Source organism: Vicia villosa, linkage group LG4, assembly GCF_029867415.1.
Source record: "Vicia villosa cultivar HV-30 ecotype Madison, WI linkage group LG4, Vvil1.0, whole genome shotgun sequence".
Taxonomy (NCBI): domain Eukaryota; kingdom Viridiplantae; phylum Streptophyta; class Magnoliopsida; order Fabales; family Fabaceae; genus Vicia; species Vicia villosa.
The window spans coordinates 14,928,337-15,000,425 of NC_081183.1; the positions used below are offsets into that span (position 1 = coordinate 14,928,337).

General features: G+C 34.5%; 4 protein-coding genes across 4 annotated transcripts; 3 read left to right on the plus strand and 1 right to left on the minus strand.

The window, feature by feature from the left end:
- Positions 1–1,555: 1,555 nt before the first annotated feature.
- On the plus strand, positions 1,556–4,181 carry LOC131594564 (probable mitochondrial saccharopine dehydrogenase-like oxidoreductase At5g39410). Its single transcript, XM_058866734.1, has 2 exons — positions 1,556–2,340; positions 3,308–4,181. Exons 1-2 carry the CDS (start codon positions 1,684–1,686, stop codon positions 3,998–4,000), a joined length of 1,350 nt encoding a protein of 449 aa, XP_058722717.1. The 5' UTR covers positions 1,556–1,683; the 3' UTR covers positions 4,001–4,181.
- A 5,755-nt stretch (positions 4,182–9,936) lies between these two features.
- On the minus strand, positions 9,937–18,511 carry LOC131594565 (probable ubiquitin conjugation factor E4). The gene is made up of 16 exons (XM_058866735.1): positions 17,419–18,511; positions 15,040–15,244; positions 14,689–14,840; positions 14,316–14,598; positions 14,076–14,228; positions 13,312–13,515; positions 13,102–13,214; positions 12,858–12,972; positions 12,191–12,280; positions 11,903–12,106; positions 11,715–11,810; positions 11,506–11,628; positions 10,988–11,080; positions 10,715–10,879; positions 10,408–10,497; positions 9,937–10,311 (listed from the first exon to the last, which is right to left on the minus strand). The coding sequence occupies exons 1-16, from the start codon at positions 18,291–18,293 to the stop codon at positions 10,126–10,128; spliced, it is 3,147 nt and encodes a 1,048-aa protein (XP_058722718.1). The 5' UTR covers positions 18,294–18,511; the 3' UTR covers positions 9,937–10,125.
- A 20,672-nt stretch (positions 18,512–39,183) lies between these two features.
- LOC131594567 (uncharacterized) lies at positions 39,184–41,037 on the plus strand. The gene is made up of 2 exons (XM_058866737.1): positions 39,184–39,342; positions 39,823–41,037. Exon 2 carries the CDS (start codon positions 39,824–39,826, stop codon positions 40,622–40,624), a length of 801 nt encoding a protein of 266 aa, XP_058722720.1. The 5' UTR covers positions 39,184–39,342; position 39,823; the 3' UTR covers positions 40,625–41,037.
- A 781-nt stretch (positions 41,038–41,818) lies between these two features.
- Positions 41,819–44,536, plus strand: LOC131594566 (uncharacterized). The gene is made up of 6 exons (XM_058866736.1): positions 41,819–42,173; positions 42,278–42,427; positions 42,982–43,240; positions 43,424–43,642; positions 43,799–43,941; positions 44,025–44,536. The coding sequence occupies exons 1-6, from the start codon at positions 41,886–41,888 to the stop codon at positions 44,322–44,324; spliced, it is 1,359 nt and encodes a 452-aa protein (XP_058722719.1). The 5' UTR covers positions 41,819–41,885; the 3' UTR covers positions 44,325–44,536.
- Positions 44,537–72,089: the final 27,553 nt, after the last annotated feature.

A 72,089-nucleotide genomic window follows, 5' to 3' on the forward strand; every position in this document is an offset into this window, starting at 1 on the left:
TGGAGGCGATCGAAAATAATAAATCCCCATAAAGGAGATTTTTGTCGCCTTAGAAGAGGCTATTGAAATAGATGTCTTAAGACTAAGGAAAAACAACATAACAATTAACAATAAAGGCAATTAATATAAAGGCTTCCACAAGGGATGTTGTTGTTTGAAATAAGTACAAAAGCCCTATGAGGGGTAAAGAGAATTACAACCAAAATAAAAAAGGAAGGAGGAATCAGTCTTCGTCCACCAGCTCCCCATCCAGAACCACCTTAAAAAAATCCATGGGGCTCAAATCTAGATGGGGATACAAGAAGGCTATCCACCTTCTCAAAGTGATAAACGGAGGCTGCCACAACGTTGTCCATATGTTGCGAGACCCGCTCCTTTATGCTTTCAATAGTACTCTGAGCTTCCTCGAGCGACTTCTTCAAGCCCTTCACTTCTTCGTGTTGAACAAGGGTCTGAGTGACCACTCCTTCGAAAAACATCTTCAGGTCATCCTTTCTCACCTTCGTCTACTTTAATGTCATCCCACATTTTCGAGTACGCTTATTCAGAATGACAGTACCTAACAGCATTCTCCATAGGGTGCCAGAGTGTTTCTCTTTTAACGTTTTCCCCACCAAGAAACACCTCATAAGCTAGACCTCTAACAAGGTAGACAGTTAGATGTGAGACAAAACAAAAAGCATCTGATAATCACTTGGAAAATTCACAGGGAAGGAAAAGAAATGATCGGCAAAGTCCACGACATTAATGGCATGGTTGTTCCACAAAGAAGATTCAGAGGGAATCAGAGTGTCCACTAATTTATCTACCTCAGGCCTCGCCTTTTGGTTTCTTGTTGGCCTAGAAGAATTCTCTTTCCTCCTAAGAGCCTTAGGAGGGAGAGTTTTGGCCGCCCATTAGGTTTTATCTTGTGTCGCTCCCCGAGCGCCAACAACATCGCGATCAAGAGATAACGTTGCTCGTGTTGAGTCGTCTGCATCTTTAGCAGACGCTGGCACCATAATCATCTTGTCTGCAGCTGATGACAGACCATCAAAATACGTCCACACGGCAGAATAAAAAATATATATTTATTCGTACCTAAGTACTCTTCCACTTCGTTGGCGTCTTCGTAGGCCCAATTGATCAGAGTGTTGGACTCCAGTGGGCGAAAGCACTCCAAAACTTGAATCGCTTCACGATCCAGAGAAAAAAGGACAAATGAATTCACCCTCGTAGTGAATTTAGGATCAGAAGTCCGAGATATAAGAAACATAGGCTCGCCTACCTCTCCTACAATAACATGAGAAGTATTTTCATGTCTTCTTATTCGAACGAACTTGTCTTTCCAATCTTCATAAGTACTAACGAATAGACTAATATAACGTTGTTTTAAGACATAAGAAATCAAACTGATCTTTTTTAAAATTAAGAGATCAAAATAAATCTCAAAATAACGATAAAAGAAAGAAAGAAAAAAAAAAAGGATAGTTACTATTATCATTTTCAACCAACCCTAATAAATGATGTAGATGTAGTACTAAATTAATTATTCCAATAAATGAATTAGTCCCTCTTTTCCAAAATTGAATTACATGCAATTTACCATTTATGTATCCCATAACAAAAACATCAAAATCTAGAAATCATTTCATAGGTGAAAATCACAAGTGTCATTGAAGCCAGAAACTTGAAGAGACAGTGATGGGAGAAACATTCGACATCATAATCCTAGGAGCATCAGGTTTCACAGGAAAACATGTTCTCAAACAAGCTCTCAAATTCCTCAACAAAAACAACAACCTCAATTTCAACTCCATAGCCATAGCTGGTCGAAACCCATCAAAACTAACCCAAACCCTCAATTGGGCGACCCGACCCGACCCACCACCTTCAATTCCCATCCTCGTCGCCGACACATCCGACCCACTTTCCCTCCGTTCACTCTGCCACAAAACCCGTCTCATACTCAACTGCGTCGGTCCCTTCCGCCTTCACGGCGAGCCCGTCGCGGCGGCGTGCGTCGAAACGGGTTGTGATTACTTGGATATAACGGGCGAGGCTGAGTTTATGGATCGGGTCGAAAATGGGTATCATGAAAAAGGTGTAAAGAGTGGTGCTTTGATTGTTCCGGCTTGTGGGTTTGACTGTGTTCCTGCTGAGATTGGTTTGTTGTTTCATTTGAAGGAATGGGTTGGTGAGTGTTTGCCGAATAGGGTTGAGGCTTTTTTGAAGGTTGAGTCGGAGAAGAAGGTTGTTGGTAATTTTGGTACTTTTGAATCTGCTGTTTTAGCTATTGCTGATTTGAAGGAGATGAAACAAAGAAGGGATGCACAAGTAATCAAAAGAGCAAAACCTGTGGTATGGAAATTATTATTATATATCATAATAGCACACTTAGAGTAGTGATTTAGGTAACAATTTACATTTCTGATTGAAGGCGTGTCGAATACTTTCACACTTACTACTAATAGAGAAGCTGGTTTTGTTTTGTGTTGAGGTGTTAGTGTCGGTGTTTCATAGGTAGTAACCGAGTGTTGAGGTGTTAGTGTCGGTGTTTCATAGTAACTGAATGTTGAGGTGTTAGTGTCGGTGTTTCATAATTAGTAACTGAGTGTTGAGGTGTTAGTGTCGGTGTTTCATATATAGTAATTGAGGTTTACTTAATTGATTTAGGTGTGGTATTTGGTGTTTCATAAGTAGTAACTAGGGGTGGCATTGGTACGGTTCGTCGGACATGTCCGGTTTGCATGTACTTTTTTTGCGGACATGTCCGGTTTGCATGTACTTTTTTTGCAGGGCGGGAGAAGGTTTTAGATCTGCATCCTCTAATGTTTCTACCTCGTATTTTTGCGGGTTTTTGCCGACGCGGGCATTAATATAAATGCTTGCATTTTAGTTTTAAAAGATGCAACGCTCACGAGCTCGCCCCGCCCTGCCCTCATTTTTTTGCGGGACATACTAAAGTTTTAGACCCACACCGTTCCACCTCATTCCGCTTTTTTTTTTTTGCGGACTTTTGCCGGACGGATTTAAATGAGCATGCCCATTTGCCACTTTACTTAGCAGACTTTGAACAAACCCTTTTACGCTGCAATCCGTGATTCACAACTTTGTTTTACAGAAAATAGCGCCTATGGTGGTGATGGTTGTATCATAGCAGACTTTGAACAAACCATTTTCTGCTACATTTGACAACTTTGTTTTACACAAACTAATGTAATCTTGTGTGGTTGACCTTGTGTTAATCTGTTTCTCCTTTTAACATATTTACTTCATCATATACTCTGAAATTTCACCAATCTTAATTAATCATGCATGTTTGTAGATTCCAGGTCCTCATCCTAAAGGAAAAACAATAGAACACCAGAAGAAAATTGGCTTATGGGGAATAACACTACCTTCGGCAGACGCAACCTGTGTCGGAAAAACATTTTCGGTTCTAACAGAAAACCCTGACGGTCTCCCTGGATTAAACGAGAGTCTCAAAACGGTCGAGAAAAGGAAAGTCTTCTGGTCATCTATGAAACCGGTACATTTTGGTGTGAAGTTAGGCTCAAAATCTTTGCTAGGAATTTTCGGGTACATCGCGTTTGGTATAATCCTAGGTATTTTCGGAAGCACGAGTTTTGGAAGACGTCTTCTTTTGAAATATCCTTCAATCTTTAGCTTAGGTGGTTTCAGCAAGAACGGTCCTTCTGAAGAGGAAATCGAAAGTTGTTCATTCAAGATGTGGTTTGTTGGACATGGTTTTAGCAGCAATGAGAAACTTGCTGCAAACGGAAACTCAAAACCTGACATGGAAGTTATAACGAGAATAACCGGACCCGAATTGGGTTATGTAACGACGCCGATTATTATGATTCAGTGCGCTCTTATTGTTCTTAGTCAAAGGAATAATCTACCAAAGGGAGGAGTTTACACTCCCGGCATTGTGTTTGGTTCGACGGATTTGCAAGAAAGACTCCAACAAAATGGAATATCTTTCGATGTTGTTTCGAAAAGTAAGTTATCTTCTTGAATTGGTGTGGCTCATTGTTTGGTTGAAGAGAATAAAAATGAGATTGTGCCTTTTGAGAAACTGGTTTGTAATCAAGTTGGAGAGAAAATGTTGTAACAATATATGTTCTTGTGGAACTTGTATCAGTTTATATGACAGCAAGGTTTGTTTGGAAGTTTAAATTGAAATGAAATGGAGTTGAGCGGAAAAGATATTTCATTGTAATATTTAATAGCTTATAGCCTTATACAATTTCTACTAATTTTTTTCTATGGTCATTTTCACTCACTATGTAATTGGTGCACATTTTAAAATATTTATTTATTTACCATAAATATTTATTTCTATGATAAGTTATACTCCATCTTCCCTCTGTCCTAAAATGGATGTCACATTTAGAAAATAAATTTGTCTTAAAAAATTTGTCACTTTACATTACCAATTCAATTTTATATTTAATTTTTTAATTATACCCTCTAATAAATACTCTTAGTTTATTGTTTTTTCACTTAATATTAATATACACCAATAGTTAATAAGGATAATTTGGTAAAGTCACTATTCTCTTTTATTTGTTACTGTTTTTTAATCTGTGTGAAGTGGGTCATTGCGACAAATAATTTGGGACGGAGGGAGTATTTGTTTGCAATGATTTTTTTTATTGGAGTTGTTTAAAAAATTGTATATTGATTCTCATATTGACAAAATCACTTTATGATTGAGGAATCACAATATTTTTCACACTCAGTTAAAAGAAATTTGACATTGTTTAATAAAGTTACATCATAAGCCCATTTATAAATCAATTCAACATTAAATTATACACATTTGTCATTCAATAATAAGTTCAAAATAAAAGAACTACTGTGTGTATATATATATATATATATATATGTGCCAAAAAGTCAAATATAAAATTTCACTATGTCATAATCAATCTAAGTACAAACTATTATACAAAATATACAAAATAAAATCTCACTACTATTATCTAACATCTTGTTCCTTCTTTGTCGCTGGTACTGCAACGCATGTCATGCCTATATTAAGATGGCAAGTAGAGTGACCATCTGAGGAGTGTCTTCCAAAAACACGCCCCTAGTCGTAGCCTCTCTTCCAAAAGCTTGGTAACACATCAACGGAATGGTCCACACTCGTCTGCTTCTCCTCTAAGATCTACTAATGAGCTGATTTCAAGGGATCTTCCTCTGCATCTAGTGTCACGTAAGGATATGATACTCTATAAAACCATTGGATGTAGTTGTATATCATACTCCATAGACGAGAAGATGGTACACGACTTACATTCTCTAGTACCATATGATCAAAGTACGATGCAAAAATCTTATCAACATTCATGCAGAGGACGGTGGCAGGAGCATCAACGGTGGAATGCCTGGGTATTACCCTGGATATACCCAAACTGTCATAGAAATCGCTTAGGTAGATAGGGTGCGTAAGTCGAGACTCGCAGGCCTGCCGTAAAAGTACAATGATAACACCTCCAAGGGACGTGTCTCGCAGTGATCGGTGTACGATATCTGACACGATGCAATCAAGAGAAATTCATAACGACTCATTCGCCTGATTCTCTCTTAGCAGGATGATTGAGCATGCACGAGCCAAAACCTCAAAGTGGTCTTCCACATATGTCCTGTCATGCAGACATGAAAAATATTGGTGGATACATGTCTGGAAATGATTAAAATGAAATAATAGTAACAAAATAGTGTAGCATATGTATTATGACATTAATATCAGCAAAGGTGCAAAAAATTAACGTAAATAGGTAGTTGTTTTAAGTCAGTTATCAAGTCTTCCATATACTACCTTCAGCTAGTTTGGAGTAGTTGTACACATATGTCCTGTCGTGCAGACATGGAAAATATTGGTGGATACATGTCTGAAAATTATTAAAATGAAATAATAGTAACAAAATAGTGTAGCATATGTATTATGACATTAATATCAACAAAGGTGCAAAAATTAACGTAAATAGGTAGTTGTTTTAAGCCAATTATCAAGTCTTCCATATACTACCTTCAGCTAGTTTGGAGTAGTTGTACACATATGTCTTGTCGTGAAGACATGGAAAATATTGGTGGATACATGTCTGGAAATAATTAAAATAAAATAATAGTAACAAAATAGTGTAGCATATGTATTATGACATTAATATCAGTAAAGGTGCAAAAAATTAACGCAAATAGGTAGTTGTTTTAAGCCAATTATCAAATCTTCCATATATTACCTTCATCTAGTTTGGAGTAGTTGTACACCGAACAAGAAACTCTCTATTTATACTCGTGGATCCTCTCCAAGTCAATGAAATACCTAAGGTGGATAATATCGACATAGATCACACTATTATCCATAAAAACGGGCGTGTCAACCAAAATCAAGAAGTATGACCTTAATGCACATGTTATGTGGTATACATCCAGTGTATCATCACCATCGGCGTCCATAGTTGAAGCCATGTGGTGTTCATACAGATCCACTAAGAATGAAAACCTATCATGTCGTCCTCTGGTGTCATTTAACTCTTGCCGAGCTTTTGCCAAATAAGTCATCGTCATGTCTAATGTCTCAGGTCTGCTAGGTTATGGATTAATTTAAAAAATTCTCCTGGATCGGAAGATCAAGGAGGCATGAGACATCTTCAAGAATGATAGACATATCACTGATTGAAAGATGAAATGACGTGTATGTCATCTCTCCATAAAATAAGATAATAAACCATGGTTAATATAGCCATAGCCATTCGTGCATAGAATATGCAACCCATATAAATGCGTGAATAATTGAAACCATGGCTCCCCAAGCTACTCCAACATTGCTACTTTCCGATTGTGGCTTATACATTTTAATGTATCATGGTACTGCAAAAAAATAAACGCATCATTAGAAAGTTCAAATATTATAACATAAATTTTTAAAAGAGTAATTAAAATATTTATACTACTTCTTCGTCTCATACGTGCCTAGCAACATGGTCTAAAGAGGAAGCATTGAAAGGTCTGAGAGGCATTCTGAGAAACTCTTTGGGGCATCTGGGGCAGCAAGGACTTCTAAGGCAGCAACGGACGCGTGAATCTGAAAAAACGATGTTGGAAACACATGAATCCATGAAGACGATTCGTTACCAATGAAAGAAGTCTCTCCAACTACAGATCGTGAGGGTCTAGCTTTCTCCCTGTGAATAGAAACATGTTTGGACACTTTATATGTCTTAATCTTTATTGGTTGTTAAACATTTTTTCCTGCAATCAAACAAGCACATCAAGGAGATGTCAAAATATGAAAATAAAAATAAGTCAAACCAAAAATCATATAAAAGGCTATTCTAAATTTCAATCTCCAGAATAAGGGTCTGGATAATTCAGATTGCATTGAGACAAACATGTGAAACAAAGAATATAGCATGCGAACTCAAAGCTCTATAGCTCAGAAATTCAATGCAAGGATGTTCATGACAAACACAAATTTAAGTCTAAAGTATCATACTTATAATCTATTTAGATAATGCATGCATGTAAATCAAAATGGAAAAAGAATGATAAACTTACCAATGTGATGAATATGAGCTTCATGTAAGTGCAATATAGTGGAGTAAACACGTGATAAGTTTCAATGCAATTGATAAAAGCTATGAGAAGGTTTAAAAATGAGGAGAACAGACTCTATAAACACATATTACGAGTAGCTCTTCGTATTCTTTGTTTGTGCTCTTTTGCAGAAATAAAAATGGGAAAGAAGAGGAAAAGATGTGAGTTTAGTTAAACAGAGGTGTCTAGATTCCAATCTCCATAAAAATGTGAAATTTGGAATCCTTAATAATTTTAAATTGTGTGATCCTTAGGTTGGTCATGGGTGTGATGTGTTAGGCGCGTATGGATTCCAATCTTTGTAATTTACTATTAGGATTCAAATCTCTATATTTTTTAATATCTAACTTTGACGTGTTTCAGAGATGATTTATTGTGTATTAAGTGCGTTCGAATTTTAAAATTTAGATTTGAGAGTTACTTTTAAAATTTTGTTAGGATGTGAGTAATGCATGGAGTGTAATGAGTAATGCTCTAATTTGTGATAGAAAAAACAACCAATGTGTTCTCATATATGAGTTGTATGATAATGATTAATAATACAATCTCTAAAGTGAATTTTAACTAGTTAAATTTTACATAAAACTCACTAATTTGTCATAGGATTACATGATTTAGTATGATTCATATGAACTTCAATTTGAGATGTAATTCTTACGACAAAATGATGAAGTTATAAAGAGATCATCAAAATAAAGATAAGCATTAGAATGAATTATATTTATGTTTGGAAGGTTTGTCATGAAAGTGCTTTATCTACTACGATGTGTGATGGAACAATATTAGATGGATCAACGAGATTTGCACTTAATTTTTATTGATTTGGAAAAGGCATATAATAGAGTGTCTAGAGAGATTTTGTGAAAAAAGCTAGAGAAGAAAAATGCTAGGATTGCCTATATTCGTATTTCCCAACATATGTATGAAGGAATAACGACTAGTGTGCGGATACAGGGTGGAGAGACTGAAGATATTCCATTGCAATACAATTGATCCAAAGTTTAACCATAATCTCTTATCTTTTTACTTTAATGTTGTATGTCGCATAACATATCCAGGAGATAATACTAAGATGTATGCTTTTTTTAGATGATATAGTCATACTTACAAAGTTGAAGAAAAATTTAATGAGACTTGAAGACGAATTTTAGAAACGCATGACTTTTGCCAAAGCAGAAGTAAAACAGATATATGAAATGCAAGTACAACAAAAGGAGAGGAGTCTCTAACTTAGATGTTAAAGTTAGAGATCATATAAAGGGTGTAAACCATCAAATTCAAGCTAAGTGAAAAAATATAAGGAAGTGCAAACCATCGAATTCAAACTAGATGGTTGAAATGGAGGAGGTCTTAAGGAATTTTATGTAACACAAGCATACGACTCGAGCTGAAAGGAAAATTTTATCAAATAGAAGTAAGATCTGCAATGTTGTACGAGACAGAATGTTAAACGGTTAAAAGTCAACACGAAAATAAAGTAAGTGCAGAAAAGATGAGAAGGTTGTGTTGAAAGTGTGAAAGACTAGACGGGATAATAGTATAAATGACCATATTGGAGAATGTTACGATAAGATCTATAGAACAAAAGATGGTAAATAATAGGTAATTTAGGCATGTAAAGAGATGATCTGTAGATAATGTTATAAGGAGGATTAATCAGATGAAGAGTATCAAATAACTAGATGTAAAGGAAAACCTAAAAAAAAAAGTATATATATAATATATTGAATAGATGGAGAGTATAAATAACTAGATGTAAAAACAGTATGACATAATTTGATCTATATAATCGACTTCGCTGGTATGACATAATTTGATTTATATAATCAACTTCGCTGGTATGATAGAATTTGATATATATTATCAACCCAATTTAGTGAGATAAGATTTGATTGTCATTGCATTATCTCTTTTCAATCTTATACCCACCAAGTCAGTCATACATTTAGGGCATCTAGTTTTATCATTAGCGAGCAAAACTTGAAGGTGGTTTATGTTTCAGTATCTACATGTTAGCAGAAGCAGAATATGCTTAGTTGTATTAAAATTAGATTCATATTGGTAATTGTCTTGTTTGACTATTGCACTGTTGAATAAAGTGGTGTAGACTTGTAAGTCTATGTTTTTCATTAATTATAGAATAATCAATATTTAATTTGAAAAAATAAAACCATACAAGTTATAAAATCAATGAAAAGCTTCTGATTTCTCAAATTTGACTTAGGACCAAAAAGACATTAATAAATTCAATTCTCCACTGCCATTACAACAAAAAGCTAATCAATATCAAATCTACAAAAGCATTTGAGAGCATTAGTCAAGATGTGCTAAAGAAAAGCAATGGGCTGATTGTATCATAGAATCCAATCTCATGACTTCTATACATTAACCGTTTCAAATATCCTTACAGCTTTGAATATCTAATCATTACTTTAAAATTTTTTTAAAAAAATGAATAAGATTAAATTGATTTAAGTTCCACACCTAATAACTTTATGTGCAAGGTAGATATCCAAGTTTGGCAACTGATATTTTTTTCTAATCAATCAACATTTCCGCACTATCTGTGGTTTGAATGGTGGCCTTAGTACTTTGTATGCTTAGGCCTTCACCACCGTGTTTCTTCATTTCTTGCGACCTGATAAACTCTTCAATTCTTGCTTTGAGTTCAACATCAGGAATCAGCATATCCGCGGTAAGATGAGATCGGTTGAATGGGTCACTCTGCACAAATAATAACCACATACAAAAAGCATAAACAATGGATCTTTTTTCACAATGAACATCAGTAATAAGCAATAACAGGTCAAAGGGGTTTACACTATCACTGAGAAGATGCCTCTGGATGACAGGACGATCAACTGTGATCCTTGAAGAAGGCAAGATAACTGGATCTTTCATCAAAGTATACTACAATGCAAACAAAAATATCATTTATTTTTGGTGCATTTAAAATCACATTCTGTATTTAAAACAATTAAAAATAAAAACTAACAATTTACGTTATTCTTAAAAAGATAATGAAAAATAAACATGCAGCTAATCGACGCTACATTAATATCACTGGTGGTTCTCGCCACAAACATAGACGTGTTCGCGTACAAAGAATAAAATGTTTAAAGCATACTTGGATTGGATCCAGGAATTCATCTGGTATTTCTCCAAGAGTAGCTTCGGCATCCATGGCCTCTGAAGCAGCAATTTTGGCTTTAGCACCAAGCTGAATAAATTCCTGTATAATTCTTCCATCCTCGCCAATTCTACGAAGGACATCAGCAGCAGAGTTGAACAACTGCAGCAAACTTTCAGTCAGATTGCATTCGCTTATTGGCTTATGGTAGTACAGATCAGAAACTACTTGAGAATAATTGCAGTATGTTAAAAGTCTCACAAAACTAACCTGATCATTGTATGATCGGCCATCCTTTGAGATAGCAGATGGGAAGATGGAACTTGTGTCACCTCTAGCCAGATGAACATACACATGCACAATCTTCAAATGGATAAATTGAAGTTTAGTTAGTTCTCGGGAAAATAAAATCAGTGTCGTGTAATATAAATGGCACACGGGATTCTAATGCCAAAGAGACTGATGTGGAACTTCAATGTTACGGTAACTATATATCCCTTAATGAAAAATACAAAGAAGAATCCTCCCAATATCCCTCTTCAGAAAAAGAAAAAAACAATATCAATATTCAATAAAAAATGAATAACAAATAAGAAAAGTTAGGACAAAAGATTCTAGTACCCCGAAGGTTGAAAACTACACTGTTTTTGGCAATACATATTCAGACAAACACTAAAGAACATGCAACAGATAAACAGGGCTTTTAACAATATAACATAGAAAATAAAGGTAGAGTATAACAGCACTTTTCTGTATTTGATTTAGGGTCAACCAAAGGTGATGCCAACCTGTTTCAGTAAATGCTTTGGACGAAATTCATATTTTTCAGGATCTTTCAGACTGAGTGATTTTCTTTGGGGACCCACCAATTGCAGCAAAAAGTAATTGAGCATACTGGCCACTCTATCAACCTTGCAAAAGTGGAGAAATAATATTAAGCTAATAAGGAGAATAAAAACGTGAATAATAACGTGCTAATGTTGGGCAGAGAGAGTACCATCTCAGGAAGCAGGAATGGAGCAGTAATCTGCTCAGAAGTAAATGCAAGCATACTGACATCTTCATTTGCCAACTTCATATCTATCCGAATAATCTACAAAATTGTCCAGCATTGTTTGTTTTATTAGATTAATTTTAAAATATATGCAGAAATATAATTATTCAATAGACCAGCGTCAGACTGACATTTTCTTGAGAGTGGAATAACCGAGTTCTTTCCTGCCTCTCTTGAACTGGCCGTCGCTCCCACTCGGCAGTATTTGACATTTCAGCCTCCAATTCTTTTAGCTCAAGAATTTTGTTCAGACTCTCGTCAAGAAGATAAATACTATCATTAATCAGAAAGTTTAAGAAATTGAGATAGACACCCTTTTCCTCCTCTTTAGCAATCTGCAATAAAATTAAGATCAGCAAAAACCAAATGAAGTAGAGAATCGCGAGAGACAAAAAATTAAAATATCTTTCATGTATTACCTGTCTCCAAGCATTACGATGACTAGGGACATTCCACAAGTATTCAAGAAGTTCGGCAATATTATGGCGGATGTTAAACTTGTCGTAGAACTGTAGTGAACAAGTAACAATAAGACAATTTAGCTAGGGATTCTTGTAGTACTCAACAACACAAAAATTAATGATTCCAAATACCAAAAGTAATATGTATATTAATGTGTGTACAATAGAAAACCATTATCGGGGCATTATCTATGAGCTATAGAAATTAGTGAAACAGATTGAAATAAAAGTTTAACTGACATTGCTAGTCAATCACAAGTTTAGGACTATAATGAAATATTTACTTAACCATCTTAATCCTGCCTATGTTAGCATAGCTATGCATAGCCGGTCCCAAACTCGGAAAAAAGAAGAGGGTTGCCTATGACATGGATTAATTACTTAGTAATGTGAATAGAACATTATAGTGCAATTTGATCCATGTAGCCGGCCCCAATAAGTGGGATAAGGCTTGGTTGTTGTGGTTGTTGTATTTATTTAACTCCCTTGTTGAAGCTTAAGATTGAAATAATAATCAAGATAGGCATTTGCCAAACAATTCAAATATATTCCTGATAGTTATCTATAACTTTACAGCATGAAAAAAAAGCTGGTTGTTGTCTTGCACTGTAGTCTGTAGACTAACCTGCGTGTGAGAACCGGTGAACTCAATGTCAACATAAAGTTTCAGAAGATTCCTCACAAGATACTCAAGAGACAGTTGGTGCCCTTCAAATAGAGTAGATGTAGCAGATGACCCACTGCATTAAGGGAATAGGGCAAGGCAAACACATCAAATTATTGAGCTTGAAGAGTTCAGAACAAGGTTTAGTGATATAAATTTAACAACCGAACTTCCAATTTTATACTTAAAAAAGACATCAAACTACCTCCTACGAGGCATCCAGCTGTTCAGAACTTCAACCATCTTGGCTCTCAGATATGGGTTTTTGATAAAATCGGGGCTGCCCATGAACATAATTATAAAGTTCATAAACTCATCCTACAGAACAAGAATATCAAGGCATAAGTATAACCATGAATAAGAATTTTGCAGAGAATGGATTAATAAAAAATAACGGTTTTGACATGAAGTCTACCAGCACTACTCCATCTAAGGCCCTTGGAATCCGGGAAGCAAATATTAGAAGTTCCATGGCATCTTCTACAAAATGTTCAGGCATGGCAGAAAATTCCATTGGGCAGGTTGATGGTAGAGGCATCTTAAATCCACCAACCAAGCCAACCAACCAGACGATCATCAAGCGGTAGAAGGAAAGTGCATTCTGAATAAGTGTGTTATCCTAAAGAAAATAATGTGAAACCAAAAAGGTCAAAATGAGAAATTGAAACTTTGAGCTTGAAGAAACTCTAAGTAACAAAAAAATCTACATAATATGAAAGATGAATCAAGCATGAAACATTAGCAAAATATTAAACACAAGAATATATAATCTTTTAGAGATAGATAATACGAGACTCTTATCCTTCAAAGAAACCACACTGATAAGAGTATCTTTATTGAGAAATAAAAAAATACCTTCCGGTTCCATCAATGAGCTAATGTCACAAATGAAAATCAGGAATGATAGCACTACTATAAGAAAGAGAACCCATTTGTGACAAGGTAAAAATAAACAACACTAACTCAACTAGTTTTATTTATATTATAGTATAAATAGTACAAATACATGTAAAACCTGTAGTATAAGGTCAAATAAAGGAATATGTACATGTAGACTATAACATTTTGTAGCACAGTGTAAAAAAAACATTATGACAGCTACCTAAATGTGTGGGTGTGGGTGTAATGGACATTTTACAGAAATAACAAAACTCCAAAGAGAGAAGAAATATGACCTACCCTCAATATTTGAGCTTCATAACAAAGCTTTTCCTGCGAATACAACTCCAGCTCTTTCTCAAGTCGAGTTATATCCAATTCCAATTGAGGAGAGGATGACTGCCCCTGCATGTTTTTAAGTGTAGATAGAGTATCTTCGCTTCTAGAAATATCCTGAAAAATAGCATGTCCATTCAAATTTATCCCCCATATTATAAGAATACTGAACCTTTAATTCTACGTAAACATACATGTAATTACCTGAACTAAGTGTTTGAAGTCGGAAAATGCTTTTAAAAGCCCCAAGTTGAGTACTCTTGCAGTCATAAAGAAGCATTCACATATAAATGAATATTTTGCGCGTGCAGAATTTTCATTTGAAAGATCACTAGCATTATTGCTACCAGAACTACTGGCCTCTTGAGATTGTTGCAGACGTTTCTCACCGTCATTATATTGATTCATTTCCCCTGCCTTAGCTGGATTTTTACTAGTAAGCCATTCAGCAACTTCTTCTGATGATGCGTGAAGGGCAGTCAACCCACTAAAACAAGATTATAACCAAAAGTTACCAATAGAGTGATACATGAAACTTCCATTGGAAGTTTTAAAATTTAAATATAAAGCCTCACACCTTAGCTTCAACCGGTTTGAGTGGTGCACATATTTAGCATCAATTTTATCCCTTTTGGTTAAATTTGCATCTAAAAATGGTTCACAGAGGCGAAGCATGACAGCACTCAGATTTACAAACATGCCTGAACTTGCACAAGTAATTGGGTCAACCTGTTAAAAAAAGTAATGTCCACATAAAAAAAAAAAAAAAAAGGAATAATCAAAAAGAGAACACTAAATTTCAGCCTGAATATGATTAGTAATGGGAAAAGGAATGAAAAAAAAAAAGAAGAAATAAGTTATTAATACAATTTCTCTCAATTCTTCATGCTTCATTGATTTTCACAATGCAGATAAGAAAGAAATTTACCTGTATATGAGCCCTAGAAGCATTTAAATTGATCACCTCTGCAAGATATTCAAGTACATTTTCACGAGTATCTGTACTTCTAAGGAGGTTGCGGAGTACTTCAGATAGGCCATCATATAGGGTATTCATGACAGTTTTGATGGTGGTATATGAAGATAATAAGTCAGATGGTCGCCGAGTTGACGCGTCAGAAAAGCACTGTTGCCTGGATTTGAAGAAGAAAAAGTATGTTAAAAAAGAAGCCACCTCAGTAGTACTCCATAAGTTATCTGATACAAATTAATCTCTCACTACCAAGGTCCGTGGAGTATAGTAAACACAGAAACAGGCGCAAAATCAGCAAGTGGAAGCAAGAACAGGTTGAAATAAAAGGCATTGAAAACGGTACAAATGGACGTGCAAGTCTGTAATGCACACAGTGCAAGAGGCAAGGAAAAATATAACCATCTCTAGGTAAAAAATTGAGTTTTTATAAAGCAGGAGACAGCATCATGCCTAAAACTAACCCTGGTTGATATTGCTCACAGTGATGAGGAAGGGCGTGTTAGAAGGGCAAGTCTGTAATGCACACAGTGCAAGAGGCAAAGAAAAATATAACCATCCTCTAGGTAAACAATTGAGTTTTTATAAATCGGGAGACAACATCGTGCTTAACACTAACACTGGTTGTTATTGTTCACAGTGATGAAGAAGGGCATATTAGTAAAGTTGCAGTTTCTAATTCAAAAAAATGATGCCAAATAAAAATAAACGACCGAGGCAACTCAGGGCAGTGACTGAACATAACTAATGAATCTACCTATTAAGGTGAGAAAGAGTTTTGAACATTTTTCGCTTTTTTCTTATTGTAAGAGTAGCGGTGCAGTACTGCTAGCTAAGCACACAATAAAAAAAAGAAAAAGCAATAAGAAATCTACCCAGTCACATCTCAACACATCGAAAAATTAGAAAGCTTTAAGGCTCAAGAAATTGATTAATACTTCTGAAGCTCCAATGAAAGGAATATCCTTACGGTTAATTTCATTACCATCAACCAACAATATGCTAAAAGAGCAACAACCATTTGTTTCCATGAATCTAAGGGATGGAACCAATAAGCCTGTCAAAATTATACCCTTAACATTGTGTCGTAAATATAATAAAACTACTCGAGTTAGCTTTAACCAAGTGGCTTTTTGAATCTTTTGTAGAACTTACTTAAACTTCTCTCACAACTTACCAATAATTCCTTTTGAATTGATTTCACTATGTGCTTTTATGAATTAGCTTATTTTAATAAACTAGACTTCTCATGACAAAACCACTCCGGACAAGGGCTGAATTAATCTATTGACCCAATCAGTTAGTTGAACCAAGTTCACACAACTGAAAGCAACACTTGTCTACGACCATTATCTTCATTTTCTCACCAATGAAAAAAGCAAGACCAAAAGATAACCAACAGTTGAACCCCAGAAAAAAACTATATACACAGTCCATACAATGAAAACAACAGATAGTTCAATCAAGTACATGAATGAAACCAATGCTCCATTTCCTAACCAATCCATACAATGAGAAAACAATTTCAAAAATAAAAAACATCATCAACATTTAAACCAGTATAGTCCATCGCAGATTATAAAAACTAGTTGCCTGTTCAAATTTTGCCACGCAGCAATGCTATAGCACCACTACATGACAATATTTTGTACCAAATAGCTTATCGCGGGAGCGATTCATTCAAATTCACTACGCTACAATCTATAGCCTCCATTAAACAACACTAAACAAAAAATGACATAATCGAAGTAATTGAAACTTTAAAACTCATCCAATTCGCGGAAGCGACTTGTTCAAATTTCACTACGCTACAGTCTATAGCCGCCATTTCACAACACTAAATAAAAAATGACATAACCGAAGTAATTGAAACTTTAAAGCTCACCCAATTCACGGGAGCAATTTGTTCAAATTTCTCTACGCTACAGTCTATAGCCGCCATTTAACAACACTAAACAAAAAATGACATACTCGAAGAAATTGAAACTTTAAAGCTCACCCAATTCGCGGGAACGATTTATTCAAATTCACCACCTACAGTCTATAGCCGCCATTTAACAACACTAAACAAAAAATCACGCAATGGAAGTAATTGAAACTTTAAAGCTCACCCAATTCGCGGGACGATTTGTTCAAATTTTACTACGCTACAGTCTGTAGCCGCCATTTAAAACACTAAACAAAAAATCACATAATGGAAGTAATTGAAACTGCTCACGCAATTCGCGGGAGCGATTTGTTCAAATTTCACTAAGCTACAGTCTATAGCCGCCATTTAACAACACTAAACAAAAAATCACATAAAAAGGAAGTAATTGAAAGTTTAATAAAGCTCACCCAATATCAGGCTGGCTCTTGAAGAAGGTTTGATCAGGAAGAGCACTGATATGAAAAAAGGGACCCAAAATGCTAGTCATTTCAATAGCACGACCATTCATATAAAGACCTTTGGGAATCCACCACTCATGACTAACAAGAGACTTCGCACCAACCGGTAACCTAACCAAAAACAACAAAGCCCTCAGAGAGTCCTGAAAATTTCCAAGAACAGAAACCTTCATCACACTCCCTCTCAATTCTTCATACAACCCTTTCAAAATCCTATCCAAACTCTCAAAATCAAGATCCCTAAAAAACTCATCCAAAAACCCCGGAGGACTCCTCACTCCTCCTCCACCACTTCCACCACCAAAAACCCCCATTCCACCTCCACCGCCACACTCCGATATAATCAACGGCAATAACGGAGATGTTGTTGATGTTGTTCTAGTATTATCAGAACTCGAATCCTTACTCGCAAAAAGCTCCGGATTTGCGAGATGAATCCTACAATAAGAAACACATAACTTCTTAGCTTGCTTCACAACATTCTCCATCTCTGACCTAAGATTCTTATCCTTCATGTTAACGATTTTCTTCGCTTCATCGTGAGCGCGGTTGTAACAACCAACAAGATACTGAAACGTGGAGGCTTCATCACCTGAAAGAGAGAAATCGCCGGAGAGACGATCAATCAGGACTCTCTCCATTAGGTCGCGAGAGAGAAGGAGGTCTTTGCCTTCGCTGAGGATTTCGGCGGCGGTTAGTTCGAGATAAACGATTCGGGAATCGGTGGTTGTTGCGGTGGTGGCGGTGATGGTGACGTGGAAGATTTTGCGGATGATGATGTCTTCCACTTCCTGTGGAGTTCGTTGGGGTTTCGGAGTCGCCATTGGAGTGTGATCGAAAATCGATTGTTTGTGGTTTTGATTTTGAGATTTTGTTTTGAAAAATTCTCGGCGAGAAAGAGAAAAAGGATCTAGTTAGAGTGATAGAGAGAAGATGGAGATGCTTCTTCTTTCGGAAGGGAAACTCAGTTCAACTGAAATTAGGGGTTGAAGAAAGGTGAGGTTAAAACGACGACTGAAGAGGACGAAACGACATACCTTTGTTATTATTTATGACAAATATCATACCTATGTAGTTTAAGAACCTATTAACAAAATAACAAATAAAATCAAATATCATACCTATGTAGTTTATGACAAATATCTACTTTTAATATAATAAAGTACAATACATATGAAATCCTTTCAATAACCCTCTAATCTTTCAATAACCCTCTAATCTTTCAATTTGAGGGTGATAATCGGGGACACAACGGTAATTGCATATACTTCAATAATTTAATTAAAAATATTTATTCCTTAATCATTGCATTACTTTTCAATTGTCCAATTTCTTTTCCATAATTAATATTATTGTCATGCTTTTGTAGATAGTTGTGCAAATCTGCATGGAATACAGCAATACTTAATTAATTTGTAGATTTTTCATATTAATAATTGGACCGTTGATTTTCCCCAAATATTGTTTCACGCGTAAAACAAATTATTTTGGCATTTCATCACTTCCAACACTTCCTTCTCATTATATAGAAGGACAATCAACAAAACAAAAAAACAAAAAGTAAAAAAATCCTTCGCTCTCTCATTCGGTTCTCCCAAAAAATTTCTCTTCCCCACTGCTGCAAACAATATTCCTTCATCTTCCTCTCAACTCACCGAACCACCTCCACCCACCGTGAATCACCGTAACACCACCCCAAACTCCATCGTAAACCATCCTAAAACCCAGATGAAGATAATCTTCATCTTCAACCTCCCCCCAACCGCGAACCCCCGTAAATCACCCTCCAACAACCCAGAAAGTGCTGCATCCAGATGAAGATCTTCAAGATCTTCATCTTCTACCTTCATCCAACTTTGAACTGAACCCAGAAAACCACATGAACCCTAACCCTACGATGAACCCTAACCCAGAAAGTAAGAACCCTAACTCCAAATAAGAACCCTACCCCTTTGAAAACCCAGACAACAAACAACAACATGCAACCAAACAACCCTAAGCTAAGTTCGATTTAGAAGTTACCTTATATTCTTGAATTATTGGATCGTGTTGGCTCCTCATTCTCCTTCTAATTTCTTTCTGTGTGTGTGATTTGCAGGTATGAAGATGAAGATCGAAAGTTGTGCGTATTCACGGCGGCGCCTCAAATTTTCCAGAAAATTCTCTCTAATTCCTCCGTCCTCTTCTTTAGTTTAGGTCCTTAGTTTATATAGTCTAGGGTTAGAAATTGTTTAGGTTAGATTAGATTCATGATTTGATTTCCAATCTGTTTGTAATTGATTCGAATCTTTCAATAAATTTTTTTTTATTTTGTTAAATTTTGATTTCGTTTCAGTTATTTGATTTGATTGTATTTTATGATTGTGAGTTGATTCAACTTTGGGCTTGGATCTTGATCAGATTAGGGTTTGTGTGGGGCGGCGCCGCTGATGGAGGTGGGGGTTAGGGTTTCGAAGGTTGAAGGAGAGTGAACAGGATCCGGGTCGGTTTGACCCGGTCCACTACTCCTGGAGCGTTTGGCCCAAAAATGGATCCGTGGCCCACTACCTTGATTCGGAATGCATACACAATCTGGCCCACTCTGCTTCATTAGTCTTAATCCCACTTAATATTAATTAACCCAATAACTAATAATAAACACCTGATAATGATACTGATGATGAAAAAAAACACAGTTATTTAGTAATAATACTAATATTAATTAGAATACTGATACAAATTAAATTAATACCAAAATTAACTAAAATGCTAACATTAATTAAATTAATATTAATACTAACTAAGAGGCTAATAATAATTAAATTAATATTAATATTAACTAGAAAATAAAATAAGAAAATCACCGTCCTTGAAATAAAATAAGAGGCTAATAATACCAATGTTAACCACCGTCTTTGAAAAAGTCATTTAATTTTATAAAATAAAATAAGAAAATCAATATTAAAATATTTTTGAATTTATGTTTAAAATATAATGGATTAATATTCTTTATCTAATATAATCATTACTACGATATTCTAAATATTTAATTTCAAGTTTTAATATATTGATTTAATTTTATTTCGTTAACTTTAATTGTTTTTAATCAATATTGATTTTTTTTATGCTTTTGATACTATTATTATCTACTATTATTATTTACTATTTTAATTTAAAAAATTAAATTTGCTTCATCGTTATTACTGCCTTAAACATTTTTTTATATGATCAGGGCAAATAATTATGTCGACAAGTTAAAAAAAATCAAAAACTAAAACCATCATTACATTTATGTCATGATTAATAGTCTGATTTAAGATAGTATATTTATTTTCAAAGTAATCATTAAGAGGTAGTAGTAGTACCATGATTACCTATTATAAGTTTTACTAAAAAAAAACTTATTATACCTTTTACTAAAAAGCCTATTTTAATAATTTTATTTATTGCAGACCATTCATTAATGTAACACCCCTCTAATAACCCGCGGTAATTTAATAATTAATAAATCAGAGTAAGCATGCAAGGGGCATCACAATCCATAAATAATAAAACACCACGTCGGTATAGTCATGCATTCACTGAAAACAACTGAAATTATAACTCAACAGATAAAATCATGTTTTACACAGCGGAATTAAAACACACAGAGTCAACATTCATCATAATGTATCTGACTCAATCCACAACCAAATAGAGTTATAACCAACTCATACACAAACGTGTTCCCAGTGTTACATCTACCAGAGCATGACACCGACACTATAACCAAAAACAGACTTATGAGCTAATCCTCACCAAGTCACGCCGCTATCCTCAATCTGAAAAATGACAACAGGTAAGGGTGAGTCTCATCACAGTTAACCAATGTTATCACATCACAAATAATAACATGTCATAGTTATATCATTCACCCAACCGTTTCATATTCAGACAATCACCAATCATATGTCCACAGACAAACAAACAATCAACACATATATAATCATGTTATAGCAAATCATCCACATGTATGAAACTGACACTATGCATGTGGTACCAATCATCACCAGTGGAATCATCCACCGACCGATCTATCATCAATTCAGAAACGGTCCTGCCAGCACCAATTCCACACAATGGGAATTCTGCCCCTCGATGAATCCTCTCATCATATAGGATTCAACTCATGTTTATGAATGCATGTAACATATATATAACATACTTTCATCATTACCAATCTATGAGTAGCATCAACTATACTCATTTCATCATCATCATCATCAATAACAAGCATGTTCATATATATATATATATATATATATCACATCATTCAACATAGTCAATCATCAGTAAACCATAGAATCACATCACAAGGTTTACACAGTACGAAACAGTACACAAACAGGCATACCAACCGAAAGTTACACATCATCGAACTTTCCAGAAAAATCACAAAACAGAAATTTCACACACAGCACGCCACACGCGTATCACTATGCCTCATACGCATCCATACGCGTTTCCAACACGCCTCATACGCGTATCATACGCAATCCATCAGAACACAAAATAGCCTGTAAACCATCACATACGCGTATCAGTTCTCCATACGCGTATCACCAGAGCTATGTTCCTCTTTCCAAAATTCCATACGCGTATCAGCCTTGCCATACGCGTATCACCAGAATAATTTTCCTCTTTAATTATTCCCATACGCGTATGAGCATCCTCATACGCTCTCGTACGCAACACACCAGTACGTGGTTCTTGGGACAGGGCAACTGCGTATCATACGCGTATAGCCCCTTGGGAGTGTCCCCCATACGCGTATCAGCCTCATGCCATACGCGTATGGCACTGTTTCATACGCGAAATGCCAGAAATGCCCAGTAACCTGCAGAATTCGACACAGTCCAAAAACCCATTCGTTCCCACTCATACCAGTCTACGAAATTGAGTCCAAAAACCAGAAAAATGCATCTAACAGTGTACGAATTCATCCACAAACAATAGCATATGATTCTCTAACCAATTCTATTCATCATATCCTAATCTATCAGTTATTAGGGATTACAGTTCAAACCCAAATGATGAACACAGATGAATGTCTCAGAATTTGGAATCAATCAACCAAATAATATTCCTAATCCACATTACTACTCATAACACGATAATAGAGATTAAACGGAGAGTCCCCCCTTACCTCAGATAAGAATTCTTGATCTTTGGTCTCTCCCTCTACAGATCTCCTTCAGTTCCTCGTGTTCTCAGCCTTCGTTCTTTCACGTTCTTTCTTCCTTCCCAGTTCCAAATGTTTATGAAAAATAATATAATAATTTAGTAAAAAGGATTATAAAATTACCCTCCCTCTTTTACTAATTACTCATATGGCCCAAATGCCATAAACCATTATTTTCACAAAACCCCCAATAATTCTAATTATTAATTCAATAATCCAATTAAATTAATATTAAAATTATACGGGTGTTACAACTCTCCCCCACTAAAAGAGTTTTCGTCCTCGAAAACATACCTCAGGAAAAAAGTTCTGGATAAAAGTCCTTCATCTGACTCTCAAGCTCCCAGGTAACATTTCCCTCAGCTGGTCCTCCCCAAGCTACTCTGACCAAAGCTATTTCCTTGCCACGCAATTGCTTCAGCCTTCGATCCTCAATTCTCACAGGTAAAGTCTCAACCGTCAAGTTATCTTTCACCTGTATATCATCTACTTGGATCACATGGGACGGATCTGAAATGTATTTCCTCAACTGAGACACATGAAATACATCATGTAAATTTGCAAGCATTGGCGGTAAAGCGATACGATAAGCCACTTCTCCCACCCTTTCAGAAATTTGAAATGGTCCGATAAAACGCGGAGTCAACTTCTTTGACCTCAATGCCCGACCAATACCTGTCATAGGAGTAACTCTCATAAACACATGATCTCCCTCTTGAAACTCAAGTGTTTTCCTCCTCTTGTCATGATAACTCTTCTGTCGACTCTGAGAAGCTTTCATCTTCTCTTGAGTCATTCTAATCTTCTCTGTAGTCTGTTGTACAATTTCAGGACCAATCACAGCACTCTCACCAGATTCGTACCAACACAACGGCGTCCTACATCTCCTACCATACAAAGCCTCAAACGGAGCCATACCGATACTCGAATGATAACTGTTGTTGTAGGTAAACTCAATCAAAGGCAGATAACTATCCCAAGTACCTCCTTTTTCCAACACACAAGCACGTAACAAATCCTCTAACGACTGAATCGTCCTCTCAGTCTGTCCATCAGTCTGCGGATGATAAGCAGAACTCAATCTCAGCTTAGTACCCAAAGCTTTCTGCAAACCTTCCTAGAATTTAGATGTAAACCTCGGATCTCTGTCCGACACAATACTCGAAGGAATACCATGAAGGCTAACTATCTTCTCAATATACAACTGAGCTAGCTTCTCCATCGGATAATCCATTCTCACCGGTATAAAATGTGCAGACTCCGTCAACCTGTCTACCACAACCCAGATAGCTTCACAATTTCTGACAGTTCTCGGCAAACCCGAAACAAAATCCATTGATATGCTATCCCACTTCCACTCAGGAATAAACATCGGTTGCATAAACCCAGATGGTTTCTGATGCTCAATCTTTGACTTCTGGCAAGTCAAACAAGAATACACAAATTCAGCAATCTCCTTCTTCATTCCAGGCCACCAAAACAACTTTTTCAAATCATGATACATCTTAGTAGCACCAGGATGAATACTCAACCCACTACGGTGTCCTTCTTCCAAAATACGCTTTCGGAGTTCATCAACATCAGGAACACAAACTCTATCACCAAACCTTAGTATACCATTCTCGTCGACTCTGAATTCACCAGTCTTGCCTTGATTAATCAAAGTCAACTTATCAATCAATCCAACATCAGCCTTCTGACCTTCTCTGATTTCTTCAAGAATACCAGAATATCATCTATAAATACCACCACGAACTTATCGAGATAAGGATGAAAGATCCTGTTCATATATTCCATAAAAACACCAGGTGCATTAGTAACCCCAAACGGCATTACAGAATACTCATAATGTCCATACCTCGTTCTAAAAGCAGTCTTCTGAATATCGTCATCTTTCACACGTATCTGATGATACCCAGACCTCAGATCAATCTTACTAAATACACATGCTCCAACCAACTGATCCATCAGATCATCAATCCTCGGCAATGGATACCGATTCTTGATAGTAACCTTGTTCAATTGTCTGTAATCTACACACAGCCTCATTGAACCCTCTTTCTTCTTTACTAGTAACACCGGCGCACCCCACGGCGAAACACTAGGACGAATAAATTTCTTCTCAAGCAATTCCTCTAACTGCTTCTTCAGTTCAGCTAATTCAGACGGCGACATACGGTACGGTGCCATCGACACTGGACTAGTTCCCGGAACCAATTCAATCGAAAACTCCACTTCTCTTTCCGGTGGTAATTCATTCACATCTTCTGGAAAAACTTCTGGAAACTCACACACCACAGGCAATTCGCCTCTCGCCACTTTCTCTTTCACATTCATCAATGCAAACAACATAAACACAGTTGCACCATCACAGATAGCCTCATTCACTTGTCTAGCTGTCATCTCCAGATTATCATTACTAACCTCTTCAGGAAAGATTACCGTCTTTGTAAAACAGTTGATATGAACACGGTTGAACTCCAACCAGTTCATTCCCAGGATCACATCAAGTTCTTTCAACGTAAGGCACACTAAGTCCATCCTGAATTCTCTACCAAAAATGTCAACCGGACAATTCAGGCATGCAGACGAAGTAGTTACTGAACCCGACGCAGGAGTGTCAATAACCATACTTCCATTTATATCAGATATCTCAAGATTCAACCTCATAGCACAATCCAAGGAAATAAAAGAATGAGTTGCTCCAGTATCAATAATTGCAACTAAAGGTGTGCCATGAATGAAACACGTACCTTTAATCAACCTGTCCTCTGGAGTAGTCTCTGACCCGGTCAAAGCGAAAACCTTTCCTCCTGACTGGTTCTTCTTTGGCTTAGGACAATTAGGACTGATGTGACCTTCTTCTCCACAGTTGAAACAAGTCACAATCCTTTTCTTGCAGTCAGCAGCAATATGACCCACTTGGTCACACTTGTAACACTTCCTCTGATCAACCTTGCATTCATTCCTACGATGTCCCATCTCACCACAATTGTAACACCTGATACGAGCACTGGAATCTCCCCCACTGGGTTTCTTCCAATCAACAGGTTTACCTCTACCATATGGCTTACCTCTATCCATAGGCCTCTTACCCTTTCTGTCAACCAACTCGCGAGAGTGAGATGACTTCAGCTTGATGCTATCTTCCTCAAAAATTCTGCTACAATCTACCAAATCAACAAACCTCCGGATCCTCTGGTACCTGATACCCTGCTTGATCTCATCACGAAGACCATTCTCAAATTTGACACATTTCGAGAACTCACTGGCTTCATCATCATTGTAGTGCACATAGTACCTTGCCAGTTCCACAAACTTGGCAGCATACTCCGGTACTGACATATTGCCTTGAACCATTGCCAGAAATTCAACTTCCTTTCTTCCCCTGACATCCTCAGGAAAATACCTCCTCAGAAATTCCCTCCTGAATACAGCCCAGGTAATTGCTGTATTACCAGCATCCAGCTCAGCTTTAGTTGACAACCACCAGTCATCAGCTTCCTCAGATAACATGTGAGTGCCAAACCTCACCTTAAGGTTCTCAGCGCAGTCAATGACTCGGAAAATCCTCTCGACCTCCTTGAGCCATTTCTGAGCACCCTCTGGATCGTGCGTGCCTTTGAACATTGGAGGATTGTTTCTCTAAAAATTCCCCAGTTGCCTATCAGCACCGATCCCTGCTCCTATAGTCCCTCCTCCAAGCACACCAGCAATCATACTCAGAGCCTCTGCAAGAGCATCATCGTTTCTTCCTCTTCCAGCCATTGTTCTGCTTAATCACAAATAATCCAGTCAGAACAAAAGTATCGACAATAACCCGTATTAGTCGCATACACAAAAGGACTGACACAAGACTCTGGTCACAACGACCGACTATGCTCTGATACCACTATTGTAACACCCCTCTAATAACCCGCGGTAATTTAATAATTAATAAATCAGAGTAAGCATGCAAGGGGCATCACAATCCATAAATAATAAAACACCACGTCGGTATAGTCATGCATTCACTGAAAACAACTGAAATTATAACTCAACAGATAAAATCATGTTTTATACAGCGGAATTAAAACACACAGAGTCAACATTCATCATAATGTATCTGACTCAATCCACAACCAAATAGAGTTATAACCAACTCATACACAAACGTGTTCCCAGTGTTACATCTACCAGAGCATGACACCGACACTATAACCAAAAACAGACTTATGAGCTAATCCTCACCAAGTCACGCCGCTATCCTCAATCTGAAAAATGACAACAGGTAAGGGTGAGTCTCATCACAGTTAACCAATGTTATCACATCACAAATAATAACATGTCATAGTTATATCATTCACCCAACCGTTTCATATTCAGACAATCACCAATCATATGTCCACAGACAAACAAACAATCAACACATATATAATCATGTTATAGCAAATCATGCACATGTATGAAACTGACACTATGCATGTGGTACCAATCATCACCAGTGGAATCATCCACCGACCGATCTATCATCAATTCAGAAACGGTCCTGCCAGCACCAATTCCACACAATGGGAATTCTTCCCCTCAATGAATCCTCTCATCATATAGGATTCAACTCATGTTTATGAATGCATGTAACATATATATAACATACTTTCATCATTACCAATCTATGAGTAGCATCAACTATACTCATTTCATCATCATCATCATCAATAACAAGCATGTTCATATATATATATATATATATCACATCATTCAACATAGTCAATCATCAGTAAACCATAGAATCACATCACAAGGTTTACACAGTACGAAACAATACACAAACAGGCATACCAACCGAAAGTTACACATCATCGAACTTTCCAGAAAAATCACAAAACAGAAATTTCACACACAGCACGCCACACGCGTATCACTATGCCTCATACGCATCCATACGCGTTTCCAACACGCCTCATACGCGTATCATACGCAATCCATCAGAACACAAAATAGCCTGTAAACCATCACATACGCGTATCAGTTCTCCATACGCGTATCACCAGAGCTATGTTCCTCTTTCCAAAATTCCATACGCGTATCAGCCTTGCCATACGCGTATCACCAGAATAATTTTCCTCTTTAATTATTCCCATACGCGTATGAGCATCCTCATACGCTCTCGTACGCAACACACCAGTACGTGGTTCTTGGGACAGGGCAACTGTGTATCATACGCGTATAGCCCCTTGGGAGTGTCCCCCATACGCGTATCAGCCTCATGCCATACGCGTATGGCACTGTTTCATACGCGAAATGCCAGAAATGCCCAATAACCTGCAGAATTCGACACAGTCCAAAAACCCATTCGTTCCCACTCATACCAGTCTACGAAATTGAGTCCAAAAACCAGAAAAATGCATCTAACAGTGTACGAATTCATCCACAAACAATAGCATATGATTCTCTAACCAATTCTATTCATCATATCCTAATCTATCAGTTATTAGGGATTACAGTTCAAACCCAAATAATGAACACAGATGAATGTCTCAGAATTTGGAATCAATCAACCAAATAATATTCCTAATCCACATTACTACTCATAACACGATAATAGAGATTAAACGGAGAGTCCCCCCTTACCTCAGATAAGAATTCTTGATCTTTGGTCTCTCCCTCTACAGATCTCCTTCAGTTCCTCGTGTTCTCAGCCTTCGTTCTTTCACGTTCTTTCTTCCTTCCCAGTTCCAAATGTTTATGAAAAATAATATAATAATTTAGTAAAAAGGATTATAAAATTACCCTCCCTCTTTTACTAATTACTCATATGGCCCAAATGCCATAAACCATTATTTTCACAAAACCCCCAATAATTCTAATTATTAATTCAATAATCCAATTAAATTAATATTAAAATTATACGGGTGTTACAATTAACGTATTGATAAAATCAAATTCATTATGACCTGTCTCCACAATTCCAATATTTAAAAGTAATCATTATGATTAATTAATCCTAAAAAGGTGGAATTCAAATAACTCTCTATACAATATCAACAAATGACATTAATTTTATACAATATTTAATAACTAATGTCAACTGTTTATACAAAATTTTTTATAAACAAGAAATAATTTACTGTTGATACAATTTTTTTTATAAACGGTAATAAATTATAAGTATTTTTATAAACGGGAAAAAGCCAACTGTTTATATAATTTTTTTTATAAAACGGGAAAGAGTTGGTATTGAATATCTTATTCTTTAAAAACTTACTCTTTATTATAAAATAACTATCTTATTTGTAAAAAAATTAAGAGAAATAATTATTTAATATAATATTAAATAATTTTTTTAATTATAATATTCATTTCAATTACGTAAATTTTATTTTTTTCCCAAATTCAATTACAAATAAAAATATACTATGTCAACTAATATATTATAGGTAAAATATATAAACAAGCCTATAATATAAAATTTCTTAAATTTTAAGATAGTATATTTATTTTCAAAGTAATCATTAAGAGGTAGTACCATGATTACCTATTATAAGTTTTACTAAAAAAACCTATTATACCTTTTACTAAAAAGCCTATTTTAATAATTTTATTTATTGCAGACAATTCATTAACGTATTGATAAAACCGAATTCATTATGACCTGCCTCCACAACTTCTTGGGAAACCTACACACCTCTTATAATAACATTGTGTATGAACTGAACGCACGGGTAAATGATTTCTTAATGTGTATATATTTTATTTACATTTTTAACCATCATTATATTATATTTATTTACAACTGTGATAGATAAATGCTTAATTATTTCCTTTATTTTTTATATGTACATATTAACCTATAACTATGCTTATAATAATATAGGGGTATGAGTGACAATAAACAAAATTTGGACAAAAAAGTTTGGTACCTGTTACCAAATCAAATAAATATAATCACATATATTATATTTATTTATTATTTATAATATTGTGCAATACGTGCGAACGCACGGGTAGATGACTACTCACGATAGATTATAGCTATATTGTATAATGTGTGCGAACGCACGGGTAGATGACTACTTAATTATTTTATTTATTTTTTCTACTAAACTATATATTTCTAACTAGATTAAATTAATATTTATTTGACAATTATAATTTCAATTATTTTTTATTTTTAATTTGTGTATCTTATATATATATATATATATATATATATATATATATATATATATTTATTAACCATTGTTATATATTTATTTATTGTTTATATCGACTTTACGTGACCCGTGCGGGCGCACGGGTCCTTTACTAGTTATTATTTATGACAAATATCATACCTATGTAGTTTAAGAACCTATTAACAAAATAACAAATAAAATCAAATATTGTATTGAAAAGAAAAAAGAAAATTTTGAAAGGATAAAATTGATTTGGACTAATCAAATTTATTTTTAAAAAAGTATGAAACTTTTAATTGGGCATATGGATTTTATTTGGCACTTGAAATTTTTTTTATTAATATATCTTTATTTATTTAGAAAAGATATATAAAGATTTAATTCATATTTATTATTATTATTATTATGGATATAGGATTAAATGACACCAAGGTGTCAAATTTAATTTGAGATTTGGTGTAAAATTAAACTTTGAGACTTTAGTGTATTAATGTAAATAAATTATATATATTGTCAATTTATTATAATTGTTTAATTTTTAAAAGTGATTGATTTTATTATTATACTAAATGTTATATATTAGGATTATATTTAACAAATTTATTATGAATGATTTATTAAATTGTAATTATTATTAAACTATTAGCAACTATTAAATTCAAGGCACGGGTTAAATATTTTCTAAGTAAATAAACTATTTTAAAAACACTTATAATTTACAAATTTTACTTATAATAAGATTACTATTGTATAGATAAAATGTTATTGTTATTAATAGTATACATAAAAAAAAAGTTTATTTAATTAAAAAATTTGTAAATTATAAAATAATTTCATCATTTCTAATTTATTAATCAAAAGACCAAAAGGGGAAAGGGACGCTCAGGATTCTAAAAAGTTTGATTATTATTTTATTTTTTTAAAAGGAAAACAAAACATCAAATCCAAAACTATTATTATTTATTAATCAATAATTAAAATTTATTAACAAAATTAAATTAAATGAAAAACAAATAAATAAAATAAAATAAAAACTATCCTACAAAAGGGAAGGAGGGCCCATTCCTTCAAATATTTTGTTAAATTTTTTTATCTAAATTTAAATTTTATTTAATAAAAACAACAAATAAACTAAAAAGAATTTAATTTTTATTTTATTTTAAAATAATAAAAAACAAACTTAACCAAGAAAAGAAACAAAGAACCGTCCATGGTAAAAAATAATGATTTTGATTGATTATTATTTAATTAACAAATATCCACAACTAAAAAAAATTAAATTAAAATAAAACCAAAATTTTTACAGTATTATTTTTCTCATATATAAATATTTATTTTGTATTGGTATTAATTATAAAAATATTTATTTTCCATTTATAAAAATAATACTGTTTAAAAAAATATTTTAGTCCTTAATTTCCTCATTAGAGACACATGAACCCAAATTATAAAATCAATAGCAGAGTATATGTAATTCAAACTTCACTCAAAGTTTCATTAGTTCTATAATTCATTATGGAATCACACATGTTGTATTAAAGTATTGAAGGTTACTTGTAGTGTTGTATCCTTAAAGTAATTTTGTCCTTGCTCAGCCACTTGGCTTTAGCACATTTGCATGATAAGAAATGCAAACTTTTGCAATCTATCATATAAGAAAATTGATTGTTCTTGAAAAACCAATTTTGCCCTTCTTTGCATTCTAACTTGCCACGTGGCTAGCCTCTTCAACGGGCTTCCAAACTTGAACTTTTTCATTCCTACTCCTATGCTTCTTTTCCTACCTTTTCTATGCTACTTTTTTGCAAAACTACTTTATGCAAAACTACTTTTCCTTTTTTTATCGAAAACAGAAATTTTTTTCCCATCCTTTCCCATCAAATGACTACCTAGCAGACCTACGTACTTTACTTGCATTTTTGGTTTTCCTTGCTTCCATACAAACCCAAAATCTCCAATATCCATACAAATATAGCTACTTCATCTTCCTCTCTCTCTCTCTCTTCAATATCTCACCCAAAATCTCCCTCCTACAATTCCTTACCTTCTCTACTCGTCTTCCTTTTCTCCTCCACCGAAAATCTCCCTCCGTCTCTCTACCATGGCCAGACCATTCGAAAAAATCTCCGACATCAATGACACAAAAGATTTGTGGAAGGTGGCGGTTCGTGTGGAGCATAAATATGGTTTTCCTTCTTTCCATACAAATCACTTGTAAAACTACATCTAAATGTTTACTTTCCTTGTGTTTATATTAGAAGTTCATTTTATGTATATTTCATATATACATAGTTTCTCTCTTAAAAATGCAAATTTCCCTTGTGTTCAAATAGTATATTATTTTCTGGTTGTTTTACTTATGTGCTAAAACAAGTTTGAATAGGTTATTTTCAAATAGTAGTTGGATCTATGTTCAAATAGTTGTCCTTTTATGTATAGCTTGCTGCAATAACAAAAATGTTTACTTTTCTTCTGTTCAGATTAGAAGTTCATTTAAGATCTGGAATTAATAATTGATTTAAAGTATTCTATCTTCATTTCATAACATATATGTTTTTTCTACACACTTCAGAAGAATTGATAAATTTTCTATTTAACTTTTTATTTATTGTTGACTCCTATTCTATTATTTCCTTTCTAACTTCATTTTAACTCTTATTCTATTCTTAAAAAATCTATTATTCATCTAAATGTTTTTACGTGTACCAGACATTTTTCTATACATTCAATTATTATTTTTTCACGGGTACCGGACATTTTTCTATACATTTAATTATTATTTTTTCACGGGTACCAGACATTTTTCTATACATTTAATTATTATTTTTTACGGGTACCAGACATTTTTCTATTAAAAAATATACATCTGAAACAAATGCGTGTCCCGTACTAGAACCCGTGCGAACGCACGGGTTTGTTACTAGTTGACCAATAAATAGATTGACAAATCCTATAGTGAATCTTCAAATGAGACATACAGTTCAGAATCAGCAACAAAATGTGTAATGTTAAATAGTGTAACAGTCTCCCTGAAGGAAAAATGGACAATAATCCATGCATCCATTTCACCAAATATTGAAGTAACAACATTTGGTTCCTGTAAACAATAGCCGTGTCATTTTCCAAATTGAATCATGATTTTCATTATCATAGTTTATAATAACTACTGAGCTAAAACATGTCATCCTTGCCTCTGAAAAATGCGTAACTTCTAAATTAAAATCTCATAATCTTTATTACAATGCAGTTCATACCATTTGTAGAAAACATATATGAGTCTAACCAATTACTAAAATACATAAACAAATGTATAATTTAAAATGAAAAGACTATGTATTACAAATAGAATATTTTAATTTTGAGAAGATAGACTACATTTTTGGAAAATACTATGGGGGTGTTTGTTTCGGAGATACAAATGTTATTCCCGGGAATGTGACATTGAAATTTACATATTCCTTTGTTTGTTTCAAGTTTTGATAAATTATTCCCGGGTACTTTTTATTCCCAGGAATAAATTTTGTTCATGAGTTTTTTCATTTTCATTCCCATGTAAAAGGATGGGAATCCTACAGTCCCATGGGAATATAAAATAACCAACCATAACTTCCCACTATCATATTATTATAACACATTTACTTTTTAATTTTTAATTTTTAAAATTTAATTAAAACAAAATCTAAAAATATTCCTAGGAACTTTATTCATTTGCCAAACACATTGATAGGAATAAAGTTCCAAGCAATAATATTCCAAGGAATGATATTTCCAGGATTATAATTTTAATCCTTCAAACAAACACACCCTATGTCTTAAATAATTATTTTTTAATTGCTTTATATTTATTTTCAAATTGTCATCTATTAAATATTTGTTTCTTAAGCTTGAAAAAGTTCATGCTACTATCAGAAAGAATTTGATTGCATACTTTTAAGAATCAAATAGAAGAGAGATCATCTTATGTGTTCGAAAATTTTATGGTGGGTAGCAATGATCCTTCGTATAAGGCTACTCAACATAAGTACAAGGTTAATTTTATGTCAAAAACCAAAGTTTTCAAAGTAGCTGCTCTTGAGATACCACAATATCATTTTGATTTCATGCTTGTCTGCTACTAAAGAAGAGAGACAACTTGATAAGTTTATTTGTTTAGATAGTTTGTTGTTAAATTTTTTATGTATGTAATATTAATTAGGGCAAATTCCTTATCGCAAATATAATTTTGTTTAAATTAGATATTATTGGTCACGTGGTTGAAACGGATGTTGTGAAAGAGACTGATATAAATGGCAAAAAAATTAAAGTTATGGGTCTCACAATTGAGGATTAAGAGTAAGTTCTACCATTTTTTGTGAATTTTTAATTATGATACACAATATTTTAGTTGGTTTATAATTTAATCGATTTTGATTTTTCAAGAGCATTAGAATCCATTGCTCTTTATGGAATGAATTTGCTGAAAGAGTGCATCAATATATGGACACTCATAACTCATCAGATCGCGTTGTTATTATACTTCAACTTTGTAAGTTGAAAAGATATTTTGGTAAGTAAAAATTAGTCATCTTAATTCAAGGTGTCCTCTACTGTTTTTAACAACAACATGTTCCATATATTAATTTCTATTTTTTGTTGTTGACTAACAAAACGTGTAATTACTTAGGGGTTATGGGAGTATCTAATATTTTTTATGGAACTAAAATGATGTTGAATGATGATCTGCCAGACATTAATGAGTACAAATCAAACTAAGTTATTTTCTAATTCACCATTTTAAAATTGTTTTTATCAGATTTAATTTTATTCAAAGTTACACTAATAATAATATTTGTAAAATGAATGGTACTGATGTTTAACTGACTCAAGTAGTTAGCAATATGACTGGTCCAATAATACTATGTCTGTCAGATGATCTTTTAAAAACACGAAGGATGAATATAAATGACTTGATTGAATCTACTGATATAAAATTTGATGTCTAAACAAAAAATAACATTGCACGTTTACAAATAGTTGGTTGACTTCAGGTTTTTGTTATTACCAGTAAAATTTATTGACAACATCTTTTGTTTCTCAAATTTTTTCCACAAATGTGTTGGGTTTGTTCTTGCAAGGTCTATTAAATTGGACACAGGTCTTGGATGGTATTATAAAGCTTGCACAGAGTGTGCACCAAAAATTGTTATTAAATCTGTTGGAGTATACCTAACCCCAGTCAGTTTTTTCCCATGGGCAACTATATATGGCATTATCCAGAGTTACTTCAAAGAAAGGATTAAAGATATTGCTAACTGATGACGAAGGTCAAAATACAACTAAAACGGGAAATGTTGTTTACAAAGAAGCCTTTCGTAATATTTAGTAGTTATTTGTTTACTTATTTATCAGCAACTATGTGACTTGAAATATTTTGCTTTATGCAAATCTAAATTTTATATTAATTTATATTGTGTTATATATTTGTTTGCATTTTTTTTATAATATGTTATTGATTTATATATACAATATAATGTTCTAATATACCCGTGCATCGCACGGGTTAACGTCTAGTTAATTAGCAAAGAGTGACATTTTGGAGATTTGAAGAATTTGGTACGGTATAGTGGTAATTTTCTAAATGGGATCCACTAAAAAAATAAGGTTACTTTACATATCATTATCTGCTTATTTTTTCATTCATTTTCTAATATTTGCCTAAGTCAGTATAGAAAGAAAAGAGAGAAAAGAAGAAGAAAAAGAAAGAAAAAGAAGAAGAAACTCATGGAGGAAACACTTGAAGGAGATGGAGGATTCATCATCATCAACATCAAAGTCATCTCTTAAATTTCAATTTTAGGCTCTATTAAGGTGGATTTAGTTAGTATAGCTTTTGGAAGGGGTTTTGCATAAAATTGGGTAAGAGCTTTGGTAAATTCTTACTTGTTTGTGAAATTGATAATTGAAACTTGATCATTTCCATGTCGTGTGCTATGGTTATTAAGTCATGAAGTTATGTGGTGTTGATTCTTGTATGGTTATTGTGTTGTTGTTGTTGTATTGATGTTATGTTCATGTTGTGTGATCATGTGACAAAACCATGTTGTTGTTGTTCTTTCTTGGTGTTGTGATATGTTGATTAGATGGATTGTGTTGTTATGGTTAGAGATTCACGAGGTCAATAAGTGATGAAAAAAGTTACACGTTGGTGGTAATCGATTATCACTAACTGTGTGGGAAAATGCATAATTTAAATTAACGTATATTAAGTTTCGTAACTCGGAGTGAGACGCTGTCAGATGCGTTGGAAAACTAGTTCAGTGCTCTAACATATGGTTAAGTAAAATCATGCTTTTATGCCTTAGTTCTAGTAGTAAGCTTGGAATTTTATGAACCTTAGTTGTATGATAAATGGTATGACAACATACTTGAATGTTTTATTCATGATTAATGATGACTAAATTATCATGTGAATTTATCATTGGATTATTTAGTGTAGAGTTATGTATTAGTATGAGAGTTGTCATATTGTGCATATATGTTGAATCCTTACTTAACCCTAATTGATCAAATTCTATGATAATGAATCACTTTAAACCTATGATCATAGTCAGGTGAAAATGATTAGTAGAGAGGAACTTATATTATGATGAATAACTTAGGTTGTGATACTGGATTGTGAAAGGCACCTTAGTGTCTACCCATTAGCGAGTAGTCACTTGATATGAACCGTTCCATTAACGAGAGTGCCCGAATAACATGGACGGTGAACTATAGTCAAGTTGCAAGTTAATGGACTTTGTATGGAAATAATGTGGTTGATGAGAATAATCATGTGGTGATTAATGAGTATAATCACGTTGTGATTCATGAGTATAAACACATAGTGATTGATGAGATTCATCACATATTCATGAATAACCCCTATTTGTGTTAGTCCTGAGTTCGCTTCTTATGTAAATTAGTGATTAGGATATACAAATCATTTATTTGTAACCTCAAAGTGGGTTAGAGTCCCATAGATGAGTGAACCTCAAAATGGGTTAGAGTCCAATGGAGGAGCGAACTTCATTATGAGAAAGAATAATCATTGAGGTGGAGTACCATGACCCATAAACTACTTCATGAAAGTGGCCAACCGAGGAAAGTTAATTCACAAAGATGAATAACTGAGACTCGTATCAGCCCCATGTAAGAGGCTAGTTGGGATAGTATTTTGTAGGAAGTCTGGGACCCAAATCTGCCCCATGTTAGTGGCCAGCCGAGGAAGGTTGATCCATATAGATGAATAATAGAGACTCGTAACTACCCTATGTAAGTGGTCAGACGGGGAAGGACGTTCCTAAAAGAGATCAGTGACCCGTGTCCGTAGTCCTAAACGTGGGATCGACCGTGGAAAGATACTTTGTTGTTTGCATTCCCAAGTAGTGATTTTATTGAGTTACCTATTTCCATACGAAGCGAAATCCCATAGATACTCGAGCTCTTATTCTATTGTGTGAATGTATACACGTAGAATAAAGTTGAGCGATTTAAGTTAAGAGTATTGTGCAATGATCCTTTAGAGTCGAGTGGACCCATATAATAGGAGAACCCACTGAGATTATTATATCACCCCATTGTATTGTTGAATTTTCAGGTAACTCAAGGTAGGACAAAGGCAAAGGTAAATTTGTGCAAAAATGTTTTGAAGAATTCAATGTTTCAAGGTAATTTTTGCTGAATATATATATATATATATATATATATATATATATATATATATATATATATATATATATATATATATATATATATATATATATATATATATATATATATATATATATATATAGGCACTCGTGTATACCATGTGCCATATGATGTATTTTGGATATATTTGACATGTATATTAATGATGTTGTTAGAAAACTTATGTCGTATCAGTACCAATTAACACTTGTATGATATTATTTTAGATTTATATTATACGCGGTGTTACAAATCTAGCATTAGTCAAGATTCTATTCAATGTTAGATTTTGATCCGATGATCAGAAACAACATATTTTAATAACTCTAAAAATAACAAGCTTAAATCAAGACCATTTAATGTTAATCATATTAAATGTCTGTTTTATTCACCTTGAGGCGCCCACACAACTTAAAAGAACACTTGCATTTCCTTGCTCTCGTGTCACCTCATTTCAACTTTCGGATAAGTTTTTCATACTTGTCACTTATTTCGCATCTCATCGTCATATATGCTTATCTTCTATCAAAACCAGAATTTGACCTCCCGATTATAATAATGAACCCTAATTTGGCAGCCAGCATGCGAACCCATAGAAGCATATATGTTCACGTATATCAAACTTTTGTTTTTTTTGAAAATTATTTTACAACCCTTACATGGACATCACCCAATTTAACATACAATAGTCTTAGAGACAACACCATGGTGCATCATAATTACAATCATTCATCACAATAGACAATTTTAATTCAACATCAAAACAATCTAGATTTTAATTTCCTGATACAATGTAACAAAATCCAGATTTTAAAATCCAAACGCAGCATATATACTTCAGCTGCAAAAAACTAATGACCTCAAGCAATAATCAATGCAGTACATGTATATTACCTAAAATTCCAACTTTTTTATCCCCTTTGATACCACCATACACAAGACTGGTATTTTGAAGTATAAATCTTGAATGAGAATGAAAGAACGTGATGGCCAAATTCCTTTTACCACTTAGATTTTTGAAAATTGTAATTCAGACTGTATCCAAAGATTAAATTCTAGAGATATTTTTGACAAAAATTATAATATCTATCTGATTTATTAATTTTGTATGTATTATGCATATGAATTTCAAAATTTGAACCATTACTAAATTATTTTATTTTGAATTTTTATAAATTGCAACATCCAATTTTTTTCTTCCAATTAGGGGAAATGATCCGTAGGGGTGTTCATTGATTCGGGTAAATCTGAATCAAACCATAGTGTTTGGGTTCAACATTTTTTCAGTTCGGAGAAGAACCAAACCAAACCAATGAAATCCAATGACAATTGGTTCGGGCATCAGATTTTCAATTTTTGTATCAGCAACTCCAACCCAACCCAAACCAACCATAATTAATTATCATGAAAATTACTACCAAGCATTATTAGAAAATTATTAGTGTAACGTGGTAACTGAGCATAGAGCTATGAAACACATTCATTATCTCGGTTCAATGTTGACTTTATCGTAAAAATTTACAAATTCAATACAAACACATCGGTTTAATCTTAATCAATTTGAATATCGAATTTTCTCAAAATCGAACCAAACCGGTTCGCCATTGACCCGAACATTATAATAACCCCATAAATGAAAGATATGGAACACGGAATGTGACATGTTATAGGTACATGTAGTGGGCGAGGTGAATCATGAAAACGACATCGTTTTGGAACAGAGCTGATTTGCAATCGAATTGAGTGGTACCAACCAGCGATTCTCTGCTCGTGCCACTTTCAATTCGTTTCCGCTTTCCCATTTTTTCGGTATCTTCAATTCCCCTTTCTCAACTCTTTCCTTTTTATTAGGGTTTGTTTATCCCCAAATTATTACACATGATTTCAATTTTCCGTTGCTTTTCAATTTATCAATCTTTGCTTGTTTTCAGTTAGTTAATTTTGAAAAAGAACTATTTGAATTGAGAGTTATGTTTGATGTTATAGTATAGCTCTATAGTTATGTTTATACAGAAATTAAGATGTAGAAATTAATTTCAATTTATATGAAAAGTTATTGTTTTGAATACTCATATTTGATTTTTAATCCTTAATTCGATTCACCTTTGTTGTTGCTGCTGCTGTTGTTGTTGTTGTTGTTGTCGTCGTCGTTGTTTTTTCTGTTACTGTTTTGTGGTTCTGTTCTACTTGCTTGTTTCAGATTTTATGTGCTGAACCAGTCATTAGTTAATCACATTAAGGACTGAATGATGATACCTTCTGATTGGTTATGTACTCATTGTGATTCAGAATGTGGAATTTTGCATCAAATTGTATTGCTGGAAATGCGGGACTGAATAAAGATTCTCCAAACCCAACTCATTCTACTTCAGAATGTTCTGATGATGAGAATTCTGTCGTAGGAAGAGAGGAAGGGCTTGAATGCCCGGTATGCTGGGAATCGTTCAACATTGTTGAAAACGTGCCTTATGTTTTATGGTGTGGTCATACCCTTTGTAAAAACTGTATCTTGGGACTACAATGGGCTGTTGTGAAGTTTCCTACGCTACCGGTTCAACTTCCGCTTTTCATTTCCTGCCCGTGGTGCAACCTACTATCATTCCGTTTAGTTTATCGGGGAAATCTTAGATTCCCTCGCAAGAACTACTTTCTTCTTTGGATGGTTGAGGGCATGAACGGTGATCGAGTCAAATCTCATTCAACTTCCTGTGGGGATAATCAACAAAATTGTACAAGCAGGGGCAGTTTAACCTCAGGAGACCAAGTAAACCATGGCAACCTTCAGAGGGGGCAAGTTCATCATCCTGATCCATCGAGATCCGGCCAGCGTCAAGGTAATGCCGGTAATTACCTCAATATGGAAAGAGCCCATATATCTCTTCGAAAGTCACTGATTTTCTTGGTCCAGTTGACTGCTAAGTTCCCATTGATCCTTATATTTCTTTTGATTATCTTGTATGCAATACCGGCCAGTGCAGCCATTTTGGCTATGTATATACTTGTTACAATCCTCTTTGCACTCCCATCATTTCTTATCTTGTACTTCTCATATCCTAGCTTAGACTGGCTTGTCAGGGAAATCGTTGCGTGAGATCATCAAAGCCTAATTTTACCTCACTTTGTTCAATGATTTGCCACCGAACCTTTAGTCCTTTACAGGCTGTGTCGATTCTCTTCCGACATACAGCATTGCTCAATTTTATATAGTAGTATATGCGACTCGGTCTTTATTTCAGCTATAGTGGAGTTTGGCTGGTTGGTACTGGGTAGGTACAAAATCAGTTTTTGGCACTAATGTTGTTGATATCAACCAAGGCTGTGGAATAGGGTGCTGATAGCCTGCGCCGTTTTTCTGAAGGCTACTGCGATGCTTGGGGATTTCATTTATCAATGTCATGTTTTGTATGGTATGGGTATTTCTTTTAATATGTTTGTAAATTGTATATAACAACTTTGTTGTTTGTGTAGTTTACATTTGAAGTACTATCTGCATAATTTGAAACAGTTTTCTGTGCTTGGCTGCTACAAATTCTGCAACTCTTTAGGTTATATATGTTTCATGTATGGCTGTATAATTGGCTTCGATCATGCTTGAGAAATGTATGTCTCAACTCAAGCACATCATGTATAAAGGACACCATGCAACTCAAGCACCTCTGCAGTCCAAAATGAACTGTTCTATGCTCATGCAACTTTTACAACATGTTTGAAAAGTCATTTGCAACCTTAAAAATCAAGTTTGATGGAAGACACCATATTTGAAATTAAACTTGCTTTTGAGATTCATAAAAAAAAACTTGCTTTTGATATTGCTGAAAATATCTTTGACTTTTGTAAAAAAAAAACTTCTTTAATAAAATATAAAGTTAGAAGGATTTTCTCTATAGTAAAATGATCACAAATTCTTGCATATCTTGCCAATCTTCAATATACACAACTTAAAACAACACAATATTGTGTCTTTAAAGAACCATGCATTTACTTGGAAAATATCAACATATTTAAAAATATTGGTTTTGAAAGAGCATAGACTCTCAATTCTCAAAACAAGAGATTGATGAACAAATGAGCAAGCTATTTTATTTCACTAGTTAAAATATTTCAAAAAAGAATAAATTTAAAAAACAATAAATGTAAATATAAATAATAAATACCTTTAAGAAAAAAAAAGTCTACAAGATTGTAGAAGAGTTAAGATGTGGTTCTTAAACATCCTAATTGGACAAAATCCTAAGACCAAAATTCCACGTGTCAAAACCACATCCAATAATGTGTTTTCACTCCATGTACCCACCACAAAACCAGTGCCTTAGTTTGTTTACGATGATGACAACATTAGCAAAGTAAAAAAAATGGTGGCAACAATTTCTGTTTCTTCTCCAAATTCCACACTTTTGAAGAACCCCATCTACTTGAAAGACTCAAGTTCAAATTTTTATGGTAGTTCTTTAAAGGGTCTCTCCTTGAATCTCAAACCAAGACAACAAAGAAGAGACTCAGTCAATTTTGTTGTTGCTTCTTCATCCACAACCCCTTCTGCAACAACAACAAGCAATTCTAATGGAAGATTTTACTTCAACATCACTGGTTTTCCTTTTCCACTTGGTCCTTTCCTCAATAGACTCACTATTAGAACTGAGGTTTATTCTTTATACCATTTTGATTTGTCTTATATTTGATTTTATCTAGGATTCTGTTTTTTGAGACACTAATTGCTCTTTTTTGTTTTAATCATATGATGTAGGCTGTGAAGGGTAGTATATGGCTATTTGAACAAGAGCAGGCCTTGGGCTTCAGCAGTGTTTCAACAAACATTAGAATGACTGTTATTAAACTCAAATCTGGTGGATTGTGGGTTCATGCACCTATTGCTCCAACTGAAGAGTGTGTTCAGGTTCCATTATGATTACCAATCTCTTTGAATATATACAAACTTGAAATGATCTCTTATGTAAAAATCAATTGCTACATTATGCTGCAAGAAAATTTCTATGACTTAATCAAGAGCTTTGTAGCACTCACACTTCAAGACGTGTCTGGTGTTTGATTGAAGGCGTGTCTGGCGTCTGACACTTCATATTGAAGGCGTGTCAGATGTCATATTGAAGGTGTATCTGGCGTTTGACACTTCATATTGAAGGCGTGTCAGATGTCATATTGAAGGTGTATCTGGCGTCTAACACTTTATATTGAAGGCATGTCTGTTGTCTGACATTTCAGATTGAAGGCGCGTCTAGTGTTTGACACTACAGTTACATTTCAATCACTTTTATTTTCTTAAATTATTATTGATGTCTAGTTGTTAGTATCGTGTTTGGTGTTTGTATTGGTGCTTCATAGATCAGGAGTGTTAGTTTTGTGAACAGAGGAATATAGAATCCGCATTATTGATAGGGTGATTTTGTTATACTTTCTTAACATATGATATTTTTTTTTTGTTTCTTGTAGCTAATAAAGGAATTGGGGGCTCCGGTGGAATACATTGTCCTCCCTACTTTTGCTTACGAGCACAAAATATTCGTCGGTCCATTTTCAAGAAAATTTCCGCGTGCTCAGGTATGGGTGGCACCAAGGCAATGGAGTTGGCCATTGAACTTACCTTTAGAATTCTTTGGCATTTTTCGCGCCAGAACTTTGAAAGACGAGGATTTGTCCACTCCTTGGGCTAGTGACATAGAGCAAAAGGTTCTAAGTTCACCCGAAGTTGGTAATGATAAGATTAATTTTTGCACATTTTCATACTAAGAGTCTATTTGGATTTACTTATTTGTTTTTGTCTTCCAACATATGTGCTTAAACAACTTATGACATGTCTATAAGCTGTTTTCAGCTTATATTCATAAACTCTTCAGGATAGCTTATGAAAAGTCTCATTTGGTTATTGTCTTAGGAATTGGGCCATATGTGGAAGTAGCTTTTTACCACAAGCCTTCAAGGACACTATTGGTTACAGATGCTGTTATTTTTGTATCAAGACAGCCACCTGAGTGTATTAACAAAGAATCACTTTTAGCATCTGCAAAAAATGGTCTTGCTGTAAAGATTCTTAGTAAAGGAAAAGAAGTGCCCGACGAACCGGTAGTTGACAACAAAAGGAACCTGCAAAAAGGTGGCCGTTTCGTTCTCACGTTTCATGTTTTTTATTTTCACTTCAACTAGTGCGTATCTGGTCTTAGTTTCAAGTATAATCAATTCGGAAAACAATATTGAAACACTTTTCATTATTTCTAAAATCGTATTGTTAACCTGTCTTTTTTTCTTGCAGGATGGGAAAGAATGGTTCTACAAATCTTGTTTCTCGGTCCGTCTAATCTTTTGGAACCTAATGCTAGCTTTGAACAGATGTCAGAGAAGTTGATTGTTTCACCTATTGTCAAGACTCTTGTCTTCAGTAAAGTTCCCGAAAAGGTAATCTTATATCAATAAGTACTTATACGATAAGCGCTTATATGAAAACATTTTTGATTTTGTTTTACGATGGTTCAATTCAGGTAAGAGACTGGGTCGATAGCATTTTGCGAGATTGGAAATTTAGAAGAATAATCCCAGCTCACTTTGCGGCACCAATAAACGCAAGTAGGTCTGATTTCCGGGCCGCATTTGGATTTCTAGACGAGTTTTTGGACGACCGGTACGATGCTTGGCCTTCACTCTCACTTCTGTTCTCATCAATCAAAGGAAAAGCAGCAAGCTACTTCCCTCCTGATGACATGAGGACCTTGTCATCACTAGACCAGTTTTTGGTCTCTGTTGGAGCTGTCAAGAAAACTGTTTCAGGAAGAAAGAGATAAGAGCGTGATAATATGAATCATGATCACTTGCAAATTGGAAAATTGCTTATAGTTTTTGTTAATTTAGGAGGTTGATGATTCTTAAACAAAATGTAAATGTTTTTGTTATAGTAGTAACTTGGTAAATGATACATTATGCATACATATGTTGTGCATTTCATATCAGGTAAAGTTGATAGCGATGTGATATAATTGTTTTACTTTTTCTATAATTCACAACATATTGGGTGTGTTTTGATTGACGGTGAACAAAATTGATTCTAGCAGAATTGAGTTTGGTAGAATTGATTTTAACAGAATTGAGTTTAGCATAATTGATTTATGTTTGGGATATGTAAAAGTGATTTGAAGTTTATATTTTACTGTAAAAATTATTCAAAATTGATCTACTTGAACCTACAAATTTTAGTTTCAAGTAGAATCAATTTTGGAGGCAAAATCAATTCTATTTTTAATAAAACACACCTTAAAATTATCCAGAATCAATTCTACACCTTTAGAATTGATTATGGATCTTTCAAAAGTCAATTCAAATATGCTATAATATATATATATATATATATATATATATATATATATATATATATATATATATATATATATATATATATATATATATATATATATATATATATATATATGATCCAACCTTCACAAGTTCCGCCACATCACTCTTACTCGACCCATCACCACCATCTTCATTCTCGTCATCATGAGTTGATCGGGTTGTCTTAGACTCAGTCATCAAAGATGGCAATAGAAAACAATTACGTTCACAAGGAGGTTACGATGATCCAAACGGACGCAACGTAGAAAATAAGAGAAATTTGATGAAAAATTTGTGAGAATCAAAAGACGATCTTCATAGACGGCATACCTATTTCGTACTTGAGAGGTTGACGATAACATCAGGTTTCTGGTATGGTGGTTGAGGACTCTGGTTATCAAGGTACTACTAAGGTTAACACTTAAACAATTAGGGTGTGTTTATTTTAAGGTTTAAAGAACTATTTTTGAAAATCTACTATCAAGCTATTAAAAGAGAAGTCCACCATTCTACCCAAATTACCCTTTATGTTCCAACAATTTACAAAGCAAAAATGATTAAATTGTCTTTTCATAATTCAACCATTTTATTCAACTTTCAAAATGCAACACATATCATTCAATCTTTCACATTTTAAATGATCATTTTCCTTTTCTTTCTCCGATATTTTTCACTTTCTTTTTAATTTTTTCTTTCTCAATTTTCTCTTTTCTCTTTTATTTTTTAAACATAAATAAATTAATAAATTAAATTAACATAATTATTAAAAATATTATTTTCAAATGTCAAAATTATTCATAATTATTAAAAAAAATATTTTCAAATGTTAAAATTTCTACTTTTCTCACTAATCACTATCAACAAAATAACTATTTTATTTTAGTTGACATTATATTATTTATTTGAAACATAACATTCTTATTTTCAAATGTCAATATTTCTATTTTCTCACTGGAAACTATCAGCAAAATACATATTTTATTTTAATTAATAATTATTTTTACTTGAGACACAAAATTCTTATTTTCAAATGTCAAATTTTTTATTTTTCTCACGGGGCACTATCAATAAACTATCTACATGTTTATTTAAATAAAATCTATATCGTATTAAATAAATTTGTAACGGGACACGATAAGTTAAATTCACGCAATTTTTTTTTAATAAATATTGCTTTCAATATGCATTTGAGTATAAAACCACTATACAAAACTATTTTAACCTATGCAAATGCATGAATATCATTATTCTATACAATTATATTTATCATTTAATATTATAAGTATCTAAACAAATTATATATATGATATCAAATAAATGTACCCGTGCGGCAGCACAAGTGATTTACTAGTATGGCTATGAGAATCCTATATTCCAATGTTTGATTCAAGTTTACAAAAATTATTCCAAGATATTTTTTATTCGTTGAAATCTTATTTACACATGATTCTTTTCTTTTTATTTCAAGAATTAAAGGGTGGGAATATTCTCATGAGAATAAGTTTAACCAACCATAACTTTTCATTATCATTCACATTTACTATTATTTTTAATTTTTTTTATAATTTTAAATTAAAACAATTTTATAATTATTCTAGGAATCAAAATTTCTACCAAACACATGAGTTAGAATAATATTCTCAGGAATAATAATTCTAGGAATATCATTCCAAAGAATATTTCTATAAACCTTGAAACAAACACCCATTTATGTCAACGTAACGTTTGAGTGTGTCGGTGAGGTAAGAACTATACAAGTGTGATTGAGAAAAATACTTAGGTGTTATTCAAAGTCACACCTACAAATAGGAGATTATTAAAACCATTTTTTATTGATCAAACGCGGAATGCAGATGACCGTTGAAACATACATTAACGATGGAGATGAATATATAAGACTAATTCCTAAACTATATCTTAGAACAAATGTTTGTATACCTGTACGATAAGTAAATTTTTTTACTTGATTATGTCAATCTTATTAGAGTTAAATATATTTTTCGTTCCTATAAATATCTCAACTTTTATTTTTAGTTCCTATTAAAAATATAATAGTTTTTAGTCCCTACAAAATTGTTATGCATGTAATTTTAGTCCCCCTGTAAAATCAATGTGTATTTTTGAATGATTATTTTAAAGACATGTTTAGAACATTATAAAAAGTTTCTCTAAAAAAAACTCAAAATTTGATTTCTAAATCGAGGTTTTCGTTACTTTTATCATTATCTTTTTTGAGATTTAAAAAATTTATATTTTATTCTCCTTATTTTAAAAAAATTCTAAAATTTGGTAAAGAAATGTTTTATTGTATTCTAAACATGTATGAAAAAAAATTATTCAAAAATTTGAAAATTTAAGGGTAATTAAACAGTTTTCACAAATTTTAAAAATAACAAGGATTAAAATTGCATGCATGAAATTTTTGTAGGGATTAAAATATATTATTTTTTTAATCGGGACTAAAAATAAAAGTTAAAATATTTATAAGAACCTTTAACCCGTCTTATTAATTGTATTAATGTAAAATCGAAAATGCACTTTCGATATAAAATTGAAAATATATTTTTGATTTACGAGAAAATATATTTTCGATTTACGAGAAAGGTATATATGACCAACTTTTTGATTATTGTCTCCTAATATTTTTTCTTATCTTTTGGTTTTGTAAGCGTGGTGATTTTTGCAACCCGTGTTCATTACATAACTGCAATTACTTTACCCTTACACATCCATAAATGGCCAAAACAGAAATGCATATTTGCACTTGCAATATGTACTATCTCAAATCATAAGAAAGGATCACAAACTCGAACTAAAACACTTTCATTCCACCACCAACTAAGCTTTTTCAAATTACGCAGAATTTTAGTTTTATAACGGAAGTGCATTTTTGGAATAAATTTTACTGTAAAATGGACAAATTTCAAAAAAGAATGAATTATATGTGTGAGATGCAAACTGGAAATATATTTCCAATTTTCAAATGTATTTTTACAATTTTGCGTGGTGCGCTGGAAAAACATGAGGTAGAATAAGAAATTCCCTTTTTTACTAAGTGTCACGATTTTTAATAGAGGATGAATATAAGTCATTCTCGTTTTGGGATTTGCCTGTTTGTTTCAATAGATTTTTTCTTTATATTTTTGAAAATAGATTTTACAAAATCGTTTTTCAAATCATTACAAGTTTTTTTATATTCGTTTTTTTCTAAATTTAAACATTACTTTTGACATTCTATAACATAAACAAACATTATTGAAGATTAAAATATAGTCAAAATCGCAATTTATTAAAAGTGGTATTTCAAAAATGATTTTTATGAAAATCTATTTGAAATAACTTCAAAATTAAGTGATTTTTTTGAAAATTTGATATCTAAAAAATTTCAATAAAAAGATGAAATACCTAAAATAATATTTTAAGAATAATTAATTAAACTAAATATTTATTTGAAGCTTTTATAAAAAAATTATTTGTAATTTTTTTACACAAAATTATGTAACACTATAAAAATTATTTAAAAAAAAAGTCAAAACAAACGGGCTCTTAAATCCTCCCATACAATCTGTTTCTTCCAATTTCAACCATTTATATTTCTTTTCTCAATGTTTTGTAGTATTGTATTTTTCTTTGTGGATCAATTAACAACTGGATTAGAAAAGGGAGGTGGCTAAAGAAAAAAAAAACTGGAGAAAAAAATTAGTTCGTTTTACTAAGGTTGTAATCTACTATCTAACTATAACAAATCAATTGTATGTTCTTCTATAATTACTTTTTCAGTTAAAAAAAATTACATTGTAAAAAGAGTTTATTAGTAATTAACAAATGTACCTATTAAATCCCATCCTTTTATTTCATTACATTACAAATGTCTTATACTATTAGTCAAATTTTCCATACTTACACACTCTTTCTCTCGATTTTCTCTTCTCTCTTATCAACAAAAATACCTATTTTATTTTAAATAACACTTGTTTTTATTTGAGACATAAAATTCTTATTTTTAAATGTCAAATATTTTATTTTTATCTCGGGGCTATATCAACAAAATACCTATTTTATTTTAATTAACAATTCTATATAAATACAAAAATGAATGACAATTTTATATATATATCCATTGCTACAATCATTATTTAGCTTTGTTATGATTTTCACCATATCTATCTCAAAATTATATTACATCTTGCCCATTATAACTTTGAATTTTATTGATCGAAGTCATATGACTTTTTTTCATTTTGACTAAATCATTCTTAAAATCACATCTATTTCAAATTATTACAACTATCTTAAACTTTATATTATTGTCACTTTTATCTTTTTATTGATTATAATTGATTGTCATCTCATCTCAATACTATTTTAAAAAATATCATTTTAAACATGCTAGCAATTTGCACTTGTCTTTAATGTTATGAGACACAATAAGTTAGATCCAAACAACAAAACATGTATAAATATTAATTTGCATTTGATAAAGTGACAATGAGATCTAGACAAAAAGACATACATAAATTGACCTTTTCAACGATGAAATATTTTAAATATTAATAAATATTCCAATCTTTTCATTTCATTGTAATATGATTGAAGAACGATTTATTCATACTCTCAAGATAATTTGTTATTTAGTAAGTATTGAGTTATCACTCATTGGCATTTGTCTTTAATGTTGAAAATATGAATCAAATACTTTATGAAGTGTCATGGAACACAACCAATGTAAATTCTAAACAGTTAAATATACATAAACATATAACTTTAAACTACTAAATAATTTTTATTTGTGCAGACGAACGAGTATATTACTAATTTAACTATCTAAAGATAAACTTTCAAAAGTTCAAGATTGTTCTAAATGAAAATAATTTTAAAAGCCATGGACATAAGTTAATTTAAAAATATTTTTTCTTAATTTTCTGCACCTATCAAAAGAGTCTATGTGTTATACAAGTGATCATAGTACTCATAAATTTTATATATTTTAAAAGTATTTTTAAATTAAGAAACTTAATTAATTAATTAGAAAATGAAAATTCGCTCACAAATTGACTATGATATTTGTCTAATTGATTATAGAATGAACTCGTCCTATAATTTGTTAAGTAGTCTTTTAATCGATTAAGCTCCAGATTTTAACAAGTTTTTTTTAAAAAAATTTATTAGGTCATAATCGATTAGAGTCACAATCTAATCAATTATAAGGCGGATCCGGCCCAAAATGTTTTTCTTTATTGGCCAAATTTGTTGTTATGTAAGAAACACTCATGTTCACTTTAAAATGCACAAGAAATATGAAATATTAATCTTATCTTTTACTCTTACTTTTTTTAAAAAACTTACTATACATTTAAAATTATTTTAGTGTTCAGAGAGTAGAATACTTAGTAACAATTGTACTTATGTAACATTTGTTTAAATCAACTTGTGCTATAATTGTAGATCAAGAGTGTTATTCTCTTATAACTCTTATATAATTATAAAGATTGCAAGTTGAATTTAGAAAAAAGTTTAGTATAAGATGGTTGTGATGTAATAAAAGTTCAAGTTGTTATTGAAATTGTTAAGTGAAAATTCTCGAGAATAAAAATAAGTCGCATGGTTTAAAATCGAATCAATATAAGTTTTAGTATATTCTTTCTTTTTCTTTATCTTTTAATTTTAAGTTATTTATTTTTCCGCCTTTAATCTTTGCTTAATCTCTTTTCTTAAAATCAACCAAATAAAATCAATTATTTTCTTAAAAGTTTGTATTTCTTTTTATCACAATTCATCTTGAATAATGTTTGAAGTCATTTGATTAATTGAGACAAATATAATACTCAATTTAAAGTTTATTTAAATTGACTTATTTAAATTTACTTAGTACGATATTATTTGAAAGACAGTATTAAAGTAGCTTTTGACATTTTTCACAATTACTATAAAAACTACTTTTATAAAATTTTCAAAACAACTTAAAAACTTATATAAAAAAAATTAAAATTCATTTTATCTTTTATTATAAAAAAATAGCTTGTAGAAACTTATTCATGTTTAATCTAATAATTAATTTATAAACCATAAATAAATTGTTTATCTAAGGAGACTCTTACTATCCTTCAAAATCTTTAAAAGACAAGATAGTCAACTTAGTTGGTTAACAATACATGTAGTGTATTCATGATTATCATATGAAAATTCTGATGATACACATGTGCTGCTTTTAAATTCTAGAAGACTTTTACTTTTTATTGGGACCAAAAATTGAATGTCATATTTTTTTCTTCTTAAAATCTTTATTCTACAAAAAATAAATAAATAAGTGTTTTGCTCTCATGAGAAAATGCAAAGGCTTTCGGCGTGCGTTATGGTTATGACCCATCTCATAATAAATATATTTATTTTGGAATATTTTTCTGTTTGAAACTATTTATCATTTAGAATATCAAAATATATTTATTAATTATTTAATATAATATTTTTATTTCTTGTTGTTGGCAAACATAATGCTCTTAGTTGAAGAGTCACCCTCTTTGACTAAGTTGAGCTACCAAGTACCAACTCATATTCAGGTGAATTTATGTTATATATAATTAAATATTGGGAAAATTTATGAACACAAATATAAAAAAGCTACTACTAAAGTTGCAAGGTTGAGATCAGGGAATCCAAGGGAGATTTTTTTACGCCTTTTCTCTTTTTTAACTTATTTTTTGGGTGGCCATGTCAACCACAACTTTGTTCATGCTTAAAGGCATACATGCTTCCCTACATTCATGCATACAACTACTTTCCACTAAATAATTTAAAAAGAATGACAACTTTATGGATAGTGTCACTAAAAGAATTTTGTTTTAAAAGTAAATGTCAATTTCACTTCTTGATTTGTTTTCTTTTTATCAATTTTATGATCCAATAAATGAAATATGTATATCATTTTAAAAAATAATAATATCTTATATTTGTTCGATAATGAGTTAGAAATGAAAAGTGAAATAGGAGAGTTATGTCTTACCGCAATGAAACGACATTTACGAGGCAATAAAGTGGGTTAGATTATAAGGCTAACACTCCAATGCCAAATAAATAAAAGAAATAATGAGTAATTTGTGAGTAAGAATATATTTGGATCTGAAATTGCGCGTTTTATCGTTATATATCAAGAGTGGTTGAAATCATTCACATATGATGTGTCATGTTATGCGGACAACCGTCTAATTGGATCAGAACGTGACTAATGCGTTGAAGGGGCAGAGTTGTCTACTTTTGACCAAGCGAAGGTCTATCTATTATATGCAATTTTTACCCTGAGGTTTTCTCTTGGACCTTTTGCCATGGGCTTTGCGAACGGTCCAAAATAATTGCCCCATAAGTCTTTATTCTTATTATGTAGAATAAGGGTTTTTAAGGCACATCTTTAGACCACCTATTGATACAATCCACTACAATAGAAGATCTCCAACCCGAAGTTCAGAAGGCAGTAAGGGATAGCTCGTTAGTGTGGGTGGACCAAAAGATGATAGATACCGCCCATGCCTTTGTTGGTGAGGGCGATTTAGACTATCCATCTAAAACGGTGAGATCTTCGGAAGATTGGGGGTTGAATCCCTCTAAAGAAGACAATGGGATATGTAATAAATTTGATGAGTATGTCATTCCGTTTCACGAATGTTTGTTCTCCTTGATAGGTTTCTGCCTCCCATTTAACCATTTTGAGGACGATGTGTTTAATAATTTATTAATCACTTCATCGCAATTGCATCAGGTGAGGTGGGCTTACATTAGAGTTTTACAATATTGGTGCGAATATAAAAAGGGTGAGGCGACCACACCGTTCTTCTTACATCTCTTCAAATCTCAGCGCATCTCTGTTGACTCAGCATAGGGCCAAGGTCTGATATCTCTTAAGAAGTGTACTGAAATGTTCGACGTCTACTCATAAAGCGTTAAACATTTCAGAGATTAATACTACTTAGCTACTCCCCCTCTCAACGAGGCAACTCATACTAACATATGTATCATAGAGTCCGAACTGCCTAACCAATATTCTGACAGGTTCTCCAAGTTCTGGCATTAGAGCCATTTCTTGGCAAAATCAAGATTTTACATTTATAAAATGGATGATTTGTATCAAGATGAGATTTACCTGAAAAGCAATAAGTGTCCTTATTTAAGAGTCTATGATTCTTCGATGGTGTTATCCCTTTTGATACAACATAAAGGAAATAAGGGAAGCGATACATAGAGATGCTAATTATAGTGGACGGTGGCTCGAAAAAGGATAGGAAGATTATTATTGGTGAATAACACGAGGAATCTCCCTTTTCTTGAACGTTCCTATCGTGGTTTAATTTTAACTTCTCTACTTTTTGCTAGTAGATAAGATTAAATGTTACAAAACAATGCAATAGATGAAAAAAACTCCTTGGGTTATACCTCTTCTAGCTGGTGCTACCAATGCTTTACCTACTAAGGGGTTCAGACAGTGGGCCCTCTGTTGGGTTGGTTACCATTTCCTCACCTACCCTGGAGCAAGTAGAAGTCCATGATTCTCCCAACCAAATCATAGTAGAAGATGCTTGGTGCTCATCGTCACTCGTGGCTAGGGGAATCAGATTATTACTCATGAGCTTGAAGTGCTTCAGGAGGAAGGGTCGCCAATCAGTCAGGGCCAGACGCTTAAACAAAACTTTGGGGGACGCCGCTACAGGAGGGATTGCGTCGACCCTGATAGCCATGCCTCATTCGCACCTTTCCCACTCTGGTCTGCGAACGGTCAGGGAATTTTGAGCTTATGTTTCTAAAGAGGATTACACATACTTTTTGAGCAAGGTCGAAGTTATTCACGTATGATGCAACATATTGCATAAACAATCGTTTGATTGAATCAGACGGTGACTGATGCGTTGAAGAGCGAAATTGTCTGCTTCTGGCCAAATATATGTCAACTTGCTTTGTGGACTTTTTAACTCAAATTTTGCTCTTGAGCCTTTTGCAATGAATCCTACGAACGATCCCGAATAATATTTGTGATGATGAAAAAATCAAATTTTATTTTAATAGTATATTATAAATATATATATTTTCATAAATTGTTAATTTGTAAATATTAACAATTTATTTATATTAATATATTATAGAAAATATAAAAAAAACACTCGGTCATAAATTGCATAATAAGCCAACAAACAAACGACACATATAAGTCAAACTATCTTATATTGTAATTTATCAACAATAAATGTCCATGGATGTGTTCCAAAATGACAAAACAAATGGAAGTGAGTAAATATCAATAAATATATGGGAAATAGTCCCACATAGAAAGTGGTACTCATATTAAAAATCTTTATAAAGAGTTATGTTTATTAACTCAACAAAAGGACAAGAGAGGATAAAGTCTCACATGGACGAGTGTGATGGTCCCAAGTATTATGCTAATAGTTTCCTCCATAAACCCCCTCGCCGGTGCTCCGGGACCGAGTCCGAGGGTGTAGAGGCGCTAGTGGAAAAAAGTGGCGGAAAGTTACTGAAGGATAGAAAAACACTTAGAAAGGGGGGGTTTGAATAAGTGTAGCTTTAAAAACTGGACAGATAAAAATAAATTGCACAGTTATTTTTATCCTGGTTCGTTGTTAACTAAACTACTCCAGTCCACCCCCGCAGAGATGATTTACCTCAACTGAGGATTTAATCCACTAATCGCACGGATTACAATGGTTCTCCACTTAGTCAGCAACTAAGTCTTCCAGAGTCTTCTGATCACACACTGATCACTCCAGGAACAACTGCTTAGATACCCTCTAAGACTTTTCTAGAGTATTCTGATCCACACGATCACTCTAGTTACAACCTGCTTAGATAACCTCTAAGACTTCCTAGAGTATTCTGATCCACACGATCACTCTAGTTCCTTACAACTTAATGTAATCAATTCTAAGAGTATTACAATTGCTTCTTAAAAGCTATAATCACAAACTGTGATATTTCTCTTAACGTTTAAGCTTAATCTCACTAATATATTACAACAACAATGTAGTGAGCTTTGATGAAGATGAAGATTCTGAGCTTTGAATAGAACAGAGTTTCAGCAAGTTAATATGAGTTGTTTTGTGTAGAATCGTTAACCTTGCTTCTCATCAGAACTTCATATTTATAGGCGTTGGAGAAGATGACCGTTGAGTGCATTTAATGCTTTGCGTGTTCCGTACAGCATCGCATTTAATGTTATACGCTTTTGTCAACTACCTCGAGCCTTGTTCACGCTGTGTCTACTGACGTTGCCTATAATAGCTTTTAACGTTCCTTTTGTCAGTCAGCGTAGCTTGCCACTTGTACTTCCTTCTGATCTGATGTTTGTGAATACAACGTTTGAATATCATCAGAGTCAAACAGCTTGGTGCAAAGCATCTTCTGATCTTCTGACCTTGAAGTGCTTCTGAGCGTGATACCATCAGAACTTCAGTGCTTCTGATCTCATGTTCTTCTGATGCTTCCATAGACCCATGTTCTGATTCTGCTTCGACCATCTTCTGATGTCTTGCCAGACCATGTTCTGATGTTGCATGCTGAACCCTTGAGACAAAGCTTCTGAGTGCTGAATTATGCATACTCTTTATATATTTCCTGAAAAGGAAATTGCATTGGATTAGAGTACCATATTATCTTAAGCAAAATTCATATTATTGTTATCATCAAAACTAAGATAATTGATCAGAACAGATCTTGTTCTAACAATCTCCCCCTTTTTGATGATGACAAAAACATATATAAATGATATGAATTTGCGATCAGAAAGAGCAGACGGCAAAAGACAAATTACATAGCTATAGCATAAGCGTATGAATATGTCTCCCCCTGAGATTAACAATCTCCCCCTGAAATAAATAATCTCCCCCTGAAATAAATACTCGAAGAACTTTAATAAAAGACTTCCCTGATTATTTCGGTAGAGACGATCACATAAGCTTCTGTCTTCAGAGAATTCATAGCTTCTGACTTCTGCTTCCATTGGACAGCTTCAGAACTTGAATTTCTTTAGATCCCTAGAACACTCACAGCTTCTGATTCCTGCTTCTATCTAAGACAGCTTCAGAACTTGAATTTCTTTGATCTTCAGAACATTCACAGCTTCTGATTTCTGCTTCCATTTAGGACAGCTTCAGATCTTGAATTTCTTTGATCTTCAGAACATTCACAGCTTCTGATTTCTGCTTCCATTTAGGACAGCTTCAGAACTTGTTTCTGGATCTTTAGAACAATCACAGCTTCTGATTTCTGCTTCCCTCGGATAGCTTCAGAGCTTTGAATTTCTACCAACATCACTTCATGCTAGATTTGTATCAGAACATTGTTGAATGTACCAGAGCATCATCAGAGCATCTCTACATCCTGAAATGTTACAGAACAAAAACTAAACGACAAAGGTCAGCATGAACGAGTCAGAACATAAAATGTATATTAGAACACATGATATGTATCAGAGCCATATAGGCTAAAATAATGTTATCAGAGCAAATAGAATTTTGTCAGAGCAAATAGACAAATATGGATCAAATTCTATTATCAGTGCTTCTGATTCATTCTTCTTTCTTGCTTCTGATTTCTGAAGCTTGACAGCACTCAGCTTGCTTCAGTTTCCATGAGTTTATTCTTTTTACAGAATAACACTTCTTATGGTTTTGCTTCTTGTGTTTGCTTTGAAGATTCTTTTCACTTCTTTATACCTGCAAAACACTTAAACCATATAGAACTTGCAGTTCTTGTTAGAAAATGTGTGGGAGCTTTACCCAGCAACTGATAGATTAATCAAATCATTTATCATTTATCTTTCTCCCCCTTTTTGTCATAACATCAAAAAGAATATATCAAAAGATTCAGATGAATAAAACGACAAATAAAATTACTGGAATGTAAAAACAAAGAAACTTTTCATTGATAATCAAAAGATATTACAAAAGGTTCCGATGTTTAACAAGCAGATGCAACAAGGAAAGAAAACTATTAAGACCAAAGACTAAGACCCTAGCTAAGACAAAAGCTGCGCCAACGTGTCTTGAACCCTGTCATAATTTACTGCTTCTTGGGCTTCCAGGCGAGGGATCAGGGAGACTTGATTCTGATGCAGATCTTCCACAATCTCTATCAGAAACAACATTCTCAGCAGGTGAAGATGAAGAGATTTCTTTGGAATGGGTTGAGGGAGAGGAAAGGTTAGATGAAGAGGAAGTTGAGTCTTGAAGGTAAAAAGATGAGGAAGAAGATGGAGATGATGGAGGGCTTTCACCAGGGGGTTGAAACACACGTCTAGAATAGTTTCCAGACAACTTTGCTTCGAATGGATTCACCTTGAGAGGGTCATAGGTGATCTTTATCTTTTTGGGTTTGGACGAAGATGTTTCAACAGCTTTTCTCTTTTTGTTTTGATCTTTTCCATGGTTTCCTGGGCTTGATGAAGAGTTCATGATGGATTTGCAGATAATGAACAGCTAGGGTTTGATATGAATGCAAAAAGATAGAGACAGAAAACAAAGATAGAGTGTAATAGAGAAAATATAGGAGGGAAGGAGAAGCGTTTGAAGAGTATTTAAAAGAAAATAAAATGAAACAAATGATGGATAGCATTTAATGTTACGTGACTTGAGGAGAGATAATAAAGACAAATGAGGTGACTAGCACAGTTACCTATGGTCGGCGTCCCTTCAACTGCACGCGCGCTTATCCATGAACAGTAACGACAGGTTTACCATCCCGAGATAAAACGTTACAGTTGTTTTGCTTTAAAAGAGGTTCTGAATCAACTTAGACACTGAAACGTTAGTAATAACCGAATCATAATTTCTAAAAGATTTCAATCAGAACTTCTAAAAAAAAAAGGTCCACATTCATTTCAGAAGATACTCATACGTAAGAACTTCTCATCTTCTCATTCTGGACATAAATCCATACTGATATTCTTCAGAATGAACTTAAACCTATCTTCAGCCAGGGGTTTTGTAAAGATATCAGCCCATTGATGGTCTGTATCAACAAAGTTTAAAGATATAACACCCTTCTGAACATAGTCCCTTATGAAATGATGTTTAATCTCAATATGTTTAGCCTTTGAATGAAGAATAGGATTCTTAGATAAACATATAGCAGAAGTATTATCACAGAATATAGGAATGTTACTCTCATATATCTGATAATCTTCTAACTGACTCTTCATCCAGAGCATCTGTGTACTGCAACCAGCAGCAGCGACATATTCTGCTTCTGTTGTTGATAGAGCAATAGTTGCTTGCTTCTTGCTATACCAGGAGATCAAATGACTTCCAAGAAATTGACAACTTCCTGAAGTACTCTTTCTTTCAATTCTGTCTCCAGCATAGTCAGCATCGCAGAATCCTACTAAGTTGTATTCTTTAGATTTTCTGTAAACTAAGCCAACATTAGTAGTACCTTTCAGATACCTTAGAATTCTCTTAACAGCGGTTAAATGAGATTCTCTAGGATCTGATTGGAATCTGGCACACAAACAAACACTGAACAGAATGTCAGGTCTAGAAGCAGTCAAATATAGAAGAGATCCAATCATACCTCTGTATAACTTCTGATCTACCTCCTTACTTACCTCATCCTTACCTAGGATGCATGTTGGATGCATAGGAGTTTTGGCTTCTTTACAGTCTAGAAGATTAAACTTCTTCAGAAGTTCCTTCACATACTTGGTTTGGTGAACATACGTTCCTTCTGATGTTTGATTTATTTGTATTCCAAGGAAATACTTGAGTTCTCCCATCATGCTCATTTCAAACTCAGCCTGCATAGACTCAGCAAACTCCTTTCCAAGTGTAGCATTAGATGTTCCAAAAATAATATCATCTACATATATTTGACAAATTAAAATATCCCTTTTAAAGGTTTTACAAAAGAGAGTAGTGTCCACTTTTCCTCTAGTGAAACCATTATCCAGAAGGAAAGAACTTAAGCGTTCATACCAAGCTCTAGGAGCTTGTTTCAATCCATACAACGATTTCTTTAGTTTATGTTAGGTGCCAAATTGTGTTTATATTTAGTTTAATTAATGGCACCTTTCGACCGTTTTTATCGGATATTCGTACAATTCCCTGAAGTTTTAGATAATTATTTATGGTTTATAATATTAAGCTTTCATTTTATGTTAATATGTGTTTTAGTTATGATTTTGTAGGTTTTAGCCAATTTTGGGGAAGTTTGGAGCTTGTTTTGAGCTTTGCAAGAGAGTGCCTGGCAGAAGTATGCGCGCGTCGCGCTGGGATGTGGGCGCGTCGCGCCCTGGGCAAGACATTTTGGAGCTTCCAGTCAGAGAGTTGCGCGCGTCACGCGCATGGGCGGTTTATAATTTTTAGTGTATTGGCGCGAAGCGCGCTGGAGGGCGCGACACGCCCTGGACAGATTTCAGAAATGCTATATATAGGAGTTTTCAGATATTTTGTGTTGGTTGGTTGATTTTGAGAGAAAAAAGAACACTTGTGCACTGTAGCAAACAAAGAATCGAAGATTGGAAGCTTTGATCGTCGATTAATCGCCTTTGATGCTTGTTGATCTTCATCCTTTACTTCTTGAGCAAGCTACCATTTTCATGGATAGCTAAATCTCTTTTGTATCAAGATAAGATGTAATCTTCCTAGCCTTTTGTAGGTTTTTCTTGTGAATATATGTGTATGAACAAGTGATGGTCAATATAGATGGTTTAGTTTGTTTATTAAAGCTTTTTCTTTGGTATAAGTGTTTGAGACATCAATATTTGTATCTAGATCTAACTTTATCATCTATCAAACTATAAATTGCAGACATGGATTTAGCGTTTGATGTTTACTTAGTATCGGTTTTAAAACGTTATTTGTATTGTTTAAACGGTGGAGAAATCGTCGGTTAAACAATACGGTAAATTTAACTATATCGTTGCGGACACGGACGATATAGGCGTCGATACGTAATTATGTTGATCGTTACCATGTTCATATACGTATATTTATAAGGAGACATACAAATTTAGGTCGATGAAATCGAATCTTGATACATTTTCTTTAACTTAGAACTTTCATTAATTTACTCTTTGCTACTAAAAGAATTGAATGATCTTGTGCAAACCTAAAACTAAAGTAACATTAACTCAAGACAAAATAGGCTATAGAACGGCGGTGATATCGCAATAATCCCTGTGGATACGATAATAACGAAAAGTACACCACAATACTCTTTCAACAAAATGGCGCCGTTGCCGGGGATTGTTGTTTAGATATTGCAAGCATTGCAATAGTTTGTTTTGTATTGAGTCTTATAATTAATATCTTGTTTCTAAATTTATTTTCCTTGTGTTTGTTAATTTGCTTGGTTAGTTTTTCAGATTACAGTTTATGCGAGGACGTGTACCTGCAGATCAACTCCTTTTTGATCCTGAGATTGAGAGGACTGCTCGTAGAGAGAATAGCAAAACTCGTAGGAGGAGACAACTAGCTAGGGAAAGAAGACAGCAACAAGAGGCATCTTCTTCTTCAACTCCGGTTGAAAACTTAGTTGAGGAAGAAATGGCAGGAGAGATCCCTAATGTTCCAGCTCGAGGGCCTTGTGTTAATAGCCCTCGACTCAATGCACAATTTGCTCGTGATCAGGCCAATGGAAGAAACTCCGAGATGAAAACGGGGTTACTTCAATTACTTTATCAGAATCCTTTCACAGGGGCAGATCACGAGGATCCATTTACTCATCTAACAAAGTTCTACGAGATCGCCGGAACAATTGGTGCTCCGGAAGACCAAGAAGAACAGGTGTTCAGGAGACTTTTTCCTCATTCCTTAATTGGAAAAGCTAAGGAATGGTACCTTGATCAACCTAATAATGTCATGACAAATTGGAATGAGTTAGAAGAGAAGTTCTTGGATCGGTTCTTTCCTCACAATAGGTTCATGGAAGCGAAAACTTCTATTGCGGTGTTCTCTCAAGGGTCGAATGAATCTCTCAATGAAGCATGGGAGAGGTTCAAGTCCATGGTTAGAAAGTGCAAAGGTCATGGGTTTGATGAGTTGTCTCAAATCCATATCTTTAGAAATGGACTCCAACCTCAACCAAAAACTCTTTTAGATGCTACCGCGGGTGGTTTGTTGATGTCAAAAACTGCTGCAGAAGCGATTGCTATCATTGATAGAATGGCTTTGAATGATCATCAAGGGCAACACAACCGTAGTGCATTGCAAAGAAAACCGGGAGTTCTTGAATTGAATACTAGTGATGCAATACTTGCTCAAAACAAGTTATTGACACAACAAGTAGAATTGCTCACTCAACAAATGTCAAAACTCCCTCAACAAATCAAAGAGATAAATGGGAGCCCTTCTAAAAATCAACATGTGATGTGTTGTGAATTGTGTAGGGGTGACCATCAAACAGGTTTTTGTCCTCCACCGGGTGAAGAGGTGAATTATGTGTCTAATCCTAATCAAGGATATGGTGGAAGACAACAACAACAACCTTACAACAATAACCAAGGTTACCAACAAAGAGGTAATCAAGGTTATCAACAAGGATGGAGGCCGGAAGCGGGCCCATCGAATCGTCAAAATCCTTATCAAGGCGGTTACAATCAACAACCTCAACAAACAAAGCTTTCTATCGAGGACACTCTTAGCCAATTCATGCAATTGCAAATTGCAAGCCAAAAGAGTACGGATGCCGCAATTAAGAACCTTGAAACTCAAGTCGGGCAATTGTCAAAGCAACTTGCCGATCAAAACAAAGGTCCTTTTCCGGCTACTACACAAGAAAATCCTCGTGAGCATTGTAAGTCAATTCTAACTCGTAGCGGTAGAAATATTGATATGGGTGTAGGAGAAATAGTTGAGGAGGAAATTGTTGAGAGTGAAAAAGATAGGGTGATTGAAGTAGAAAAAAATGTTGAGGGTGATTTAGTTGAAAATGAGAAAGAGAAAGAATTAGTGGAAAAAGAAACTCTTGAGAAAGTTGTAGAAAAAGAGAGAAAAAAATTGAGTGTGAGTGAAAAGGGAAAGAAGAAGGTGGATGATTCTATACAAGTGAAGAAATTACCTTACCCTCCCGGTCCGTCAAAGAAAGAAGATGCAAAGCACTATGCTCGGTTCTTGGATATTTTTAGCAAGTTAATTCAACGCACTACTCCGATAAAATCGAATGATCCTGGGCGGGTAACCTTACCGGTGTCTATTGGAAATGTTCACATAGGCAAAGGTTTGGTCGATACCGGTTCTAGCATTAATTTGATCCCATTGTCTATGGTGAGAAGATTAGGAATCAACGATTTGAAGCCGACAAGAATGACGTTATCATTAGCAGATAAATCCACAGCTCATCCTCATGGAGTTGCGGAAGACTTGCTTGTCAAAGTTGACAAATTTTGGTATCCTGTTGATTTTATTGTCATAGACATGGAAGAAGATCCTGAGATTCCATTGATCTTAGGAAGGCCTTTTATGAAGACGGCCCGAATGATGATAGATATTGATGATGGCTTAATGAAATTAAGGTACCAAGATGAAGAATTATGTCTTGATCTCTTTGAAGCCATCAAGCATCCTAATGATGAGGATGATTGTTTTAGAATCGATGCTACCGAAAGGGCTATTATGAAAGTGGAGAATCAAATGCACTTGTCGAATCCTCTTGAGAAGACTTTAATGGAAGCTCTCGAAGTTCTCACCAAAGATCAAGAGAAGGAAATTGAAGATTGCTTGAGAAATTTAGAGGCTTGTGAGGAGATGAATCCATTTGAAACTCAAATTGAAGAGTTGAAGGATGAACCTAAAGTTGAAGAGCAAAAGGTGGAGTTGAATGTGTTACCGTCTCACTTGAAATACGTGTTTCTCGGTGACAATTCTACTAAGCCGGTTATCATTAATAGTGGTTTGTCTAACAAGGAAGAGCATCGATTGAAGGAAGTGTTGACAAAGAATCAAGAAGCAATAGGATGGGTTTTATCCGACTTGAAGGGTATTAGTCCGGCCTATTGTATGCATAAGATTATGTTAGAAGATGATTTTCGGCCCGTGGCACAACCTCAAAGGCGATTGAATCCAACCATGAAAGAAGTTGTTAGAAAAGAGGTTGTGAAGTTATTAGAGGCGGGGATGATTTATCCCATCTCCGATAGCGAATGGGTGAGCCCGGTGCATGTGGTTCCTAAGAAGGGTGGATTGACAGTTGTGAGAAATGAGAAGAACGAGTTGATTCCTTCGAGAGCGGTGACCGGGTGGCGAATGTGTATTGATTATAGGAGGTTGAACCAAGCAACAAGAAAAGATCACTTTCCATTACCTTTTATGGATCAAATGTTAGAGAGGTTAGCCGGAAGAAATTTCTATTGTTTCTTGGATGGTTATTCGGGATACAATCAAATATCAGTGAATCCGGCGGACCACGAGAAAACTGCTTTTACATGTCCTTTTGGCGTTTTTGCTTACCGAAGAATGCCATTTGGACTATGTAATGCTCCTGCAACATTTCAAAGGTGCATGCAAGCTATTTTCTTAGATTTGATCGAAAAAAGCATTGAGGTGTTCATGGATGATTTTTCTGTGTACGGGTCATCATTTGACTTGTGCTTGAAGAACCTTGATGTGGTGATGGAGAGATGCATTGAGACAAATTTGGTTCTCAACTGGGAGAAATGCACTTTCATGGTGACGGATGGGATTGTTCTTGGCCACAAGGTTTCTTCAAAGGGGCTTGAGGTCGATCCGGCAAAAATTGAAGTTATTGAAAAGCTTCCCCCTCCGGTGAATGTGAAAGGCATAAGGAGCTTCTTGGGACATGCTGGGTTCTATAGAAGATTCATCAAGGATTTCTCCAAGGTTGCAAAGCCTTTGAGTAATTTGCTCAACAAAGGTATGGAATTTAATTTTGATGAATCATGTCTAAAAGCTTTCCTAGAACTTAAAGCAAATTTGACCACCACACCCATAATTGTCGCTCCTAATTGGTCGCTTGAGTTTGAACTCATGTGCGATGCGAGTGACTATGCGGTTGGTGCGGTCTTAGGCCAAAGGAAGAACAAACAATTCCATGCTATACATTATGCGAGCAAAGTTTTAAATGAGGCACAGGTTAACTATGCCACTACCGAAAAAGAATTGCTCGCAATTGTATTTGCATTGGAAAAGTTTCGCTCTTACCTTATTGGTTCTAAAGTTGTGTGTTATACTGATCATGCCGCAATCAAATATCTTCTTACCAAGCCTGATTCGAAACAAAGGCTTATTCGGTGGATTCTTTTGCTTCAAGAATTTGATCTTGAAGTGAAAGATAAGAAAGGTACAGAAAATTTGATTGCGGATCATTTGTCTCGGTTAGTGAATACCGAGGTGACAAACAATGAAAAAGAAGTGAGGGAAGAATTCCCAGATGAAAAACTGTACATGGTACAAGAAGTTAGACCCTGGTTCGCAGATATGGCTAATCACAAAGCATCTGGCTGGATACCGGAGGATCTAACTTGGAATCAAAGGAAAAAGTTTTTGAACGATGCTAATTTCTATGTTTGGGATGATCCTCACTTATTTAAGTTGAGTAGTGACAATCTTCTGAGAAGATGTGTCGCGGAAGAGGAGGCAAAAAGCATTTTGTGGCATTGCCACAATTCGCCTTATGGTGGTCATTATAATGGTTTGCGTACGGCCACAAAAGTCCTTCAATCGGGATTTTGGTGGCCTACTTTGTTCAAAGATGCTTACCACCATGTTGCCTCATGCGACAGTTGTCAAAGAACTGGTGGAATAGGGAAAAGAGAGGAAATGCCCCTCCAAAGTATTGTAGAAGTTGAGGTATTTGATTGTTGGGGTATTGACTTTGTTGGACCATTCCCTTCCTCAATGTCAAATGAATACATCTTGGTAGCTGTGGATTACGTGTCTAAGTGGGTGGAAGCGATTGCTTCACCCAAAGCGGATGGTAAGACCGTGATAAAGTTTTTGAAGAAAAATATATTTTCGCGGTTTGGCTCGCCAAGAGTATTAATTAGTGATGGTGGATCTCATTTTTGTAATGCTCCGCTTGAAAAAGTGTTGGAGCAATATGGAGTAAAGCACAAGGTAGCTACTCCATATCATCCACAAACTAATGGGCAAGTTGAGAGGACCAATCGAGAGATTAAGAGAATTCTTGAGAAAACTGTGTCTAGTTCTAGGAAGGATTGGTCAATGAAGTTAGATGAAACCTTGTGGGCGTATCGGACCGCTTTCAAAGCACCGATCGGTCTTACACCATTCCAAATGGTGTATGGTAAAAGTTGCCACCTTCCCGTAGAACTAGAGCATAAGGCATATTGGGCCTTAAAGCTTTTGAATTTTGACCACAAGTTGTGTGGAGAAAGAAGAAAAATCCAACTTAATGAGTTGGAAGAGATGAGATTGCATGCCTATAAGTCTAATTCAATTTACAAAGAAAAGACCAAATTCTATCATGATAGTAAGGTTAGAATGAAGGACTTTAAGGTAGGGCAATTAGTTTTACTCTTCAATTCCCGGTTAAGACTTTTCCCGGGAAAGTTGAAGTCTAAATGGTCCGGACCGTTTTTGGTAAAAGAAGTGAGAAGCCAAGGGGCTATTGTGATAGAGGACCAAAAATCAAACCAAGAGTGGGTAGTAAATGGTCAGAGGTTGAAGGTGTATCGGGGAAGCGATTTTAATCGTGAAACTTGCGTTTTATCGTTTGGCGATCCTTGATTGCCTTTGACCGTCGAGCTGACCGACGTTAAACAAAGCGCTCTTGGGAGGCACCCCAAGTTGTATATATTCACTTGTATTTGTGTTATTTTTGCAGGTGGGATTTTTGAGTTGTCGTCGAGCCAGAAACGATCTACCGGTATTTTTGGGCGTGCTGAAACAATGCAGTTTTTCTGCTGTTTCTGGTGTAGCGCGCGTCGCACCCATTAGCGCGCGTCGCGCGCTATGTGTACTCAAGGACCCCTTCCAGGCAGAGATGAGGGCGCGTCGCGCCGGTTCTGCGCGCGTCGCGCGCTGTACATATTTTTGAAAAAAAAAATAATTTTGTTTGGGCCCACCCATGCTGGGCCCGACCCGGTTTCGTGTTCAGAAGTGAGTTTTAGGGTTTTTGGAGGTCATAGCCTCCATTCCTCTTTGTGCCAAGAAACCAAACACACACACAACCAATTTTTTTTTTGATTCTTGCATTTATCCTCACTAACACTCGTCTCTCTACTGTCATCAATCATATAAGGTATGTTCTTAGTCTCCTTTCTTTCCATTAAAATAGTTTTAGTTGTTAGGTTTTTAGATTTAGGAATATTTTGAATAATTTTGAAAAATTAGGGTAGAAACCACGCTTTGACTGTAAATATTGCTTGCTGGAACCCTTAGAAGTGAGGAGAAGTTTGTTCTCCTCTTCTGTTTTGCAGAAAAATGAAGGATTTTTCTGGGTTTCGCAGAGCGCGCGTCGCGCCCTGTCCAGCGCGCGTCGCGCCCTGGGTTCAACTTTGAATTTTTTTTTTTTTTTTTATGCATTCTGAGTATTTGTTTAGGCCTGTTTTGTGATTGATGATGAATGTGGACTGATGTGGGTTTTTAGTTGAGAGGTTATGCTAACTTTGTTTCAATTGTGCGTGTTTTGTTTGAATTACAATTGTGCAGGAATGGCACCTTTTTTGAAAAGGAAGAAGACTGGTTCTGGTGAGGGATCTTCCTCACAAGCTGGCAGGTTTGATCGGACGAAGTTTCTAGGTCCGGAGCAAGAGGCGAGGTACCATGAGCTTGAAAGCCGCGTTGTGTGGAGTGAACGCACGGTGATTCCTATTGACCACGGCCTCTTCCAAAGGGCGTGGACTGCTTTGTCTGAAACATGCTGGGACAAGTTGTTCACTCCACCACAATTCTATCAGGTGGAGATTGTCAGAGAGTTTTATGCAAATGCCTTGCCTCCGAGCAGTTGGTCAGGTACTGAAGCTTACCCGTTTAAAACATGGGTGAGAGGTAAGGCCATTGATTTTAGCAAAGAGGCTATTTTTGATTTTCTGGATAACCCTCTTGCTTTGGTAGAAGAGTGTCAGTACCATCCCAGGTTGAATAGAGGAAATTGGGATGCAGACAGCATTAGGGATAGGATTTGCAGGACTGGTTTCACCTATACTCTGACTAAAGCTGGGCTGCCAAAGACTTTTACTCGTAGTCAGTTGACGGAGGAGGCTCAGTTGGTGACTTCGGTGGTCCTTTACAACATTAGGCCACGGAGTCACACTTCTTCCCTCACCATTGATACGGCAGGTTTGGTTCAGGGTATTCTGAATGGTGATAACATTGATGTGTCCAGGATTGTGGCGAATGAGCTGAAAAGAGTCGCCCTGAATGGGACTCTTCATGGAGATGGGGTGAAATGTAGGTTGATTTTTCCTGGTCTAATAATGGGTTTGTGCAGGAAGGCTGGTGTCCGGTTCCCATCTGGTGGGATGATCCCCATGGATGGTATTATAGATGATATTTTTGCTAACAGGTACTGTTTGCCTGGAGGTCGTCCTTTTGGTGTTGCTGCTGGTGCATCTAACCTTCCCGATGCTTCTCAAGCTGTTCCGGTTGCTGCTGCACCGCCTGCTGGTTCACAGTATGGTGATGCGAGTGATTGGAACTATCAGATGCATATGGCGCATCAGAGAGCGTTTATGTTTTTGCAGGATTCTATCCGGCAGCTTTCTCTGCAGCAGCCTGTTGGTTCCAGGGATGATTTATCTGCCTATGCTTCATGGCCTGAGGGCAGGCCAGATCCTGAGGAGGGGATGGAGCAGGATGATCCGGAGACTTCCGATGAGGAGTAGACTTTATTTTTTTTTTACTGTTTTATGTTTTATTGTTTTTAGTTTTATGTTAGAACAATTGTTAGTTACTTTGTTTTTAATGTTTATAGTTTTGTTCCATCCTTTTGGATGAGGTACTTTGAAAGGCTAAGTTTACGCCTTTGGATAGTTAACACCTGTTTGGTGTGGTTTTTATTTTATATAAGTTCAGTTTATTTTATTTTTGCATTTATTTATTTTTAAGTAGTTTATTTTAGTTTAGTGTTTATATTTTAGAAATAATGGTTTGATAAGTTGTCCTGATGATTAATTAGCTGGAACACGAATTTTTGTTGCCACGATGAATTTGGATGATGCAACACAATTTGAGTGGTGATGATATAAGTTGAAAACTGTACGCGCAAGGTACATCCTTTATCATTTTTTTTATCAAGTACCTTCGATTCTGATGCTTTTAATTGTACAAATTAGTTGTCATTAATTTCTGTGGATAAAATTAGTTCAATTGTGAATCACTTTAGCCTAGCTGTAGTTGTGAGGAGACTTTCCACTGTGTATATATATAAATTGTGCTGGATACCAGCAATGTGCGTTTTAACTCGTTTTTATTATGATTAATCTTGCATTGTTATTAAATTGTGTTAAGCATGAAAGTGATCAAGGCGTTTTGTTCGGCACTATGAGAAAAACTTCCAATCCAAATATAACCTACCCGGTGAGTGTGTGAGTATTTGCTAACCACTTTGAGCCATTTTGCCAAGATTCAATCGGTATCATGTCATGCCTTATAATTGCCGATTTTTGATTTGAATCTTGATGACTTTCTTTGAACCTTGAAAAGTACCATGAAATGTGGTTAGGATTGATTCCTTTTCGCCTTAGAATAGGGAGCATTCGTGATTATGTGGTGGTAATATTCAAGTTGGGGAGAATAAAATTTTGATCTTGGTTGTATTGGTGTGTAGAAGAAAATAAATAATTGCTCAAGAGAGAAAAAGAAAAAGAAAAAAGAAAAAGAAAAAAAGAAAAAGAAAAAGGAAAAGAGAAGAGCTTTGTATATAGCTAGTTCTTTTAAAATAAAAAGATGAACTCTTGAGCAATAAAATTGTGTGATCGGTTGATAAGGATGTGTGGATATTATCATGATTTGAATGCTCTCTTAGGAATTGACCCCTTTTGTTTCAATGGCCTTGAGAAATGACACTTCCTTGTTAACCAAGCCAAGCTACAACCCGAAAGTCCTTAGTGATTCATGCTTATACACTTTTTATATATCTTATGCTTAGATGAGTTTATAATTAATTCGGTATGTTTGCGTCATTGTCTGGTGAGTGTTAGGATCCTCCATTTTTGTTCTCTCAGTAGAGAAATACGTAGGTGTGATTCATTCTTGAACTTCTTTTGCTTTGTGGAATTTCTGACATAGAATTTGTATATAGGATTAGCATTGTTATCATGGTACTTTGATGAAAACTGGTAAAGATTGATCTTTGTGTACTTTTGGAATTTGAACCATTCAATTGTTCTTGTTTCTACCTTGTTGTTTCATTTGTGATATTTTGTGTTCCTGGAAATTTATCATTGTTTTGTTTGAGGACAAACAAGAGTTTAAGTTGGGGAGAGTTGTTAGGTGCCAAATTGTGTTTATATTTAGTTTAATTAATGGCACCTTTCGACCGTTTTTATCGGATATTCGTACAATTCCCTGAAGTTTTAGATAATTATTTATGGTTTATAATATTAAGCTTTCATTTTATGTTAATATGTGTTTTAGTTATGATTTTGTAGGTTTTAGCCAATTTTGGGGAAGTTTGGAGCTTGTTTTGAGCTTTGCAAGAGAGTGCCTGGCAGAAGTATGCGCGCGTCGCGCTGGGATGTGGGCGCGTCGCGCCCTGGGCAAGACATTTTGGAGCTTCCAGTCAGAGAGTTGCGCGCGTCACGCGCATGGGCGGTTTATAATTTTTAGTGTATTGGCGCGAAGCGCGCTGGAGGGCGCGACGCGCCCTGGACAGATTTCAGAAATGCTATATATAGGAGTTTTCAGATATTTTGTGTTGGTTGGTTGATTTTGAGAGAAAAAAGAACACTTGTGCACTGTAGCAAACAAAGAATCGAAGATTGGAAGCTTTGATCGTCGATTAATCGCCTTTGATGCTTGTTGATCTTCATCCTTTACTTCTTGAGCAAGCTACCATTTTCATGGATAGCTAAATCTCTTTTGTATCAAGATAAGATGTAATCTTCCTAGCCTTTTGTAGGTTTTTCTTGTGAATATATGTGTATGAACAAGTGATGGTCAATATAGATGGTTTAGTTTGTTTATTAAAGCTTTTTCTTTGGTATAAGTGTTTGAGACATCAATATTTGTATCTAGATCTAACTTTATCATCTATCAAACTATAAATTGCAGACATGGATTTAGCGTTTGATGTTTACTTAGTATCGGTTTTAAAACGTTATTTGTATTGTTTAAACGGTGGAGAAATCGTCGGTTAAACAATACGGTAAATTTAACTATATCGTTGCGGACACGGACGATATAGGCGTCGATACGTAATTATGTTGATCGTTACCATGTTCATATACGTATATTTATAAGGAGACATACAAATTTAGGTCGATGAAATCGAATCTTGATACATTTTCTTTAACTTAGAACTTTCATTAATTTACTCTTTGCTACTAAAAGAATTGAATGATCTTGTGCAAACCTAAAACTAAAGTAACATTAACTCAAGACAAAATAGGCTATAGAACGGCGGTGATATCGCAATAATCCCTGTGGATACGATAATAACGAAAAGTACACCACAATACTCTTTCAACAGTTTAAAAACATGATTAGGAGACATAGAGTCTTCAAAACCAGGAGGTTGATGGACATAAACTTCTTCATCTATATAACCATTTAAGAAGGCACTCTTAACATCCATCTGATAGAGAGTGATGTTATGTTGAGTGGCAAATGAAATTAATAGACGAATAGATTCTAACCTGGCCACTGGTGCAAAGGTTTCTGTATAGTCAATCCCTTCTTGCTGACTATAACCCTGAGCCACCAGTCTGGCTTTGTTCCTTACCACTTCACCTTTCTCACTGAGCTTGTTTCTGAAGACCCATTTTGTACCGATTATATTGAATCCATCTGGTCTAGGAACAAGATCCCAAACATCATTCCTTGTAAACTGATTCAATTCTTCTTGCATAGCAATTATCCAGTCTGGATCTTCTAGAGCATGATCAACAGAAGTTGGCTCGATCAAAGATACAAGACCTAATTGACAGTCTGCATTGTTCTTAAGGAATGCTCTTGTTCTGATTGGATCATCCTTCTTTCCAAGAATGACATCTTCTGAATGACCAGAGATGAGTCTGGATGATCTTCTGACAGATGGTTCTTCAGAAATGTTTAGATTCTCCAGAGAAGCTGATACTTGATCTTCAGATTCTTTGCTTCTGAGAAGCTCTGCTTCTGATGCGTTGCTTCTTGGCTCAACAACTTCTGATATATCAATATCACAATCTGCAAAATTATCAAACTGCTTTGGTTTTTCAGAACCAAGCTTATCATCAAACCTGATATTGATTGATTCTTCCACAACCAATGTTTCAGTATTGTATACTCTGTAGCCTTTTGAGCGTTCAGAATATCCAAGAAGGAAACATTTTTGTGCTTTGGAATCAAACTTACCAAGATGATCTTTAGTGTTCAGAATAAAGCATACACATCCAAAAGGATGGAAATATGAAATGTTGGGCTTTTTATTCTTCCACAATTCATAAGGAGTCTTATTTAGAATAGGTCTGATAGAGATTCTATTCTGAATATAGCATGCAGTGTTTATTGCTTCTGCCCAGAAATGCTTAGCCATATTGGTTTCATTGATCATGGTTCTGGCCATTTCTTGCAGAGTCCTATTCTTTCGTTCTACAACTCCATTTTGCTGTGGAGTTCTAGGACAAGAGAAATCATGGGCAATACCATTTTCTTTGAAGAATTCTTCAAAGGATCTGTTCTCAAATTCACCACCATGATCACTTCTGACCTTTATGATTTTACACTCTTTTTCAGATTGAATCTGAATGCAGAAGTCAAAGAACACTGAATGAGTCTCATCCTTGTGTTTCAAGAATTTTACCCACGTCCAGCGGCTATAATCATCTACGATGACTAATCCATATTTCTTCCCTCTGACAGATGCTGTTTTGACTGGGCCAAACAGATCAATGTGCAAGAGTTCTAATGGCCTTGAGGTAGAAACAACATTCTTGGACTTGAATGCAGGTTTGGAGAACTTGCCCTTCTGACATGCTTCACAAAGAGCATCTGATTTGAATTTCAGATTAGGGAGTCCTCTGACAAGATCCAGTTTGTTAATCTGAGAAATCTTTCTCAAACTAGCATGACCTAATCTTCTGTGCCAGACCCACTGCTCTTCAG

Excerpts from the sequence above, each read along its gene's own strand:
- LOC131594564 (XM_058866734.1), top strand. The coding sequence starts at position 1,684 with ATGGGAGAAACATTCGACATCATAATCCTAGGAGCATCAGGTTTCACA. Across the intron at positions 2,341-3,307 it reads TCAAAAGAGCAAAACCTGTG|ATTCCAGGTCCTCATCCTAA; the intron begins GTATGGAAATTA and ends GCATGTTTGTAG.
- LOC131594565 (XM_058866735.1), bottom strand. The coding sequence starts at position 18,293 with ATGGCGACTCCGAAACCCCAACGAACTCCACAGGAAGTGGAAGACATC. Across the intron at positions 11,811-11,902 it reads TATTCCACTCTCAAGAAAAT|ATTATTCGGATAGATATGAA; the intron begins GTCAGTCTGACG and ends ACAATTTTGTAG. Across the intron at positions 10,880-10,987 it reads GCCGATCATACAATGATCAG|TTGTTCAACTCTGCTGCTGA; the intron begins GTTAGTTTTGTG and ends AGTTTGCTGCAG.
- LOC131594567 (XM_058866737.1), top strand. The coding sequence starts at position 39,824 with ATGTGGAATTTTGCATCAAATTGTATTGCTGGAAATGCGGGACTGAAT.
- LOC131594566 (XM_058866736.1), top strand. The coding sequence starts at position 41,886 with ATGGTGGCAACAATTTCTGTTTCTTCTCCAAATTCCACACTTTTGAAG. Across the intron at positions 42,428-42,981 it reads CAACTGAAGAGTGTGTTCAG|CTAATAAAGGAATTGGGGGC; the intron begins GTTCCATTATGA and ends TGTTTCTTGTAG. Across the intron at positions 43,942-44,024 it reads TCAGTAAAGTTCCCGAAAAG|GTAAGAGACTGGGTCGATAG; the intron begins GTAATCTTATAT and ends GGTTCAATTCAG.